Source organism: Vicia villosa, linkage group LG3, assembly GCF_029867415.1.
Source record: "Vicia villosa cultivar HV-30 ecotype Madison, WI linkage group LG3, Vvil1.0, whole genome shotgun sequence".
NCBI lineage: Eukaryota > Viridiplantae > Streptophyta > Magnoliopsida > Fabales > Fabaceae > Vicia > Vicia villosa.
The window spans coordinates 36,764,947-36,837,035 of NC_081182.1; the positions used below are offsets into that span (position 1 = coordinate 36,764,947).

General features: G+C 32.2%; 6 protein-coding genes across 7 annotated transcripts; 4 read left to right on the forward strand and 2 right to left on the reverse strand.

Annotated features, from left to right (window-relative positions):
• Positions 1 to 17,656: 17,656 nt before the first annotated feature.
• Positions 17,657 to 18,307, forward strand: LOC131657880 (uncharacterized). Its single transcript, XM_058927231.1, has one exon. The coding sequence runs from the start codon at positions 17,657 to 17,659 to the stop codon at positions 18,305 to 18,307; it is 651 nt and encodes a 216-aa protein (XP_058783214.1).
• A 10,385-nt stretch (positions 18,308 to 28,692) lies between these two features.
• Positions 28,693 to 29,164, forward strand: LOC131657881 (uncharacterized). The gene is made up of 2 exons (XM_058927232.1): positions 28,693 to 29,049; positions 29,132 to 29,164. The coding sequence occupies exons 1-2, from the start codon at positions 28,693 to 28,695 to the stop codon at positions 29,162 to 29,164; spliced, it is 390 nt and encodes a 129-aa protein (XP_058783215.1).
• A 408-nt stretch (positions 29,165 to 29,572) lies between these two features.
• LOC131655418 (uncharacterized) lies at positions 29,573 to 31,190 on the reverse strand. Its single transcript, XM_058925305.1, has 3 exons — positions 31,039 to 31,190; positions 30,288 to 30,958; positions 29,573 to 30,218 (listed from the first exon to the last, which is right to left on the reverse strand). The coding sequence occupies exons 2-3, from the start codon at positions 30,908 to 30,910 to the stop codon at positions 29,825 to 29,827; spliced, it is 1,017 nt and encodes a 338-aa protein (XP_058781288.1). The 5' UTR covers positions 30,911 to 30,958; positions 31,039 to 31,190; the 3' UTR covers positions 29,573 to 29,824.
• LOC131657882 (uncharacterized) lies at positions 31,120 to 31,950 on the reverse strand. Its single transcript, XM_058927233.1, has one exon. It carries the CDS (start codon positions 31,948 to 31,950, stop codon positions 31,120 to 31,122), a length of 831 nt encoding a protein of 276 aa, XP_058783216.1.
• Positions 31,951 to 35,137: 3,187 nt separating this feature from the next.
• Positions 35,138 to 41,422, forward strand: LOC131661013 (uncharacterized). The gene is made up of 14 exons (XM_058930405.1): positions 35,138 to 35,314; positions 35,408 to 35,489; positions 35,599 to 35,709; positions 36,724 to 36,821; positions 37,016 to 37,099; positions 37,245 to 37,378; positions 37,499 to 37,571; positions 37,657 to 37,702; positions 37,833 to 37,942; positions 38,031 to 38,138; positions 38,211 to 38,270; positions 39,358 to 39,419; positions 40,071 to 40,383; positions 40,676 to 41,422. Exons 1-14 carry the CDS (start codon positions 35,237 to 35,239, stop codon positions 40,913 to 40,915), a joined length of 1,599 nt encoding a protein of 532 aa, XP_058786388.1. The 5' UTR covers positions 35,138 to 35,236; the 3' UTR covers positions 40,916 to 41,422.
• A 14,110-nt stretch (positions 41,423 to 55,532) lies between these two features.
• LOC131661014 (coiled-coil domain-containing protein SCD2-like) lies at positions 55,533 to 62,499 on the forward strand. 2 transcript variants are annotated; one of them, XM_058930406.1, is made up of 17 exons: positions 55,533 to 56,107; positions 56,390 to 56,559; positions 57,691 to 57,772; positions 57,910 to 57,951; positions 58,033 to 58,095; positions 58,301 to 58,350; positions 58,448 to 58,475; positions 58,778 to 58,852; positions 58,959 to 59,069; positions 59,151 to 59,211; positions 59,404 to 59,520; positions 59,611 to 59,729; positions 59,896 to 59,965; positions 60,307 to 60,348; positions 60,477 to 60,517; positions 60,853 to 60,979; positions 62,067 to 62,499. In XM_058930406.1, the coding sequence occupies exons 1-17, from the start codon at positions 55,733 to 55,735 to the stop codon at positions 62,207 to 62,209; spliced, it is 1,716 nt and encodes a 571-aa protein (XP_058786389.1). In that variant the 5' UTR covers positions 55,533 to 55,732; the 3' UTR covers positions 62,210 to 62,499. The 2 variants fall into 2 exon arrangements, with proteins under 2 accessions (XP_058786389.1, XP_058786390.1); XM_058930407.1 differs by having other exon boundaries at positions 55,969 to 56,107; positions 56,394 to 56,559.
• The last annotated feature ends 9,590 nt before the right edge of the window (positions 62,500 to 72,089 follow it).

Sequence of the window (72,089 nt, forward strand, 5' to 3'; positions counted from 1 at the left end):
ATTATATATTTTATAATAATATTTAGATGTGTTTTAAAATTGATATTTAAAAAAAAAAAATCATTTTCTAAATTGAGAAAAACACCTTATCGATACAATTGTGAAGATTGTTATTCTAATTTGACTGAATGTTGTTTTGTAATACATGAAACATTGAAACTATACTTTGAACTAGCAATTATGTTACCTCCATTCTTTGATTAACTAATGCTTTGAAACTTAATTTTGAATTAGAACCATGCAAACTTGAAATAATTTGATCCAAAGTTTTGATTGAGAATGAGTGAGTTTAAACTTGTTTTGAACTTTTGATAGAATTTTTGTTTACGAATAGTTAAAGTTGTAAGTTGGACGAGTTGATAAATCAATTTTATTTAAATTCAACTATATTATCATGAAATTTATTAACTTGTTTTACAAGTTATTTTTAGGAGAATTCCACAGTTTAGTATAAATATTACTGATTTAGGTTTTTAGTTTATGTATAGCTACTCTGACATGTTTTTAATATCTTCGAAGATTTTAAAAACCAAATTATCTTTTGAGATTAAAAAAGAGGAAAAAATGAGTTCAAGAAAAATTGTTAAGCGAGAAGGAAATATTAATGTACTAGTAAAAAAATACAAGTGTGTGTGGTATCTCTACAATGGTAGAAAATACTCAAAAGTCTTAGTAGGTTTATAACAATTATGGTAGTTAGGGTTTCCCACGGCGGCGAAGAGCTCTTTATGGTGGTGTAACAATGTTTACGGTGGTTTAGAGGACCTGCTCACGTGAGGTGAAAAGTTTCACATGTGAGGGTAATGCTTAGGGTATTCTAGGTAAGTTATGGTATGTCCATTCTCCTGTTTATGGGAGAAGTATTTATAGAGGCACGTGAGTCTAAGATTTAGAAAACTCTAAGAGATGGTAATCGTTCCCTATGACTGGAGGAGTTCGTTGACTATCTATTCTTTAGGAAATCGCGGTATAACTTAGTATTCACAGACGAGGAATATTGGCATTGTGAATGTGTCTCTTTAGGAGGGCGATCCCCCTACTATGCAAAGTTAGCGCCCAGTAATTACCTTGTGGGGCGGGAACCCCTGTGTTGGCCTTATTTGGAGACTTTCACTTATATAACACTACACGATCCCTCAAGCACGAAGACTTGTAAAGGGAAAAGTGTTTTAAGGCTTCTTTCGGGTTCTGTCTCGCGGTATGGGGCGAGTCTTTCCATAAGAGTCGGGTTCTATATTTTGGAAACTAGGCCTTTTAAATAGGATGTGAGTCCCTCAACTCAGAAGAATCCCTCATCTAAAAGAGTTATTTTTCATGGGAGGCGAGTCCCTTAGCTTGGGGCGAGTCATTTAGCTGAATGCAGTCTTTTCATGGGAGACGAATCCCTCAGCTTGGGGCAAGAGAATGTGGGAACGAACGATAGTGAGAGGTGAATCACCATTCTTACCAGGTGTTCTTGGGTAAACAAACGTTAGTGGAAAACGTTGAGTTTCACTTGATTTACTAAAGACGTCATAACTTCAATCAGTTATGAAAGCTTGAGGGCTTAGTGAAGAAGACATGTGTAACATTTAATGCAGCTAATGCAAGTTTTCCTAGGAAACCGAAATGAATTTATTTGCCTTGCATGTGTCCTCTATTTATAGAACTTTTCCATCCTTCACGGTATTTACTCCCATGAGTCGACACATTGCTTGCACATTTGGACTTCTACAAAAAGAGTTGGCTAATTGTTTGAGGAGATTTTTTCTTTCTTTTTCCTTCAGGATTTCTTACTTCCCTAGGAAAAACATACTAGTCTAGAATAAACTAATAAAGCTTCGAAGGAAGAAAAGGAAAGGTGGTGGCATTTATTCCATTTCTTAGGATATAAAAGTTGTCGTTCTTGTCCTTTTTTCCCTCTTCCTCTCACCTGGAGTTAATGGCCCCAAGGAATGCAAAATGAATTCATGTTCGAGATATAGCGTCTATTTATTCCATCCCCAACATGATAAGCAAGTTTCATGATGCCTTTGGGTTTTCTAGAATAGGGAATGAATAGGATGTGGTCCTGGAACCCTGCTCAGGAACGGAAAGAGATAACATGAACACCGTCGGCGGGGCCTTTGCTCCCTACTTTTGTTTTTATCTGCATGTTATTCATGAGTTACGGGTTCTAATCCTTTTTTCTCCCTTTGAGGCTGATTTTTATGGTTATTAATGCCCCTCTCCCAGATCACCCCCAACATATGGGGGTGTTAAGGGTTTTCAGATAATCTGCAATAAACTAAGGGCCCCTTCCACCATTTTGGTGTTTCTTTCTTTTTACAGCATGGATGTTCTCCCAAACTGTGGCTGGATAACTCTGCTTGATTTTCGAGACAGACGTATATTAGACCTTATGCGTGCCCCTACGAGGATTAGAAAGATAGGTTCATGAGGATGAGGGGACGAGGCTACGACTCTCTGGTGACCAGCAAAATTACGTGTACCCCTCATTGGGAAAGAGGTAGTATAGTTCTTAATGTGTTTCCGGCCTTTGAGCTCTCTTGCTTTAATTACCCGAGACTGAGAAGATGGAAATGAGGTAGAGGAATACTGGGGTAATTTTTTATGATAAAATATTTATGTCTCGATTCTCAATCCTTTCTTTCATGTGTTAATGTGGCTCCCTTTTTCTTTTGTAGAGGACACGGCTAGAATATCACTTGACAATGGGAGAGAGATAGAGAGAGAGAGAGAGAGAGAGAGTTTGATTTGAATGCAGGTCCCCCGGAAACATGTATCTTTTCCTCTAGCTTTCCCTAGAGTTTTAACTAACGCGGGTGAAAAGTGTCAGTGCGAGACATCTCGTGCAGGTGAAGCTTGCCCTTCCAAGAATCTGAGGTGGAGAAGGGTCCTTTTATACCATTAGGAAGTCGGCCGGTAAGAAAAGAGGGAGAGAAAGCAGCGGTGGACCATCCCTTCCTTGACCTTCTATATGGAATACACATGCCTCCAATGCGGTCGAGTTCTCAGATCGACACCTCTCACTTTCACAAAACATTCTTGGTGATTACCAGTTGATTCTTTGCATGTCTTATGCCCGCTTATCGAACCTGGTAGAGGTCCAACTTTTGTAGTGTCTTCTAGTAGGGAAGCTCAAAGGGAGAAACATTCCAGCACCATCTGAAATTTACAATTCTAGATAGACTTGACCCTAAGGAATGCTTACGAAGGCCAGGAAATGGTTAGAGCACTGAGGGAGAAACGAGATGCTTTGAAGGAGCATGCTAAGAAGATAGCTTCTACAACCCTCACTCAGTTTGAGAATGTGAGACGTCTAGAGCAGTCACTGGAAGAAGGTCATAGTTCCACCAAAATCTTATAATAGACGGTCTTGTTGCTCGAAGACGAGGTTGTGGCTATTTCTTCCTAGCATTTTGAAATGGCGAAGAGACAAGTTGCCTTCTTTTATCCCAACCTAGACTTAAGCTAGACGGATCCCTTTTGAGTGGTTTGAGATGGTCAGTTTGTGGATGGATAGTTCATTGTATTTTGATCCTTTTTTATAATATTAAATGGCTTCATACTTTCAAGTGTGTTTAATGTTATTAGTGTAGCCTCATGCTTGTATTTTAGGGTGCAATGATTTATTACTTGGGGAACTAGGTTATGGGTCAATAAATAAGGTTTCTCCTGGTCCCCTATCAAGATTAACAGTAGCGTTGGTCAATTTATATCGTCTCCATATTGGTAGGGGTCTTCCGCAAAGTTCCTATGTTTTGATAGACTAAGATCCCTTTTGAGGATCTTGATTAATTTGTGAGGCTGCGAGGAGCCTTCTTAGGAAATTCAACCTTTTGATAGCCTCTTATGGCAACAAGGATCCTTTTAGTAGTTCCGGAATTTTTTTCATATTTCAAGGCGGTAAGGACCCCTATTAGGGATTATAAGGATCCAACATTTCAATCTCCTCTTAGGAAGGTAAGGATCCCTTATCAGGATCTAGTATTTCGACCGTCTCTTAGGGAAACAAGGATCCCTCATAAGGATCTAGTGTTTCAATCTCCTATTAGGGTGACAAGGATCCTTCTTAAGGATCCAGTGTTTCAATCGCCTCTTAGGGAGGCAAGGATCCCTCATAAGGATCCAGCTTTTCGATTGCCTCTTAGGGCGCAAAGATCCCTCATAAGGATCCAACATTTTGATCGCCTCTTAAGGTGACAATGATACCTCTTAATGATCCAGTGTTTCAATCGCCTTTTAGGGTGACAAGGATCCCTCATAAGGATCCAGTGTTTTGATCGCTTCTTAGGGCGGAAAGGATCCCTCGTAAGGATCTAGTGTTTTGATCACCTCGTAGAGTGGTATGGATCCCTCGTAAGGATCCAATGTTTTGATTTCCTCTTAGGGTGGAAATGATCCCTCATAAGGATCCATCATTTCGATCGCCTTTTAGGGCGACAAGGATATTTCTTAGGGATCCAGCACTTTGATCGCCTCTTAGAGCTATCTTCTCTCAAGCTTTCAGGTTTTTTGCAAGAAAGGAATAGCCAACAAACACAAATTCTCTAAAATAATAAATGAGGGGCCTCATTAAAATCCATTTCCCCATGCAAGGCACATAGGGAAAATAGTGCACCCTCTAAAACAATATGTCTTTACAAACGGAAGAGATGCAATATTCGCCTATCAAAATTAATAATAAAATGAGTAAACGATAATAAAGAAAACAAACAAATGAAGGTAGGAATTTTGACCCCAGGGAACATTCCTTATAGACTTTTAAGCTTTGATTTCCGGTGGCTTTATGGGGAGCTTCCTTGCCTTTGCAAGCTTTTACCGATGACTTTATTCCTGAGCCCACTTTCCTAAAGCTTGTGCCTAGGGTTTTAGGCTCTCTACATAACACTTTCTGGAGATTTTCTCATCTCCTTGGATAATTCCTACTCCCCCATTAAAGAGCGAGTACTTAATGCATAAATACAAAGTGGACAAGGCGACGCCCAACTGATTAAAAGTTGACCACCCTATAATCATATTATATGAAAAAGGGGCGTTAATAACCAAATATTTGACCTTAATTTCTTTGGTTTGATCCTGCTCTCCAAAGGCGATCTTTAGCGTGATGTAACATTTCACTTGCACCTACTCCCTAGAGAATCCAACTAATGGGGCCCTTGAAGGGTTTTAGGTCCTCTGGGTCGAGGCAGAATCTTTCAAACGCATCCCAATATAGAATATCTGCAAAACTTCCTTAGTTTACAAGAATTTTTTTTATCTCCAATTCATCACAATCAAACATATGAGTCAGACAAATATATCTCATATTTACTAGAGTCTATCATGATCAAGAAGACTCTAGACTTAATCAAACTACATTACAATTATACATTTGAGCTTATGACCATGTTCGATGTTAATATTGCCTCTAATTGAAGAGGTGCCTCTAACTGAAGAGGTCAAGATCGTGGAACCACGATTTAGGAAGATAAGGATATAGTTAATAAGAAATGTATAAAAAAAAAAAAAAGAGTACAAACCAAACATACATCAAAAGTAGATAGAACACTCATGTATTATCCACATAATTAGTTAAAAAAGATAGCCTTTTTGTATGACACAATTATATGGTTAGTATACTACTTTCTTCTATGAATACCATAACTTACAAATTGTTTCACACATTCAATCAATCAAACTATGTTACGCACATTATTTTTTTTATTTTACTTAATTTTTTTATGTATTTATATAACTAATAGTTAAAAATATCCAGTACTTAATTCACTTTGGATCAATTAAGAAATTCACCTAGAAGACAAATTCTTTTCTTAACACATTAATTTGCACACAAAAGAATTACTCCCTCCGTTCCTTTTTAAGTGTTATTTTAGTAAAAAGTTCTTAAACCAAGATAGTGGATTTTTAGAGTTACTTTCCTATCATACCCTTATTTATTTTTCTCTTTTCAAATAAATTCATTCATGCACTCTCTTTTTCCAATAACTAATTGAAAAATGTGAGGTGGAGTTATTAAGAAAATAAGGGTATAATTGACAAACGACACTTAAATAGGAACAAAAAATTCTTCTAAAACGACACTTAAAAAGGAACGGAGGGAGTACTATTGAGAGTTATCAACCGAAGTTGTGTTGCACCATAAAGCTGTTGTAGTTAGTGTCCTCCATACATTGTTATTTTATTTTTTTTAATAAGCAATTTGAATCTAGCGGGTTTCGAACTTGAGATCTTGAGAGGAGCACACTCTCAAGACCCAAGCGTTTCACCGCTAGATCACACACACGCACAATCCTCCATACATTATAACTTTCTGTATACTTCTGCAACCTATATATCCTATTTAACTAACAGAAATTTTCTTTAAAAAATAAGTAAAAAAAAAAGTCAAGTCAGATGAATTATGTACAAATAACATCTCAAATGTTTCTTTGATAACACATAAGAAATGTTTGGTTATGCTAGTGGGGCGTATTAACAGCACACGATCATAATTTCATTGGCACACGGATTTGATAAGACACTTAGATACTTGGATAAGCCACGGTATTCATGCATGTCCATGGTTTGTTCTTCTTCCAGAAACTCTGAATTATAGAATATAATTAATTGGATATTTTCCTCCCAATTCAAAAACTTGTTTCCCCCATGTCTATGCTATGTCTGCCCTTCAGTTTAAATTATTTTATGGTACGAAAACAACTGAATCAAACCATAATAAAAATTTATTTAAATTTAACAGAACGATTTCAATCAAGGTGATAAACGAACTAAAATTGAAGGAGGAATAGTTTTTTTTTTAAATTTATTCTTGTAGACAAAGTGACAAACTCCACTGAAATTCACACTAAGCGTATTCTCTCTATCAATATAATATTTATCCGTTGAATTAGATTTTAGGTACAAAATATAACTTTTTATAAAGAAAAAAAAAACACATCGATAAAATTTTATATCATCGCTTTCTTTTTAAATATTAAATATTTAGTCATTGAGTCAAATTATATCACTACTAAAAAATAAAATCAAGTATAGGAATAAGAGATTAAAAAAAAGAATTTATCTTTAATTGAGCCCTCACCCTAGACTTAACATAATTCTAGGCTATAAATTTAGTGACAAATTTTGAGAGAAATTTCATATTTTCTTTTAAAAATACTCCAGCTGGTATAAATTTTTGGTTGTGTATATTTTATTAAAAATGGAGATAATATGCTAAACCATACTTCTCTTCTAATTTTTTTTGGTAATGAAAATTGGTTAACAGTGTAAAAGATATCTAATTCTATTAAATGATGTAGTTTTGAAATTAGAAGCTAGTATTAAATTGATGTACAGGTGATTTCGAATAGCAATTCTAGCCATGAATGGATTGTGGATTTATATTGCACTTGGCACATGATAGCTACTAGAGAGAATTTGACGTATCTTTAGTCTGACTTGGATCAGCATGCACATCAGACTAATGACACGATGTACATCATTTTCTTTCTCTTTTTTACTCTTCTTAACTCCTCTCTTTGGCTTGTATTTCGCCGGCGATGGACACATTGAAGATGTGGATGGATAGGCAATATCACGAACTTTTTTCTTCAACGCACTTTGACCCACAATATCCATCCACAATATCCATAGTATTGAATTGTCGCTTCAACTCTTCACACTTCTCTTCTAAATCCCACTTTCCCTCGTCAGGACTCACCTCATATTCTGAAATTTGCAATTTTATCCAAAACACATGAATAGATTCCAAAGGTATAGGTATGCCTAGAATCTGGTAGCCGACGAGCTGACACGCACACGGTAACTCATGTGTTGTTCTAATGTAACAACCACACCTCTGGTTGCTCGCACCAACAAATTTGACTTTTTCTAGTTTCTTTTCAATGATTTGTATACATTGTCATGAAACAAAACTGTGCAATTTAGAATAGAATGGAGTGTTATACCGATGCTCAATAGTGACGATAATTTTTTGAAACGACACTCTTATGGAATACTCGTGAGATATTCTGGGTATGACCAGTGCACCTCTCTTGCCCAGTCTGTATGTTGCTCTAACTCGGTAAATCTGGGTAATACTCGTGAGATTTTCTGGGTCTTTGTCTTTCAAAGCAGACGCGATGTACCTTGGTGTCATATTGTACTTCGTCATGTCATTCACAAACTTTCTTTCATCATCTTTTAGACGTCCCAAGATGTCATGACCTAACAATATCCTTATCTAGTTTATGATTATGCATCCCACATTTAACCACCACCTTCCAACAAATACCACTCGGAGCAGATCTCGGCCTAAATGGGCATCTAAGCCTCATAGTAGAATTGCCATCATAAGGGGCCGCAACTTCATTTTTTTTTTTGTAATTTCCTCCTCGGTCATAGCTCATAATCAATTTATCCTTCCTCCCTCGCATTCCATTAGCAAAATCGGATCGGATTATAACAACAACAACACCATGAGTTCTTCCAATAGAACGTGCTCATTCTAGAACTTTATCTCGTGATTCAAAAATCTGACAATCACAAAAATGTACAATGACATAACTGCATTAATTTATAAAAACAAAAAAAAATTGTATGAGTGAGGTAAACATACCGTATTTGTCACAAAGTACTGCGTAAGATCACTGCAAGAATCCATAGAAGAAGCTGAAGCTGCCGATTCAGGACCGCAAAAATATAAAACTTCATCTGTCATACAGAAAATTTCAGGTTTAACAAAATTTCCGGTACACATCGAAAATTTGAAATTTCTGGTAGCGGGTTATATACCGGAAATTTGGGAAATTTCCGGTATGGGGTAATGAGTTTCGTAAAAGTACCGGAAATTTAAAATTTCTGGTAAATCGCACCGGAAATTTGGAATTTTCGGTAAATTTGATACCGAAAATTTGTGAAAATCAAATAATTTCCGGTATCGCACAAAAAAAGTACCAGAAATTTACTTTTTGGCTAATTTTTCCAACAATAATTTTTTTTCACAAATGATAAAAATTTTGAGTTAATAGTATAGAAATATTTTGAAAATATCGCAAATTGAAAAGTGATATATATATATATATATATATATATATATATATATATATATATATATATATATATATATATATATATATATATATATATATATATATATATATATATATATATATATATATATAAGGGGTTGACATGTAAATTCATCCTCTATAAACCATCTCATAAAACAAATGTGCCAAATTCCCAAAACATAAAAGGTCTAAACACACACATGTATTTACAAACACGCATATACCAATAGCAAATATAGGAAAATATAGGCAAGTGGCCTTGAATGGCTTTTGTTGGATTTGCAAATTTATAGCTGTTTTTAGGTACAACGGCTGTCATAACATGACTTTTTATTTATAAGACAAAGTATATACAATTATGTAACCAAACCAAATAGAATATAAATATTTTAAGGGATGGGAACCAGATCCTACAAGGCCAACGGATCCATCACGCGTGATTTAATTTCAATTTGAGTTTTGTAGGTCATATTTCACGTCCAATTAATTGATTTTGATGGGACTATCTTTGTGTAACATATACCCTAGTCGCTGCCACCATCAACAACAAGTGTGGCCTCTGTGTATATACTTGAATATACACCAGCTAAGCCTAGGAGTGTGCAAATTTAAATCATATTAAAATTTGAGTTAAGACATTATTAGTCTTTAAAAAATTGTAAGATTATAATAAATTTTAACTATTTAAACTTTACATGAACAATTGTCACAAAATATATAATTTGGTTGACAGTAATTTAAAATTAAGACACGTCAATATCAATATGAACGATAAATAAATAAAAAGAAAGAGACGATTTAGTCTTTGCTCGTAGAATATGTTGTTTAATCAAATTACAATATTTATTATAAGGATAAATATCTTTATATTAGTTCTATTAATTGTTTTATCAATTAGAATGTTTAATTGAATAAGTATATTTTATTTTAATATTAAATTAATTATTTAATTAATTGATATCGTTCAAATATGAGTGGACGAGTATTATTCATTACACTATAAGTTTTTAATTATTAGACACAATGTTTATTGTCTTTTGTGAAGAGTGGCTAATACATAAAAATTCAGGTGGAAAAAAGATGGGAGATTATTAAATATGTTTGTGAAAACTAAGTTTGATATGTTAAAAAAAAAAGTTAAAGTTTAAATTTGATTTGTAATTATCAATCGTTAGTTGGCCTAATGGTGATTGACACTGGATTTGGTAGGAATCACGGTTCGATCCCCCGAAAAAGAATGATTTGTAATTTGTTACCCGTTATTTTCTTTAAAAAAATAAGTTTTATCTTATATTTTAATTCAAAGTATTATAATAATAATAATAATAATAATAATAATAATAATAATAATAATAATAATAATAATAATAATAATAATAATAATAATAATATTTAAGATTTTCTAAAGAGAAAATGGGTGATGCACTACACTGGCAACCAATCACCTTCATGTATCCAATTAAACTATTTTTTTAGTTAAAAAAAAATTAAACTATTTTACACTGTATCAATGCCCTACCTTTTAACTTTTTTCTAAATATTACATTTAAAGTTTAATTATTAAAAAATATATATAATTGTAAAGAAAATTTAAAAAAAAAAAGAGAGAAAAAGTAAAATAAAAAAAACAAAAAGGAGACTATAAATGTAAAAGAGGATAAATTTGAAGAGTCAAAATCAAACAATTGAAATTTGGGGACCAAAATCAAACAATTTTTAAAAAATTTGAGGGATCAAAATCAAACAATTGAGAAATTTGGGAGATTAAAACTACATTTAAGCCTAATAAATATTCAATTAATCTTCGATATAAAAAGATTTAATTAAATATTAATTATACTTGACATTTTTTATAAAAAAAAATTGATAATATATTTCAAAATAGAACCAATAAACCGAAAAGAAGATATATATATAACTTTTTCGAAAAGGCTCTTCTAGTCTCAGGTGTGCGAAACAAATCTCTCATCAAGAGTCTAATACTTCAAAAATAGAATTCATCACGAAAAAGAAAAGTATTTCATGGTTCAGACGACTGTTGTGGACAACTTCATGTGGGAATTACTGCTTTGTCGGGGAAGATTCAATGCAAAAGGGCTGCAGCTATTTGGATGACGATATGGTAGTGTATTTGGAAGGCTAGAAATAATATCATTTTCAATAATGCGGTTTTTGATTGCGATGAATTATTCTACTCAATCCTTTGGTACTCTTGGTGGTGGCTTGCTATAGAAGTCAAAGATAGAATTAGAACTAACTTTTATGGGTGGTTTAAAAACCCGTCATTATGTATGTAAGTTTTTAGTTGGTATTTATGTGTTGATTTTCAGATTTTTCCTGATTTCTCTTGTAAGGGTTGAGTACAGTGTTTTAAAAATTGGACCGGGCATCAAATCGATGAGGTTACTGAGTCACTGGTTTATTGGTCGAATCACTGGGTTACTGGTCGAACCGCATGACTAAACCGGATTAAATCGGATAACTCGGTTGAATAGACCGATCGTTATAACAAAACTATATAGGTATAAAACATGTCGAACATGATGATTCAGTCTCTACAATATATAACTGACACTTAGATTTTTTAAAAATATCATATCCTAAATAAATTCACAAGTTCATAATTTAAATTAAAATTTTAAACATAGATATCACACATAATAAAATAGTACAAAATTACAAAGTATATATTTGCAAACAAAATTTAATCGCAAAATAATCTAATTGAATAAATTATAATAAAGTAACTTCATTGTCTACTAAATTTAATTTCAAAGAAAAAATTATTTCAATGTTGGTATCTCCTTCTTCAATATCAAAATCATCCGAAATAAAATTAACCGCATCCGAAACTTTTTTTTATTTTTATGTTAATTTTAATTTTTCATTAAAATACTTAAAATGATGTTATTTTAAGTTTTTAAAATAAAAAAAATTAAAAATATATTTAAACCACCGGTTTTGACCGGTTCACACCGATTCAATGACATATTTGATCCAACAATCGAACCAGACCGGTTATCTGGCCGGTTCTCGATTCAACCGGTCCGACCGACTGGTCCAGTCCGATTTTTAAAACATTGGTTGAGTACCCCTAGTACTCTCTTTTAATACAAGAGTTTCTTATGAAGAAAAAAAATTACATGGTTCAAAACCGAAAAAAGAAAAATTAAAAGGATTAAGCCATTAAAGATTAAGTCTAAGAGAAAACTTTTCTTTTCAACTTCAACCACTATCACACAAGAAGTTTAATTGGATCTAAAATTTAGAATACAAAGAGCTCTTTATAGCTGAAACCCAATTATCTTGTTATTTCCACAAACAAACCAAACATATTCCATATTGTTTCGCATAAAGGTGTCAATCCAAATGGAACTCATGTTTTGCATAAAGGAGTCAATCCAAATGGAACTTCATAAAGTATTGTATCTACACCAAATGATCTAGGTGACGTGAATGGCAACATTTAATCAATAATTTGTACTTTTTCATGCATTCTAGAGAGATTTTGTATCTCCCTTCTCAAATCCAATTTTGTTAGTCATTCGTTCCACAAAGCTGTTTATAGAACAAAATTGTTCCAAAATACATTGTTTTCTAGTTCCACCCATGTGTATAGATCGTTTTACTCAATAGTGCTTTGAACCAACCTTTAGCTCTCCCTGTCAAAGTTATAAAAACAACCTAGTCTTTTGTTACTTTTACATATTCCTGTCACTGTCAGACTGTATAATTAACATACATCTTTAAATTTTGACAAATTATTAATAATCAATAAATAATTTTGTTGATTGATACACATATAAATTGTAGTAATTTGTTTGATATTGTATCACAACTGGATAAGAGGATAATATTGACATGCACACAATACCACAAATAAAACAATATTATCTATGTGACTGTGTGTATGCCCCGTAGTGTATTTCAAATTTCCAAGATTGAATGTATAGAATTGTCTCATCTGTTCAATTGGAATTACTACTTGTACTATCAAGTAGTTAGTAAATAATTAATATCAAGCGTCAACCTCACATTCATTACAATATCTCAGTAAATATCACTCAAATACATGCATATGCATGTCTACTTACAGTTTACAGAATCACATCAATTTGGCTGTAACACATGAAAATGACTTAGCAAATTGAGCAACAAATGCCATGTCTGCTTGAAAAGCAGGAGCACGGAAACAAAAGACAAACCAAGAAAATGTATTGTTGCTCAGACGTTAGAGGTTACGGTATCTTTTGATTGATCTTATTATGCTAACTTCCATGGCTTTTGTTTGGACCACAATATTATGATAATAACTTGCATGCAGAGCCTTTTAGCATATATATGTGAAGATATTGTACGATTGTGAGAAAGTGATATTAATACAAAGTTCAAACAAAATTAATTTGGCTTTTATTTTTACAAAACGCGTTGTCCATGAGAGAACAAAAGCGGTACGGTTGTTCTATACGAATTCTATCATCGAATTAACGTGCGTCCAAAAAACATGACTGCATCAGCAATGAAAATGATACTAGGCATTTCAATCTACAACATGAAGAATTTTTTATAGAAGAAAAAAACTCAAACCGTCCTAAACAACGTAAGGAAATTCTCCATGTCTATACTTTGCTAAATAAATAGTTAAATAGTTATAAATATTTTATGAGATCCTATTTAGCTATGGGTTAATCGTGACAAATTCGAGGTCCTGTGCGGTAGTCCGTCTTGCAAGTCCTCAAAGATGACCCTATATATATCCGAAGAGTTACACTCGTTCAATAACTTTATTTTGATTTTTTTTTTAAATCAACCGTTAGATTAAAACATATTATCATATATATCATACATATAAACGGTTTATTATGTCATTGAATTACATTAAAATTTACATTATATGAAGATTTATATTCACGCCAATCTTTGAATATCTTGATGGTATAATAAATCATTATAGATTAATCTCAAACTTTATAGGTATGATCTATATCATAATATGTTTCAGTCCAACGGTTGATTTTTAAAAAAAATTATTCGAAATGAAGTTATTGAGTGAGTGTAACTCTTCGAGTGTTATTTGATCTCTCCTTATATTTGATCTCTGCTCAAGGCCGGTCTGACATATCTTGAGGCGCGAAATTTAAAATGAAATATTTTTAATATTGTAAAAAAAAATTCTAAAATTATTATAATTTAGATAAAGATGTAAAATATTAAATTATTATAATCAATTTTATTTTAATTAATAATAAAATTAACTCATTTAAACACTCCTCTTCTTATTATTTAAAAAATCATAATTGAAAAACAATGTTACAATTATAAAACAAAACATTTAAAAATTAAGTCTCTTGTTATATTAAAGTAAAAAAAAACTTATTATCTATGCATGTGATTTTTAAAATAACAAATTAAACAATATACATTGTAAATATTTGTTATTATTATATATTTTAAATAAGTGTTATTATTTAATTAATTTATAATTAATTTAAAAAGTTATTTTAAAAAAATTAATTAAATAAAATTATATAAATATGAAATAAAAATATGACGCCCTTGACGGTAGTCTTGGTGACTTATCTTTAGGACCAGTCCTTTAATTTTAATTCAAAATTCATTTTGATCTCTTAATTTTTTTAAAATTAATGTAATCCCTTATGTTTTGGGATTCCTTATTTCGTATACTACAAAATGTACCACTAGACCAGTTTATTGATGTTTAATGTTTCATTTCTGTTATATATTAACATTATTTTGTTTTAATACAACAGTGAAGAAATTGAATTGAAAGGGGTACTTTACTTTTTGTTATTTGAGTATGTAATAAGTATATACTACACTATTGGTAATCTTCATATGATGATGTCTAAAAAATAATTCAAATATATTAATAATAAAATAAAAAACACTGATTCAAATTTATTTCCATAAAAATTAAAAAAAAAAGTTTCACGGTTTTCCAACTTTAAAATAATAATAATAATCATAATAATAGTAATTAATAAATTAAAATACTCATTCAAATCTATTTTCATTTTCATAAAAATCGGACACAATAATAACTAATTTATTAAATAAATTAGACATGTATTTTAAAAAAAATTGTTAATTTAATTAAATAATAAAATTAACTTAATAATGATGATTAAGCTTAAAAAATGACAACTCCATAATTATAATAACCACTATACAGTAATTTTCTTTATAAAATATTAATGGTTAATTAAATAAAAAAATTATTAACTTTATAAAATGTCAATTCAATGATTCCAAATGCTCACAATCACATAGTGATTTTCTTTTAAACTATTTAAGATGAAGGAAGAGAAAATTGAACTTGTAGAAAAATGAAAAAAAAAAAATGATAATATCAATGTATCATTCTGTTGCTGGAGTTGATGTGTTTGTATTTTGGAATTTTTTTCTTCTGCATCATTAACTCCTAATGTTTCAATTTTCTATTTCTGGAATTTTTAGTTTAGGTAATGTTTGATTTTTTTTATTTTTTTACTGTTGTATTAAAACAAGAGAATGTTAATATATAAAGGAGTTCATCTAGGTGAAATTTTGTAATTTTTCTTGAAATTTTGAGTACCTTTGTGATGACCATATGTCACGCGTATAAATAAATGTCACGTAATCTGCCTTGTGGCAAAACATTGACACGTCAGACGACACAAATACACCGTTAGACCATTTATAATGGGGTATTGAAAAAATTATTCAATAGTTGAATAGATGCAATGAGGTGTTGAAAAAATTATTCAACAGTTTAATAGGTGCAATGAGGTGTTGAATAAATAGTTAAAAGTTATGTGGATTAATATGTGTTGAAAATATTCAACATGTTGAATGAGAAAGTGTGGACCCACATATATTACTTTACAAAATCTTATTGGTTGTTGTGATTGTTTAAAATGGTGGGATTGGGTGTTGAATTTTATTAAACAAAACCATTGTAGTGAGTAAAAATTAAAGGGTTAATACCTATTTTCACCTCTGTCATATGGGGTTGGTTCGAACAATCCCCCTGCCAAAAGAAAAGTTGCAAGAATTCCCCTAATATTTGAAGATTCTCTCATTTTAAACCTTGTAAAAAATTTATTATTGAAACCAACCTTGCCACTTGAAGGACTCTATCATTTTGAACCCTGTAAATTATTTTTTTTAGTAAAACCAACCTTGCCCGTCATATTCCAGAGGGTTTAAAATGACATAATCTACAAGATTATAGGGTTCAAAATGACCGAATCTTCAAATTGCAAAGTTGGTTTTAAAAACAAATATTTTACGAGGTTTAAAACGAGAGAATCTTCAAATGTTAGGGGAATTCTTGCAACTTTTATTTTGGCAGGGGAGTTTTTCAAACCAACTCCATATGACAAGGGTGAAAATAGGTATTAACCCAAAATTAAATGAGTGTTGAATTATTATGTGGAAGAAAGAGAAGATGATGTGGAGAATAAAAAGTGAAAAAAGATGGTGTTGAATATGCAAACCATTGTACATAGCCTTAAACGTCTGTTTTCATTAAATAGATGAAAATGACTAATGTGCTACCTTTTTAATAGATAAGGGGTCTATTTAAACGTTTTAAAAATTAAGGGACTAAAGTGGACTTCGAGGTAAAGTTAAAGGACGAAAAATGATATTTTGCCTATATATATATATATATGAGTCGGGATTAAATGACACCAATGTGTCAAACTTAGTAACATGACTACTCCGATAATTCTTTACCGGATACTCGTATAATAAAATTCACCGTTAGATTGAAAGCTATTATCATATAGATTATATCTATAAAATTTAACATCGATTGAAAATCATTTGACATGTCAACGAGATGCATAAAAACTTACGTCTGACAAAATTTTATGAAATCGTTAATTTTAATCATTCTCTTTAACATATCAAATAATTTTTTATTGATGTGAAATTTTATAGACGTGATCTATATAATAATAATTTTCAATTCAACGATAAATTTTATCATACAGACATGGGGTGAAAAGTTATTAGAAGTGACATGTTATTAAGTTTGACACTTTAGTATCATTTGATCTTGAATATATATATATATATATATATATATATATATATATATATATATATATATATATATATATATATATATATATATATATATATATATATATATATCATCCAATAAAAATTTAATATATTTTATTATATCATCTTTCTTTGAATCAAGAAATATATTAATTAAAAAAAACAACTCAAGTACATGGTGATCAAAAGATCCAACCCTCTAGAACGACTACATACAAGGCCCATTACAACATCAATTTTACTACGTGTTTCCTAAGCCTTACAAAATGTTCTCTATAATTCTATCTTTAGTATTAGTATTATTTTGTTTATTCTTTCCAAACACAACGACGTTTCGGTAGCTCCAAACTTCATAAATAGTTTCTTTCCGTTAGAACAAGCTTGATCCGCTCCAAAACTCATCTCAATTCCTCCTACCAATGTTTTGGCTCACGTGGCAGTTTCACCCAATCAAGAATCTGTTTTCAGATTTCTTGAGACACCATACAGTAAAAAAACAAGTGATCTAATCTAATGTCTCGGATTCCTTGCTGGGAGATCCTGTAGCGATGCAGGAAGCATTAGAATTACTAGAGATTTTAGGTGAATTCAGGCCTGTTATGGGTGGAGAAGACACAATAAAATGGTGGCCAAGTGCGGATGGTTGTTTTTCGGTTAGTAGCTGCTATTCATTGTTGCGGGATCGTCAGTTAGAAGAGGTGGTTGAAGCGCATACTATGGAGGCGATTAACAGAACTTGGGACACAGCGGTGCCGTCAAAAATCAAGGTTTTCGGGTGGCGGTTTTTTCTAAATAGATTACCGTCAAAAGATCAATTAGAGAGAAGGAATATTATTAACAGGGTGGAGGACAAACTGTGTGTTTTCTGCTCTGTGGTGAATGAAGACTTAGCTCATATGGGCTTTTTATGTTTCTTTGCTGCAAAGGTGTGGGACAGAGTTGCTGTTTGGCTGAACATTAGGGCGTCTGTTTGGATGAAAAAGAATCAAATTGGTATAATATGGCTGGCTACGGTATGGTCCCTTTGGAATACAAGAAACAATTTCATCTTCAACAACTGTGATATTGTTCTAGATGAAGTGGTGGTGGGCATCAAAATGGTTTCTTGGATTTGGGTTTCGGTGGGTGCGACTAACCGTGTTTTTTTTCCGTTTTACTCTTGGCTTCAAGCCCCGTTGGTGGCCTTAAAAAACTTATAGCTTTCGCTTTTGTAATGGGTTTTGAGTACCCCTAGTGCTCATTTCTTATATAACATTAATCTAGCTTATCAAAAAAAAAAAAATGTCTCATCATTTGTATTGCATAAACTGAAAATTATTTTATCATATTATGAACTTAATATTAAATTTCATAGTTAAATATATTTTTAATCTATATCTTGTATTAAATATAAAATATAAATATTTTGTATGAACTAAAACTATATTTAATTTATTAATATAAATAGATTATTTATTAATATAAATTTTATTATTAAAAAAGTTAATTTTAATTTTGTCAAATTTATTGTTTCTTTAATGTTACTCTTTCATATATTAAAGAATTCTAAAAATAATTGACGAATACAAATTTTTAGTTAAATCAAAATAGCATGAGAGAGGTTATAGCGTGATTCCTCCTAAAAAGAAAACTTCTTGTTCTATTTTTGAAGTCGTTTATTTGAGGGATAACTCAATCCTAATAAAAAATCGTAAATATCTTAATGTGACTTTATCATTAATTTCATAATAAATCTTAAAAATAACTTATAACATTTTTTACAAATCAAATATTTTAATTATGATTGGTGAACAATAAAACCTCATTTTAATATTTGTCTTAGATTTCTTATTATGTTGGGTTGATCCCGGCGGTGATTAGCACTACAGGATTCAAGTCAATATTTATAAGAGATAGAGCTATTGAAAGTATGAATGACTCAAAGTCACATTTATATAAATAAGAGAGTATATAATTGTCTTTAATTTGTATGATGTGGTGTGTGGGTGTTTGTTTAATGTAGGTCAATGTTTGAGATGAATAGGATGTCATGCTCTTATACACACTACTATAAATACACTACTATAAATAACGTATCTAACATCGGACGTAAAATGTGTTTTATCTCGGCAATAGAAGCAAGGTAACTGAGGTCGTCATAAAAAGTAAAGCCTTATCACCTCGGTGTTCAAAACACTGAGGTAAAAAAAATTAGCACATTGACTCGAACCTCGACTTTTACACTTTTATTATTTACAAAAACTAGCGCTTTTTTATCTCGGTTTATCAGGAAAACCGAGGGGTTGTTAATTTTTTTTAATAGAACTCGTTACATTGTTAAATAGAACATTAATAAAATAATTTGTTTACAAACTAATTGATTGTCCAAGAAGATCATATGTTGAATCTTCAATTCCTTGACATTCTGGACAAGATCAAATGATGGGAAACTCTTTTCTCTCAACAAAAAAAAAAGGTTAGGTAAGAAAATTTCCCTATAATATAAAATTTAGATCTTGAAATCATATAATTTTAGGGTAGATTAAATGTTAAGTTCCAATATGTTTTCAATTGTTTTTCATTGCATTTGTTTTCGATATAAACAAAAAAAAGTGTTATTTTTAAATAAATATTTAAGAACACAAACCTTAAACCCAAATAATTTTCTGCTCCTACAATCCATTATAGAGAACTCTTCATGACAAATACTCTTGCAAATCTTAAAGTGGGGGATAGTTTCAAGCGCTTCATGATGTTGTATTATCAAAGAATATTTATATTAAAGTTACATTGTTTACAAAGAATATTAAAATAACAACAAGTTTTTACAACAAATTCTGAATACTCTTTAAAATAACAAAAAATATTAAAATAACAAGTTGCATTAGGCTTAGTGAAATTAACAAAAGCATAGCCTTTATTCAGCCAAATTATTTTGAATGAATATCTTTGCTGAAGGGAGCTTCCTTTATTGTCTCCTTGAAAGAATAATAAATAAATGGTTTAAAAAAAAAAAGAGAATAGAGCTTCCTTCATTATCTCCTTGAAGGAAGAATGATTTTTCTGCACTTGTAGTATATCAACTGAGCAAAAATACAACAACAACAACATCAACACCATTATGTGAGATAGATTGTAATGACAGAAAAAATGTTTTGTTCTATAAAAAAATTGAATGTTTTTTCTTTCTTGCAATCTATCCCAAAGAATTATGCTTGCGAGTTTGAGGCGGCTACAAATAAGTAAGAATTAGGATAAAATATGTTGCTTTTATAGTGAAATCTAAATATTTGATCTCTCGATTATATCGAATTTGATCCCTCGGTTATATCGAGAAACCAAAGGGTTAGTTGTTTCAGTTTACAATTATAATCAAATAAAAATATAAATTGCAAAAGTTAGGATCAGAAGTATGTCCTGATTAATTTTACCTGTTGGATATATTAGAAACTGAATAAATTGCTACTTTTATTATTATAAAAAAATAAAACATGGCGCGCTTAAATTTAGCCCCTCGTTTCTTTTTTCTGATTGAGCTTCGTCATAAAAAAAAATTTATTTATTATAGTGACAATATTTAAGAACGAAGGTTCACATCTTCTTCAGTGATTAACACACTTTTATTATATTGAACATATGGATTGTGCCGGTGTTTAGCCAAGAACTTGATGATAAAATTTTCATAGAAATGATATATAAAAATTAAATATAATGTTTGTTACACTCTCCATTGAAAAATAAATTAAATAAAAGAGAGCTGAAAAAATGGATTAAAAATAATACTTCAGACAATGTGACCCTCGGATTAGTGTTATAGAATTATCATTTGGCATAAATATTTCAACAAAATAATCTATTTATCCATTTTGATTCAATCTACCAAATATTTTATTTATTAATTTTAACTTTATATTTAAACAGGTCGTCCTTAGCGGACTCTGGGTTTTTTAAAGCTGGACCAAGAAAGTCCTGTGTAATATGTACTCGAGAATTACTACTCGAGTCCGGCCTTAGATGAATTTCGGGTTATCCAACCCTAAACGAGCTTTTTTATTTAAAAAAAATAAAATAAAAACTTCATAATATTTATTATAAATAAGATTAAAAATTATATTATTTTAAACATAATATACTTTTTAAGTGCTACATTATCTCTTATAAATACTATAATGTGTTTCTAAATACAATATATGTCTAAATTGTAAAAAATAATACTTGAATATTTAACATAAGAGAGAAACTAGTATAGTACGATGAAAGACTATTGATTATAGTATTATACTAATGTATAATATTTAAAAGAGAATGATTAATAGAATAGAGATAAATTTAGTGAAGTGAGAAAAATCAATGTGTTATTTTGGAGTAAGACAAAATAAATATTAATATATATTTTTTTAAATTTTATAATTATACGGGTCTAATGGGCTACCCACGGTACATATGGGCTAGCTCTAATGGGTAGTGGGCTTTTCGGGAATGGGCTAAAAATGTCCTAAAAAATATGAACTCTAATTTAACGGCCTAAGCCCTATGATTTTTCGGGCTTGGCAGACCGGCCCATATGGGCTAGCCCATTTTGACAACTCTATCTGTAAGCACTGGGGCAGTTTTATACGGCCGAAAATCTCAAGAAGACTTCACTTATGTGTTTCGCCCCGCCACACCTCGCGCTTGAGGTGCTATGTACAATCAAGAAAATAGCTTATGCCTGGGCGAGGTGAATAGCTTGCGTCGAGTTGAGTTCGCCCTGGTAATCGAGGACCTCATTGTGGTCGCCAGACCAAGCCACCGGAAAGGGTTCGCACGGAATCGCCCGCACTTAGGCCGAGTACCAGTACGCTATAACTTGAGTAAAATCAAACAACACATTTAAAGGATAATTATAATCATATTTAACGATATTTAATGATTGTGTAGTTAGGGGAAACAGAGAAATCAATAGCGATCATGACCATAAGTGTGGGAATAATTCCATAGATGACATGGGTTATATATAGAGACATTCTCCCTTCAACAAAGGCAAGCAAACAAAAAAATGAGAAACGCTCAAGCTTTTCTACAACCTCTCCCGACCAGCATGTGGGTGGTTACCACTATTATTCTCAAGAACAGTTGACACTATCTGTGGGAAAAGGTAAAACTTTCTTACTTCCACCTCAAAATTTCGAATAGACGCAACTCACGCCACCAAAATCAGACCGGCACCAGCAACATAGTCCAACAGGCAGAAATGGAAGAATTGGCTGCAACGCTAGATTTGTTGCGCCAGCAAAATGAACAACTCTTGGGCACGATCCATGACCTGCAGCAAAATCATCAGAACCTTCACCGAAAGAGGATTCGGATAATCCGATGGACACTCAACCCTTGTCGGAGGAGATTTGGAACGACCAAGTTTTAGAAAAATTCAAGCCACCTCCCTTAACTTCCTTCGACGAAAGCGGGACCCTCAGGAGTACGTCCCCACAATCAATAATTATCAGATGGCAATAATAGGCACGGGTGAATCTCACCGAGGCTGCCCTACGTTAAAATACAACTTTGAAGAAACATTCATCTCTACATATGTCATTACGGCACTAAAATAAAATCAATTATTTAAGATAACTCAAGGTGCAATTGAGTATCCCATTGAAGTTGTTCTTGGCCTAACACTTAACACGGTGATTCATTATATGCACTATACTAATAAAACCTTCATTGATACTCATTTGCATTACACTAGATTAAAAAAGAGAATTACTAAGAGTAGTATTTACCTTTGATAAGTTCATGTCTTATTTGGTGAGAACCAAAAAGGTAGAATACGCATCCCACTATAGAATCAAGTACCTGCTAGCCAAAAAGATGCAAACCCAATGTTACTTAAGTGAATTTTGTTGCTCCAAGATTTTTATCTTAAAATTAAAGACAAGTAAGAAATGGATAACCAAGTAGTTGATCCCTTATCCCGAATCACTAAAGATAATCAAGATACAAAATGGAAGATCATTTTATAAGAGTTCCTAAATGAGTGATTACTTTTGTGTCAGATGCTGCAACATCCTATGCTAATATTGTTAACTACCTGGTCAATGGCTCCATTCCTCTTGATTTCAATTTAGAACAAAATAAAATATTCATTTATGATTCTATGGATTATTATGAGAATAACCATTGCTTTTTTTAAGAGTGTTTGAATGGAGTATTTTAAAGAAGGAAAGTAATTTTTTGAGGAAATTTAAATTGATTTGACCAAAATTTATTGTTTGAATACAAAATATGGAGAATTGTTAAAATGATGTAAATTTATGAAGTATTTCATTCATGTTAAATTTAAGTAATGTCAAATGACACCAAAAAATAAAGAATTTGAAATTGCTTCTTCACTCTAAATAATACAAATGTTAAATTATTAATTATTAAATTTTCAAATTTTGTAAAATGGTCCTAATATTTTATGAAAAATTTAAATTTACCCTCAAAATATTTAAAAAATTACAAATTAGTCCTTAATATTTTTCAAATTTTACAAATTAATCCCTTCAAATTTTCAAAAATTGCAAATTAGTCCATATTTTTTATGAAATTATATTTATAAATTTATTATTAAAATATTAACTTGGGCCTTAAAGCTCAATATTATTTCATATAGTCCATTAAATGAAATTTTGAAATGTATTGTGTGGAAAGGGTTTATAAACTTTTGCATTTAAAAACTATTTTTCGATGTGGAACTCTATCAGTTTGCACTATGCTTCACCCCCTACATCTCTTCTTCATTTAGAAACCATTCTATTTTACGTCTTACTCATTTTAATGTTATTTCAATTAAGTAAAGTCAACTTGTGGATCAAGCAATTTAGAGAAAACAAAATATCATCTAGTCCATTTGACTTTTAATATCTTTGTGATTGTCTCCATTATATAGCCAAATCATTCTGTTGATTTTTTCTGTGTTCTATAAATAGAAAGATGTAGCCGTAAATAAAAAGATGTTGAATGAATTAATGGGCGTGCATTGCATGTTTTGGATTTATTTAGTTCAAAACCATGGGAATTATCCCAGATCAGCAGGTGAAAGTTAAATGTGAGAAAAAAAATTCTGTTGGACCCAAGACTGTTAGAAGAGATACAATTTGTTTTGGTGAGGCAGTAGTAGTGCACATAGGTTTTCGAGGAAATGTGCGAGCTGAGTTATGGAGTCCGTTTTGTGTGGTTGAGTCCATTTTTTTTCAAATCACACTGCTATAGGATTGAGGTCTCCTCTGAGATTGGTTTATTCGGGTAAAGAGAATTGTTTTGCATCAGATCCATTCATTGTTGGCACGCCGAGAAGCCGTTTTAAGTTGTTGTTATTTTCATTGAAGTTTAGTTTAGTTTTTATAGCTGTTGTTGCTCTTGTTGGATCTTTCTGATGGACTTTGAATTTGTCATCTTCGTCAAGAGGTTGCATTTACCATGGTTATAGGAGGCTCCAAGAGAAACTTGTTTCTGATTTGATGGATATTGGTGAGTTTTCTAAGGGTGCTTCAAGGTGGAAAGAATTGGAAACTTGTTCTTCTGAGTTGGAAAACTTTGTTCCTTGTTATAATGTTTCTGATGGAAATGAGGTAGAAAGGAAATGTGAAAATTGTTTGGTTCTGCCACCAGTTAATTACAAAGTTCCTCTTAGATGGCCTCCTGGAAAAGATGTTATTTGGGTTGCTAATGTTAAAATTACTGCCCAAAAGGTCCTTTCTTCTGGAAGCTTGACCAAAAGGTAACGGACATGTCTCTTTGACTCTCTTGTTGTTCCATATAAATTAGCATAATGAATATATGAAGTGACTGGTGTTGTTGTTCCATAAATGTGTTGTTGCTGTATGTATATTAACAAGTCCCACATCGATTTTTACAAAGACAAAGTGGGTCTTTATAAAGCAAACACACACACACACATACATTTGAATTAAAAACGGACTCCCATAGATGGGTTTCTAATGCAACAAGTAAGGGCTTGGGCCCATACATTAATTTTTACAATTCATAAAAACTAATAAATACTCTATAAAAATAATTTATAAAAATTATTAAAATAACAATTTTAAAAAACGTAAAAAATATATATAATATATAAAAAAATGACGTGGATTTTAAAAAAAAATTTAAAAAGCCACTTGGTAGGCCAAGTATGAAGATTATATGGCCAAGTCAGCATGAGGGGGGGTGCAATTTGGAATCTGGGTTTCTCAAGGGGGGAATCACAATTTTTTTAAGGGGAAAAATCAAATATCGCCTATATGGCAGGGGGGTAAATGGCTATTAACCCTAAAATTTATGAAAATCACTCCAAAAATTTAACAATGAATCATTTTAATACTTCATCCAAACAAAAGAATTTAAAAATGAATGAATTTAGATTGAATCATTTTGACAATAGATTTTTTCTTTGTATTTTTTAAAATGGATTTTTCAAAACCGTTTTTCAAAATATTACAAGTTTTTTTATATTCGTTTTTTCTAAAATGAAACACTCATTTTGACATCCTATAACATAAACATACATTATTAAGACCAAAACTTAGTCAAAATCTCAATTTTTTTCAAAAAGTTGTATTTCAAAAATGATTTTTATGAAAATCTATTTGAAATAACTTCAAAGTTAAGTGATTTTTTGAAATTTTGATATCCAAATTTTTTTCCTATAAATAGATGAAATACCTAAAATCACATTTTAAGAATAACTATTCAAACCAAATTTTCATTTGAAGCTTTTATAAAAAGTTTCTTTGTAAAATTTTTTTATACAAAATTGTATAACACTATAAAAATCATTTTTTTAAAAAAAAAAAGACAAATTTTGAATTCCTTAAAAATTCTCAATTATCTCATTCAAACAAACAGACTCTAACATAGATTTTGAGAAGATGTGCTAAATGAGGTGGGAGAATTACTAAGTCATTGTCATTCTTCACCATGTGGATGTCATTTTCATGGAAGCATAACAACTACAAAAAGGCTTCATAGGCTTTATAGTGGTTAGTTTTGGCCATCTTCATTTAAGTATATTCATGACTTTGTTAGGTTTTGTGATAGGTGTCAAAGGTAGCAAACATTTCAAGCAATTAAGGTATGCATTTGACTAAAATATTAGAGATAAAATTCGCTGATGTTTTGGGCATAGATTTCACGGAATCCTTTCCACCATCATTTGGTAACTTATATATTTTAGTGATAGTTGATTATGTTTTCAAATGGGTGAAAACTATGACACTACCCATCATTGATGTTGTACTAGTTATTAAATTTTTGCATAAGAACATTTTTACCTTATTTGATACTTCTAGGATCATCATTAATGACAAAGGTACTCATTTCTATAACAAAAAAATGGTTTCGGCCATGTTATTATCAACTCGGCCACATGACTATAATCTCAACGATGAACTCATCCACAACTTGATCACACATCGTCTCCGTTCTACACTTTTCCAATCCGTTCAGAAGGTGTCTATTGTCTCTAATTTTTCATGTTCACTTCATCTACATTACTATCTCCATTTTTCTTTACCTCTTCTCATATTCTATCATTGATTTCATTTAAGGTTGTACTGAAATCTATAACTTTGGCCACAAGTGGGAATAGGCTAGGCTAGGCTAGGCTTTATAAGGCTTGGGCCTGGCCTACGATAAACTTACAAGGCCTGAGTCTGGCCTATGGTCTACTATAGGCTCGTTTTTTCAGTCTGGCCTGGCCTTTTTAAAAGCCTGGCCTGACCTGAAAGCCTATTTAAAAGCCTTATAGGTCGCATATATATGATCATTTAGACTGACCTATTTAACTTTTTTTTTCTAATATATATGCATATATAGACCCATCTATTTAACATATTTTCTAATATATATGCATATATAAGCCAACCTATTTAGACTAATTTTAATATATATGAAAATATAGGCCGACCTACAAGGCTTTATAGGCTTTTTTAATAGCCTAGGCCTGGCCTATTTTATTAAATAGGCTTTTAAAAAAGCGCAAGTCTGGCCTTTTTATCAAATAGGTCTGGCCTGGCCTAGCCTTAAGTAGGCTAGGCTATAGGCCCTTGTAGGCCGGCCTGACCTTTTCCTACCCCTAGCCACAAGCTCAACCACAAAGCTCATTCACATAAAACCTCTCCAAGAGGTGGGATTGAAAATAGAGAAACTTTCCTGTCATACCCCAAAATTTGCCCACACTTTTCGAAATTTCAAAACTATTTCAAAAAATTGGATTTTTATAAAATCTTAGGTTTCATTTACATTGATATCCTGAATTTTATAAATATTCGATTTAAAGTCTATTTTAAAATATAATGGTTTACTCTTAAATTATTATGTTTTAATAAATAGCAAAATGTTGACCGGTGTTTCATTCACTTTCAATTGCCTTTTTATTTTGAATAAATAATATAGCACAATTGGTAAAGAAGTAAGGTTTGCATGTACAAGGTCCCGAGTTCGAATCTCTCATTTTAAAATATGTATTTTAGGATAGTTTTTTTTACTTTTAGAAAAAAATCAATGAATTAACTATATATAGCAAGAATTTAAAATCAAATCAAATTTGATTTAAATGCTTGATGATATTAGTTAATAGGTTGATTTCCTATATTAATTTTACTTTTTTTCTATATAACAACTAACAATTTAACCATGATTCTCCAATTCACACAGTCACGTTCATACCCACTCTTTCTCACATACATGATTTACACCCTAACAAACAATTTCTACACACTAACTTTTTTTGCCTCGTTTTGAATATACCCTAATACCATTTTTTTTTATACGGTTCATGTACACAAAAAATCATAACCGGAAGTGTACATATAACCTTCCCAACCTCACAAGCCATAAGCATAAACCAAAGGCCATTGATTTATCATCATCCATGAATCAAAACTCATACAAACCAGCCCCACGTGATTTTGAATCAAGACAACACAACCATAAAATTCACCATGAACCATATGACAAACAACACCCATTACAAACCTGTAACCATTAACATCATGACAATCAAAATTCTCAAAAATCATGAAACTCCATAAACAACCCAAATCCAAAACCACAACCATAAACCTATTTTGGCAATTGGACTCTCCCTCATGGACATTTACAAGCTTCTTTTTTTTTTTTTGGCTTAATTGCACTTTTGGTCCCCCTAGTTTCAGCCTCTTAAACTTTTAGTCCCCCCAGTTTAAAACCCAGGATTCATGCCCTCAAAGTTTTACTCTGTTGAATTTTTTGAAGCCCCCCTCCATTTGGCAGTATTTTTAATGATATGGCATGGAAATAAACCTGCCACATGGGTAATGATTTAATGATGAATGACATGGAAAACATTAACTATTTAAAATATTTTCAGGTTATATGTAAAATAAACTTAATTTTGAAAATGTATTCTTAATTCATTTAATTGGACAATATATTTTTAATTCATTTAATTGGACACATAAGAATTCAATTTTGCCCTAATCCCTTTCTTGTTCATTCTGTTCAACATCTCCTTCATTTCTCCTTCATTTTGTTCGTCATCTCCCTCATATCTCATTTCTCCTTCATTTCTCCCTCATCTCCTTCATCCTTCGTCAACCTTGCAATGTCTCAAAACTCTGTGTCATTCGATAGCTACAGAAGTCACAGAATGAGACAGGAATGTCATTGCAGTCTCGATGCTCCATTGATGACGGCCTGGACCGATACAAACCCAGGACGTCGCTTTTTCGGTTGTGGGATGTACAAGGTTCAAGGTTTCAAGAAGTGCAGTAACTTTGTTTGGCTTGATGAGGAAATGAACACTAGGGCAAAAGAAGTAATTTCGAGCTTAATGCAAAAGTTGAATGAAGAAAAGCAGAGGGTTAAGGATTCAGTCGCAAAAGAAGAAGAATTGAAGATGAAGATGAAACTGATAAAGAAACAGTTGAAGTTTAATTGGGTCATGACCATTGTTGTGCTGGTATCATTAGTTGCAACAATAATTATGAAATGAAGTTGTTAGTACAATTGTTGTTTAGGTCTAATTTGTTGTCTTTGTTTAGGTTCAATTTATGTATAAGTTTAAGGATGTTTAGGTTCAATTTATGTTAACAGTTTATTATTGTAATTGTATGGTGTTGCTTGGTGTTGTCAACCTTGTAATTTGTTGTAACAGTTTATCAATCAATGAAGTTGCTTGGTGTTGTCAAAATGTTACCAAAGTGTAATCAAATTTAGCCAAATTGAACCAAACTAATAACAACAAATCAACAGTTTATTGAACCAAACTGATAACAGTTTATTGGTGTTGGTCAACATGTTACCAAATTTAACCAAACTGATAACAACATGTTACCAACATGTTACCAAGATGTTACCAAATTTTGACATCATCTATTTACAAATTGAAATAACATTTAATCAGTCAACAAAATCTAACCAAAGTGTAATCAAATTTAACCAACAAGTCATCTTTATAGCAGTAAGTTATAAAATTACTTGCATATATGAAATTATCCAAATGATGGCCATTACATAAGTGGTTCAGTAGCAGCAAATTTAAAACATAAGATTACAAAATATTGTTTGACAGCCATGTTGTTTTCATACTGAGATCCAAACAGCTTTACCATATTGTTTGGCAATGATGACTAATCACTACAAAATACCCAAAATATCATATTGTTTTACAATCACAACAAACTTTCATACTAATGCAACATTGTTACATTCAAAAAGAAAGGCATCATTGCCTCCTAATCCTGAGTTGGTTGAGGTGCCTGAGATCCTTGACCAATCTCAACTGGTTTTTCTTTTCCCTTACTCTTCTTTGCCTTATTGGTTGTCTTAGCTTTCTTTGCCTTGTTGCCCCCTTTAGGTATCTGCCTATCAGCTGCCCTCTTTCCCTTACAGCTCCTCTTGTTGTGTCCAGCTTGTCCACATTTGTTGCAAGTGACAGTTCCAAACTTCTTAGGAAGAACAAAGGGATTCTTTGGCTCATCAGATGTTTTGTTCCTCATCTTCTTAGGGCGGCCAATTGCCCTTCTCATGACAGGAGGAGACATTGGCACATGGTCAACATTGTTCCAATGTTGTGGTCCATTATTTGGAAACACAATGTTAGCATAGCACTTTCCAAATGTAAGCTTGCTGCAAAACAGAATGTGTGTCATAAATATAACATAAAGAAAACTTAATGTTGTAGAATTCAAGAAATACCTATAATATGGAGACACATATCCTTCAGGTTTTTTCCTAATGCTCCAAATGCAAGAGATAACATGACTGCATGGGATTCCAGACAACTCCCATTTTCTGCAGCTGCATGATTCATTTTTCAGATTGACACAGTAAGTCTCAACTCCATTGGTAACTCCAAAGATGGATAAGTCATCATCACCATGCCAAGAAGGGGTCCAGTTTTGTGCCTCCTGTTTGTTCTTCTCTATGAGCAATTGGATTCTAGGACATATAACACCCTCATAGTCCTGTAATAGTGTCTTCTGTTTAGTTATCCTCTTTGTGATATAATGCTTGATTCCTTCCAAAAGTGTTATGATTGGCTTGTCTCGATGCTCTAAAATTTCCCTGTTAAATGCCTCACACATGTTATTAACCTGAATATCACACTTTGAAAATGTCTTGAAATGAGATCTTGACCAATATTTAGCAGGAATGTCAGCCATGTCCTTCCATGCATCTGGCTTTAGAAGCTTCAACTTCTCCATTGCTCTATCAAACATAGGAACACAAGTAGCTCTAGCTGCTGCCCACATGGCCTGTTTAAGCACCAATCCAGAATGTTTCTTCTTCCAATTACCATAAAGGTGTTTGACACACATTCTTTGCTCCACATTGTCACCTAATTCTTGGATAGCAGGAACCAAACCCTACAACAAAAACCACATAACAGTTGTATATTAATATATAAGTGAATATTAAAATAATTACATTTAGAGTTTAGTATTACCTTCTGTTGGTCAGAAATAAAGCCATAGCACCTTTCATTGAATGCTCCTAAATCTTCTAGTAGTAGATGCAAGAACCACTGTCATGAGTCTTTGGTTTCAGCCTCAACAACAGCATAAGCTATTGGATATATTTGGTTGTTTCCATCTCTGCCTACAGCTGACATCAGTTGGCCCCCATAATCACCCTTAAGAAAACATGCATCCAATCCAATGATAGGTCTACAGTAGGTGGCAAATCTTGACTTGCAGGCATCCAAACAAATGTAGATTCTCTCAAATGCTGGATTGCCATTGTTCTCTGCATATTTAATAACCACAGTACTCTTGGGATTGGACCTCAAAAACTCCTCTCCATAGCTTCTCAAGTGTCTGAATTGATCTATACCAGCACCTTGTATCATTTCCAAAGCCTTTCTTTTAGCCCTATATGCTTGATCTGTAGTTATCTTTGAACCCCATCTCTGAAGAGTTTCAGCAACTAGACCAGCTGGCTTCATGTATGGACTGTGCCTTAGCAATTGTGTAAACCTAATTGCAAGCCACTGAGTCTTGGCATTCCTGTTGTCAGCAGTTCTAAAACAAGTATGGTCACTCACATAGCTAACAACCTGCCAATAATTCTGCCCATTCCTCATGCTGAACCTTAAGTGAAACTTGCAGCCTTCCATACACTTAACTACAATCCTTTTAGAATCATTTTTCTTGATATACACATTCTTTTGATTTTCCATTCCATACTCTTTCACTGCATCTCTAATTGTATCCTTGTCTGTAAACATCATTCCTAGCTGGAATGCACATCCCCCACCACTTTTGAAAACTGGATTCCTTTCTACATCTCCTTCATCCTCACTACCATGGGGTGTGTATAAGTGATCCTCATCCTCTTCATTCTCATCCTGTTGTGGCATGTTTATTTCACTTATTTCTTCTTGACCTAAGGTTTATGGGGGAAGAACTGAGGTCCAATTCACATCCTCATAGCCTTCACTATCCTCACAGTAGTCACTATCTTCACTGAGGTCATCATAATGTTCAGGTTGAGGGACATTGTCCTCAACAGGTTCCTCAGTAGGTTCAGGATGATGTTCATTAGGTTGAGGTACATTGGGTTGAGGTTCATCAGGATGAAGTTCATCAGGTTGAGGTTCATTAGGTTGAGGTACATTGGGTTGAGGTTCATCAGGATGAAGTTCATCAGGTTGAGGTTCATTAGGTTGAGGTACATTGGGTTGAGGGACATTGTCCTCAACAGGTTCCTCAGTAGGTGCCTTGGTAGGTTCATCAGTAGGTTGGGTCTCAAAATGATGAGGGACATTGTCAGGTTGGGTCTCAAAATGATGAGGGACATTGTCAGCAGGTTAATGGTCAGCAGGTTCATGGTCAGCAGGTTCATGGTCAGCAGGTTCATGGTCAGCAGGTTCATGGTCAGCAGGTTCATGGTCAGCAGGTTCAGGGTCATTGTCTACAAACTCAGCATGTGTATGGACACCCACAAACTCAGTAGGTTCCTTAGCAGGTTCAGGTTCATTAGAAAAATTAACAGACTTCACACCTATCATTTGTACATCATCATCATCATCTATATTTTTACCTAGCTCACTTGGGTCAACAAATTCAGGTGGATCCGATACCTTATGTTCCACATAAATATCAATCAGCTCATGACCTTCGACATCTTTAGCAAACTGCAAGATATCACTGTCAGTGTTCAAACTCCTTAGACCACGAGTAAAGCTATAATTGGGGTGCCTATACCACAGATTAGCAATGTCAACATAACCCTGTGCCCTAATCACTTGTCTCATTTCCACGACAGACATATAGTCAACATCAAACTTCCATCCAAATTCAGTAACCTCACCACCTACGTACAAATTAACAGGTTCATTTACAAACATACCCCTATGGTGTATCTTTAACCTAACTTTTATCTCTTGGGATGGCCTGAAATTAACAATATTCAAATGCAAAGTTAAAAATGGTGGACCACACAAGCCTATGGAAACTACTATAATAAGCGACAATAGCAGAACATGGTGGACCACACAAACCAATGGAAACTACTATAGTAATAGACAATAACATAAAACTAGTGGACCACACGAAACTATAAATACTGACTATCACCATATTCAAAGAAGGCAAAAAAACATACCTAAAACAAAAGCGTTCTTCAGTCGCCATTGTTCTTCTGGAGGTTCTTCAGCTATTGACACCGGCTAGCAATGCGAAGACTATGGCGTTTGGAGAAGACAATACCACCACCCACCTGCGCACTGTGTAACAATGGAGGAGACGAAGGAGATGAAGGGGCTTTTTGGATTTTGACGAACAGAATGAACAAGAAAGGGATTAGGGCAAAATTGGATTCTTATGTGTCCAATTAAATGAATTAAAAATATATTGTCCAATTAAATGAATTAAGAATACATTTTCAAAATTAAGTTTATTTTACATATAACCTGAAAATATTTTAAATAGTTAATGTTTTCCATGTCATTCATCATTAAATCATTACCCATGTGGCAGGTTTATTTCCATGCCATGTCATTAAAAATACTGCCAAATGGAGGGGGGCTTCAAAAAATTCAACAGAGTAAAACTTTGAGGGCATGAATCCTGGGTTTTAAACTGGGGGGACTAAAAGTTTAAGAGGCTGAAACTAGGGGGACCAAAAGTGCAATTAAGCCTTTTTTTTTAATTTTGTATATATATTTCCGCTTTAATTTCTATTTTGAGGTTGTAATAGTAATTAGGATATTTTATTTCTTGCACTTTTATTTTCCGCACCTCCTTATTATGTATCTCTCCCAAAGCCATGCAATAGCTTAGGACCTTTTATTTTCTGCTCTTTATTTTTCTGCAATAATTATATGCATGTGATAGTAATTTAGGGTGTGAAAAGACATAAATCTCAATCGTAGATCACTAACTAAGATTAAATATTCGAATCCAACACACATGCTTGTTGCACACATTCACCCTTAGGGTACGCCTCTCTTGGTTGCCTTCGAATATAAGGTCGCGTCCCTCGAATGTGGAGGTACCTACTAGCAAAAGTCCCAACGGTTAAGAAATCATCGTAAAGATCATAAGTCCCTCGATGACCCTCAAAGTTGCCTACGAAAATATATGATCTAGTCCCTCGAATGGTTGCCTACGAAACGATGATTGTCCCTTCGAATATTGCTAAAGGTACCTCTATCCTGTTGCCTTCAAACGACCTACGATGACCCTTCGATGTCCCGAATACGTCTAATAGATAGGACTACCTACCTACAAATGGTATGGTTAGCCCTATCCCTCTGAAAGGCATAAAAGTATAGGAGAGACTAAGTGTAGGGTAAATGGCCTTAGTTTGCTTGCTCAAAATGTTTCTCTCACCACTTACCTTTTTTCAAAACAAATTTCAAATGCTTCGCATACATCCTTGATGACTGATACAAGGATCATTGTGAAGTCTCGACGCCTCTTTTCAAAACACACACACACACTTTGACTTTCAAACAAAACAAACGAGCTAAGCAAACTAAGAGCCCGTAGATAGCTACGGATGAAAAGGGTGCTAACACCTTCCCTTTTCATAACTTACCCCCCGAACTCAAGTCTTTTCTTAAAAAGGTTTTTCCTGTACTTTTTTGCCTTTCCATAATTGGACAAAATAAAAGTCGGTGGCGACTCTTGCTCACCGCAACATTTTGTTTGCGAAATAATAAAGTCAGTTCACCGAGTTACATTTCCCCATAGAATTAAATAAAAATGTTACACTATACACAAATACAAACGATAGATGTTATTAACTTTTTAAGATAGTTATTATAAGGGTCATGCTAACGTGTGCACTAAGGGCACGTGTTAAGGATATTATAATTAGAAAAAGTTAAATGTAATTAAATACAATAGAGTTATATTTAAAATTCAATAAATTGAATGCACGCGTTCCAAGAAAATATTTCTATAAATATCTCACTAACTTGTGACCTTGAGTCACATGTTAGCTTTTCCCTTATTATAATATATAAAAATAATTTTAATTTATTTAATTATAAAATTAAAAAAAAAACTTATGCGAATAAGTGCTTATTTCAAAACCGGACTTCTCCTTAAACCCCGAACCCTATGCGCAACACAAGCCCAATGCTAAGTATGTAGTAACTCGCAAAGCTTTATCTAAATTCTTCGGTGTTGATTCCCATGGCGGTTCCTGGCTTCAAATTCGTTCGTCAATCCACTCTTCATCTCCGTTCTACTCCCTTCCAATACGTTCGTAAGGTGCCTGTCGTCTCACAATTTTCATGTTCACTTCATCTTCATTACTATCTCCAATTTTCTTTACCTCATATTCTATCATTGATTTCATTCAAGGTTGTGCCCAAATCTCTCGTCACGGTTGAAGCAGCAGAGAGATTCACAAACGGAAATGGCGGTGGCTTAGTTCATGAAGAAGGCAAGTGAAGCACTCAAATCAATTGTTAGTAGTGAACTAATGGTTTTCAATTTTTAATTTTTTTTGAAGTTTTGAATTTTGTAATTATGGAATTGTTTGATTGGTGAAGGGATTAAGAAATCCGCTGAATGGAAAAGGATTGGTTCCAAAGAGCTTGGAATTCATAATTCATCGATTGGTGTCACTACCAAGAAGGTTCTTAATGGCCTCAAGAAAAGAGGTACAAATTCCTATCATTTTTCATGTGTCAATTTTTATATATGGAAGATGAAAGGAAGAGCATTTACGTTGATTTAGTGCTCATCATAATGTAACTGGACTTTTGGTTTATGCTTCTATGACGAAAACCTTCTTTGACAAATACCTCTGTTAGTGGTTAAAAATTTTCAATTATACTCTTACCCTGTATAGTAGAGAAGATGGCGGAAAATAGGCTTAGGTGGTTTGTACATGTAGAGAGAAGACCTGTAGATTCTATGGTAAGGAGAGTATATCAGATGGAGAGAAGTCAAACAATTAGAGAAAAAGGAAGATCTAGAAAGACTATAAGAGGAGTTATTAAGAAAGATCTTGAGATTAACGATTTGGATAGAAGCATGGTTTTGGATAGAACATTATGGCGAAAGTTGATCCTTGTAGCTGACCCCAGTTAGTGGGATAAAACATGGTTGTTGTTGTTGTACTCTTACACTATATATGGGTGACTTCACAAAGCAATAGAATTGAATTCATTAATCAAAGTAATTATGCTTTCCATTCAATGTAACAACTCCCCCCTTATTGTAGCAGCATGGTTCCATACTTCTCTTATTTAGATTTTAGGCTAGTAGTATTTCAAATTTTTCCATTTTTGAATTGCATTATCATTTGGCTTAAGAGAATAGATAGGTGAATAATAGCCTTGTAACTGGTCTTATCTCTTCATAGATGAAGCATTAGGTTCCAAAATTTCTAGGTTTTTATAAGCAAAACAGTGCTAAGTGATATTCAGCTGCCTAGTAATTTATAGAGGTTTGCTTTGCTTGCATTAAGAATGTAAGATGTATTTGATTATGTTTGATCCACCATACATTATTATGTTTGCAATGCCATGTATCATGTCATTTACGCATTTCATTTTCCCCCTTATATATATGGTACCTTTTAATGAATAATTATGTTTTGCTGCTTTTGGTTGATTCTTTTGTTGTGCATCCTTTCGAAATGTCAATAAATTGTTTTATTCTTGTCGTAGGATATGATGTATACCTAGTAGGAGGTTGTGTACGTGATCTTGTTCTAAAGAAAACACCAAAGGACTTTGATGTTATAACTTCAGCTGAGCTAAAAGAGGTAACTTACTTTTATTTTTAAATTATTCATGAACTTGCAGTTTTCACTTTGATGGACTTTATAGATTGAGCTGAATTATTAAATAGCAGTTGCAACTTACAAGGGGCTATAGTTGTTCTTACATTAGCATTTGGCTTGGCATAAGTGAGTGATACTACGTAAGATTTCATGACAAACATTGACTCAATTTGCAGGTGATGAAAGTATTTTCCTGGTGCGAGATAGTTGGCAAACGCTTCCCTATATGTCATGTTCACATGGATGGTACCATTATTGAGGTTGATATAGTTTGGTTTATCTTTGAAGAATTTTAGCTTTGGTTTGAACTTTATATAGTGTAATGCTTGCTTGAATTTTTCTATTTAAGTCCCATTTTTCTTGTATTGCTGTTTATGCTGATTATTTTATCTCCCATCCAATTAGGTGTCAAGTTTTAACACTTCTAGAAGCAAGAATGGTGTGGAATTCTCTCATCATACAGAATCACCTAATGGTTGTGATGAGAAAGACCTTCTTCGGTGGATGAACTGTTTAAACCGGGACTTCACAATTAATGGGTTGTGTACCTGTTCGTTCAACTTGGAACTTTGAATTTGTCTACTCCGTGACCTCTGACAGATTTAAAATTCACACTTTACTTTGTAATTATGTTGTTAACTAACTTCATGCTCTTGCAGGTTGATGCTTGACCCATATGCAAGAATTGTATATGATTACATGGGAGGAATAGAAGATATTAGAAAATCTAAAGTGTGCATGTATTTCTTAATAACTATTTTTCTTTTTCTTTTTCTTTTGCCAAGCAGAATCTTTACTGATTTTTCTCTATGAATAGGTACGAACTATAAATCCGGCAGATATTTCATTTCGGGAAGATTGTGGTGAGTTTCTATTGATCAACTGCTTCATCCTGATTTCCTATATTTTATGTACTGTAATTGTAAACCATTTTGGAATCGCCCATGCTTTTAATTAGCTTACTGTGTTTGACTTCATTTTTCCTTTCTGCAGCTCGCATTCTACGTGCAATTAGAATTGCTGCTCGTTTAGGATTTAGCATTTCTAAGGAAACAGCTCATTTTATTAAAAGTCTGTCTTGCTCAATATTAAGACTTGATAAGGTATTTAGTCTTATTCTTTGTTTTGTTATATATGACACTATAATACCAATTTCCTGGTTGAATTGTTTTTCTTGTATAATTTTTTCAGGCTAGGCTCATGATGGAAATAAACTATATGCTAGCTTATGGTTCTGGTGAAGCTTCTTTGAGGCTATTATGGAAGTATGGACTTTTAGATATACTTCTTCCCTTCCAGGTAGATGTTCATTTTGTATTTAGTTTTTGAGTCAATCGTGTAATGAAAGTTTACTTAGACTGAACATTACAGGCTGCTTATTTTGCTCATCATGGATTTCGAAGGAGGGGCAAAAGAACCAATATGCTTTTGGTAAGTGGTAACTTCAATACTTATTGGGGTTTAACATGCAAAGTTTTCTGAATAAACATTCAATAGATCATGCTTCATAAACCAACCCAGTAATTTGTTTATTTATAGTCCTGTCTATGAAGTTGTGCTTCAAAAAGACGTGATTGTTTGGAAATGAATATGATTCTGTACCACATTAGTAGTTTAGTACCACATTTCATATGATTGTTGCATATGATATAAACTGCAACATGACAAGTTCCTTTTGCTCCACTACTTGAGGACAAGCAATATGCCTATGTGCATGCATATGTGCGTACACACATTAACATACAGTTAGGCACACATATATAAACAATAGTGATGTTATTTGAACATCAAGAAGTTGACACCATATAAAAATACATCATTTATTACTATTGATGTGATTCGAAGAATGAATTTTCTTTTTTTTGCTTAAGTATACATGTACTGTGTCGGATAAGACAAATGTTGTCCAAAACCAAATACCATTTCTCTTGGCAATACCTTGATTAAGTATTAATTGAGACCAGAGATTGAAGTGGTAAGACTTTCAGTCATGGTTCATTTGTTTCAACCTATGTAGCACTGACACCTCTGAAAAAAGGTATGTCCATGTCAATGTTGAACACCTGCATTGACACTTGTGATTACGTTTATTTTATTCATTTTTTCAAATTATTACCGTGTCGCCGTGCCAGTGTTGGGGTCGTATTCGGGGTGTTCATGCTTCATACTTTCAACCATTGTTGAACTTGATGACTAATAAAAAAATAAGAATGATTTTTTTTAAATGAACTGGTTGAACCAAATGCTAGACTGGCAGTTCCCGGTACACTTCTATTAAAACATTAATTCTTGTTTGATTTTTAACGGTCTCTACCACAAGCCTGCTTAATCCATTTTGTATATAATAGATTGCACAATTGCATTCCTACCTAGTACCTATTCGTTAAAGCTTTCTTACTTGTCTTAAAAACACACGAGGCAAAATGATTTTTGCTGCTTTGATATTGTTTCAATACATGTATCATATTAGCACCACATTGAAATATTGTTTAATGGATCTTTTGGAATTTCATTGCAGTCTCTCTTCTCCAATTTAGATAAGCTTTTCGCTCCAAACCGTCCATGTCATAGTAGCTTATGGTAAGATCTTTGCAACAAAGTTGCCTTTATCTTCCGTGCTTCCCTGTGAAGAGAAAATCCAGGAGAACAAGAGTAATTTCATAATCTGCACTAAAACTGCAGTCAAGATTTCTTCTTTGAATATCATATCGCTGTGTTTTTGGATGGCATGTATTTGGAAACATGAATTGAGACTCGTATGTTTTGGATTAAAAAAATGACTTTTACATTAAAATTGTAGTCTATTGATTTATTTTTGAGAGATTTATATGCACTAGAAGCTAATTTGTGTTATAAATTACTATAAAGAAAATCACTTTTTAATATTCGCTGTCATCTATTGCACTCATTATAATCATTATATATAGTAATATTTTTTAAAGATTTGAATTATTTTCAAAAGCTTAAACAAACATGTTTTGAAAATGCTTAAAAGTGATTATAATTTTGAGCATGATTGAAGTTCTCCTTTCCCAACTCTTGTCAATCGTAATAGTTTATTTTAAACATTGTTTATCTTCTATCCAAATTGTTCCGAGTCTTACTGGAACATGATATAATTTATTTTACCATCAAATATATACATTGTTATTTAGAACACACTAAACTATTAACAAGTTGATTACAAGTGGGTCAACAAAGGAAAGTTCATTACTAAATCTATGCTTACAGGTTTGGGATCCTAGCACTACATAAAGCATTGAGTGATCGACCAAGGGACCCCTTGGTGGTTGCTGCATTTAGCCTTGCAGTCCATAATGGTGGAAATTTGTTGGAAGCAGTGAAGATTGCAGGAATGATCAACAAGCCACATGATATGAGATTTCCTGAATTATTAGATCCTTCTGGTATGGATGCAGAGGCATTGGTAACTGGGGTTAAAGATCTTGCAGAGTCTGTTAGAGGGACACTGTTGCAAATGACTGATGAACATTTTGTATCTCAAGCTATGGCTGACTATCCTCAAGCCCCTCGTTCAGACCTAGTGAGCATTTTTTTCCTTGTTTTGCATATGTATACTTTAAGATGTATCCTGTACATGGATTGCACGATGATGTTATATACCTGAATTATTATTTATTGTCTGATGAAATTGAAACATTGGTTATCCTCATCAATAGTTAGACCTCACATTGATGTGTAAAACATGTAGAGAGAGTGTGAAAATTACCGTTGGTATGATTCACAGTGAAAGAGCACTCACACTTACATCATTTACCTTGATGTTCTTGAGTATTTCTTGATTTATGTTCTGAATCTTTATGTCAATTTGACAGGTGTTCATTCCATTAGGATTGTACGTAAAAGCATTCAGCATTTTCGAATGTGTGAAAAGGAGTGCTGATAAGAAATCCCTGTCAAAGCAAGGCATGAGAATTGATTATGAAGCCTTAGCTAATGGTAATATACAAGAAATAAGACACGTTTTTGCAAGAATTGTATTTGATACTGTGTTCCCGCTTCACCAAGATCAGGATCAGACATTAATAAATAGCCGGGTTTCACAGGGAGGCTAGTTTGAAGGTTTTTTAGAAAATCATGAGAGACGCTTCATGAAATAAGCATTCTGTCAAAGGGAAATCTGATCATAATCCCAGTATATTGGTGGAAGGTGTAACTTCAGCTCTTAGAGGTACTTGCGGAAATTATCGTCCATTTATTTTTCCGTTACCACTTGGAATCGTATTTACCCTGCTCTGGTATCCAATGGATTTAACTCACAAGCTACATAGCCAAATGGAAAATGGGAGAGAAGATCATATTATTGAAAAAAGAACTGCTTCCCATCCTAAAAACCTTCATCTCCAGTTTTGTTTTGTAATGTTATACCTCATTATCATTTTAGAGGAAGAATAGGTTTGTTGCAGAGCTGTTGGGAAGTATTGTTGTCATTCTGAAGAGAAAGTAGAATGCATGAAAGATAAACTATTAAGTAGCTAAATATCTTCTTCATCCTCATAGATATATTAACATTTTTTTTGTTCTCATGATTAACCAGTGTTTAATAGAAATTTTTGTGGTAAGTGTTAGCTGGCTTTTTTATAGTGTAACACTATGAATTTAAAATATTATTAATTTGATTATTTAACTATTTAATATCATTTTCTCCACAAATTTATGTAGTAGTGTGAATTTTGTTGGGTTGGGAAATTAATTCTAATTAACAATGATTTTCATTTAAAGTGATTTTTTTATTTGTTACATATTTGAAAAAATGAGATGAAAAGTAAATCTGAATGTTTTAATTTCTTTAGGAGTCAAAAATTGTCTTGCCTTAAGTTAGAGTCAATTTTATCTAAAACTTTTTTAAATGTCAATTAATTTTGCAGTTCTTTAGGGTATGTTTGGATATCACGAAATGAACGGAGTGGAATGGAATGGAGCGGAGTGGAACGGAGCGGAATGAATGTACCATTCTATTGTTTGGAAATTTTAGAACGGAATAAGACAAATTATTCATTCCGCCCAAATCGGAGGGGAAGGAATATGGTGGTAAGTGATGGAATGGAATGGAATCCATACCACTCCTTTCCGCTCCGCTCCATCCGTTTTTAAATTATCCAAACAACGGAATATCATTTTATTCCATTCCGCTCCGCTCCATCCGATTCCATCAATCCAAACAAAGATTTTGAATATCATTTTAAGTCATCTTGACATATTAAAAATTGGAATCAAAGATGCACTTATATATTAAATTCTTATTTAAGTATTCTTCATGGGAGAGAAGTTAGAATGTGTGAAATGATCATTGATCGGAGGGAGGCGGATTTTGTGTTAGGTGGCCATGAAAATAATGAAAGCTAATCTTTGATATATTTTGTATTTTAACTAAATATAATTTTTTATGTATTATTATTGAATATTTTGTATCATTTATAATATTAAAAAGAGATTAGTAGGTATGCATTGTAAGTGTAAATTTTTTTACACACCATCACTACATCAATTCAAATGAATTACTTTAATAAAAATTAAATTTAATAAATTAACGGTTGAGATTTACTGACTTACTGACGGTGTAAAATTTCTTTACACCGTCAATATATTTCAAATTAAATTTTATTAAAAAATATTATTATAACAAATTGTGTACAACTTTGATAATTAATATTTCTATGCATTTCAATTAAAATAGTTAGCTTAATATTAAATTTTAATTAAAACTAATTATAATTAAATAAATATAAATATGTAAGTTAAGTTTGAGTTATTTACAAGTAACTGCCATTAAAATAATAAAAATATTTAAATCAACTATAGTTAACTTACATATTTTCGTTTTTTATTGTTCACTCCCAATAAAAATGCCTTAAAGTAGATAAGGTTGTTGATTTTATCAAATATGTGTATTAAAAATGTTTTTTTACAAGGAGCGAGACAAAGAACAATAACAATTAAAATAAAAGACTTTTAACAATAATAATTAGTCGGTTGCAAGGTCGGATACTAAGATTTAAAAAAAAAAATTAATAAACAAGAAAATATAAAAAAAAAAAATTGAAAGATTGTCTAAATTCAAAGGTTTTCCAAAACTCTTGCTGTTTTAAGTTTTTCTTGAGAAAACTTTAAACCCTTTGTTCTACCTTTTGACTATAAACTTTAAGATTGTCGCACTGTAAAACACTAAAGATACATATTTATAATTACTAAAATCCAATATACAAAGCCAAAACACAACCCATTAGTTATTAGAATAAAATATTATAAATATCTTATAATATATTTTATATTAATTTAGACTATTTCTAAATTAATATATATCCAATATTTTAATATTAAATAACAGATCAGCAAACTGAATCTGTCAAATCTAAAATTTGCGAACCATCCAAACAAAACATTCTTGATGCTTTTCGGCTTTTTGATTTTTGGCAATATCAAAATATATTTTCTTTCTCTTCATCAACAAAGGTATACTTCAACATTTCAATAGATCATAAATACTTTTTGAAGTTTAAGTTGCATTTTCAAAGTTTATCGTTCTCTTTAACTAACTTAGCACCATTTTTAAGCAATTGCTTGGAAGATGGTTTAGTTACCTCAACATCAACTTCTTCATAGAATATCTTTAAGAAAACTTCATCTTCTTAGTTGGAAGAAGATCCTTATGTCTTTCTCCTTAAGGTTGTTGTTTCTTCTCCTTTTCTTTTATTGAAGACTCCACTGGAAGATACTTCTTCTTTGCAGTTTCTTGTACATAAGATTCCTTCATTTGATAATGAATCTTCCGAAGATCGTTCAACTATTAAGTATGTTCTTTCAAAGGAAACTATTGGAGTTGTTTGATAGAAGTTTGATGAAGTTGGTGATTTGTTTTTGAGCTTACACATTCATCTTTAAGTAATTGAACTAATTCAATAAACTTTTCTATGATTTCCCTCTTTTTTCTTACCCTGAAATTTATGAAGGCTATCATCTCTTAAATTAAGGATTGAATTAAAATTTCAATTTTCAATTCTTAGACATTGGTTAGCGACAAACGTTGCAATATAATTTATAATATTTATAAATTTTGAAAAGGATTTAAAACTGGTATTTGTATCTTTATTGTCTCTTGTGTTCATCTCCTCTTACTTGATACTTGAATAAACTTCATATATCATTTAAAAAGTATTCCACATTTTCTTGGCGGTTTTGAAATTATAATATATAGGAATTTACTATCATCTAGTGACATTACTATAAATCTTTTAGTTTTGAAATCTATGTCAAACTTTCTCTTTTCTTCTTCGGTCCAAAGGGAATCGATTTTATCTACTACTTTTCCATTTACTTGGTAAGTAGAGATAAACATATCATTGATTATAGTCTCCCATAATTCATAATTATTACTTTGAATAAAGATTTTAAACCTAGCTTACCATAGTTCAAACATACTACTATTAAAAGGTGGTGGTGTATTTAGGAATGGTCCCTTTAGAGATGTGTTGGAAGTCATCTTCCTCCTGAGATGATTAGTCCTTAAACAGGATTTAGGCTCTAATGCCACTTGTTCGACATGTGACTTCACACACAAGAGAGGGGGTGAATTGTGTGTTTTCGAAAACTTTGATTTTGAAAAACTTTTAGAGTTAATTTCATAATTTAAAAATATTTTGTAAAAGTTTTTTGAAATAAGCGGGAGAAATTTAAATTACGGAAGATAAAAGTTAATGGAAGAGAGAAGACATCAAGAATTATACAAGTTCAATCAAAAAATTCTTAGTCATGTCCTTGAAATTTGATCTTGAGAGTATCCAAGAAAACTTAAGAGTTTTGAGTAGGTTGAACTCTCAAACCCCCTTATACAAGGAAAATGAAGTTTGACGCTAACTTTCAACCAAACAACACACAAGGAGAGAAACAGTGAGTCTTCCTTCTAAACAATAGAATTAAGCGGTTAGTCTTCTTTCCACAAGAAACTTGGAGTGATTAATTTTTAAGCTTCAAACCAAGATTTTACACGGGTTGGTCTTGAACCTGGGAGAGATTTTAATACATGGCTGAGCTCTCGAACATGACCATGGTTTTATACCGGACTTACTAAGAACCTAGGAGATTTTATACCGGGCTGATCTCTAACCTTAATAAACTTTTAATACCGGACTGAGCTTGAACCAAATGAAGACTTTTGAATGGGCTAAGTCTTCGAACCGAACCGGCGACTTGGTAACTAAATTTCCAAAACCAAATTTTTAACTTTCGAACCCAAATAAATAATCTCTAAATGGATGAATTTTTCAACCAGGGTAAAAATAAACTCCATTGGTGAAATTATAAATCTACCCTTCCAAAATTATAATTGTCTCACTTGCAAAACAATTTTTTCGAAAGCACTACGGCTAAACTTTAGTGAGAGAAATTAGAAGAAATGTTTTTAGAGAGAGAGAGAGAGGAGTGACGAATTAAGGCTCACGTTTCTAAATGTGAAAATATATGGGAAGTGATCTTTATTTATAGGCTAAAGGTTGACACAAAATAATTAAATTTTTTGTGGGAAAAATTGATGAGTCAATCGATTGTTTAGCCTAAAAATAATAGGTTATTAAGTTTAAAAAGACAAGAAAAAAATGTAGCTGTTTCATATCATTAAGATGTTGTCTTAATCTCTTATGGCACATGCACTAACCCAATTGATTGGGTGAGGTGCCAATCGATTGACAAGAACTAAAATTTGCCTAGAGCTTTTTTTTTTATAGCTCCACGTTCATCTGACACGACTTCAAGGCCTTTTTGGAGTATTTTCTTGAGAAAAAATGAGCTTGAAAAATTTTGTTTGTGTGTGATTAGTCGTATACTTACGAGAAAGCGCTTATGCTTTAAAATATATATTCAGTCAGATGCATTTGGGCGAGCTTTCACATACTTCAAGACTTGTCAAATACTTCTTGTAGACATTTGTTTGAACTTTACTTTGAGATGAGATTTGAGTTATATTTCATTTGGGTGTCATCCATCAAAGTCAAAGAATCAATTATATAAACTCTATTGATGTGATTGCATCTTTAACCGCTTTATACTTTACTTTAATTATTTTTATTGAAACCTAGTTGTTATCATAAAAAACATATTCCTATTTAAGAGTGTTTCATTGATTAATAACATGTAAAACAAGATTCTACACTAACAATCTTTTTTGAAAGATACCGAGTTTTGTTTCCATCAAAGTTTGATAAGAGTTAAGAAATATTGCATATCATCCTAGTCAGATGAGATTAAGAGATACATCTCACTTTGTTATAGTAGATATATTTTAGTAGAGACTAAATTTGGTAGTTTTTTTTCACAATGAAATTTTTTTTCATGTAAAATTTTTTGTTGTGATTTTATTATTATATTCTCTTCAGTTTTGCTCAGCTTAGTATCAATTTTGAGTTTACATAAAGGGAAGTTATGCGGTCATTTCTCAACCGTTAGAAGAACTATAGGTTCTCTTGTGTAAGAGGTGGAGCGGTGAAGATAAATGATGACTTAAACCATAGAATCTGAGAAAAAGCGGAAGACGGTGGCAAAAAAGGAAATGGCAAAAAAATGGTATCTCTTGGTCTTGGGACCTTCTTTGTATAGCAGCAAAGGAAGATAAAGTTGTTAGGACCACCAAAATTAATCATTCTTCTCTATTCGATAAATAAATCCTCATAGCAAACACATCATTTGTGTGTTGATTCTCATCTCTCGATGAAAAATGTTTAGATAATTATTCTTGTTTCTGATAATCAGTTCTTTAACCATTGTCTAATTTTTGTCTATTGTAGAATTTTTTGCTTTACGTTTTCTTTTCCATATGTGGAGTACTGTTGCGGCAGTGCCCAATCAAAAAGTTTTCTAATAGTTGATCACACTTTTGGAATATCATACATAAATACAATCACATTCACATATGTATATATTTTCTTTTTATAAAGATAAAATTTTGAATAGATGAATGAGACATATCACTATACAATGTTGGCAATCCTAGTCAGTTTCACCGAATTAGTATCAATTAAGTCGCTAACAACACGATGATTAGCACCCAGCAGTCACCATCATTCATAATTTTGGAACATCATATCTGAACAATCTTATTATGGTATTCATAAATACTCATTATAAAGATTATAGATACACTATAAAAATCATATAACACTTCAATTGCTTAACAAACTCATTCTTAAAGTCACATGCCCAACTTGAATCCAACAAGGACGTTACTTCATTAAAACTCATATATGTATTGATATTTCTATTCCTTTACCATACTAAACCATGCGATATTTTTTCAATATATATCATTTTAACCAATTTCAACAATCTCCATATTTATTTAAAAAATTGTGTATTCATTTGTTTACCGTGCTAATTATAATTCAAAAAAACTGTTACATTTCACTATTTTGAAATTCAATTTTAAACTAAATCATTTAAAGAATATTACATTATATCTTCAACCATAATCATAATTCAAAAGAATAATCATTCCTTATTGTAAAAAATATATTTCATTTAAGTTAAGTCACTCTAATAATTTTCACGTATTAGAAATTCATTTGAAAATTCAAGGAGCAACTTTTATATTGACATAAAGTTTTTTAATCATTGATATATTCTCACACACATCTTGCATCAATGTTAGTAAATATCATGTGCTAATATATAATTTAGGTATTAAAAGAACTAGACTCTTTGCATCTTTGGTTTGAATTTTTTACAAGTAAAATTTGACTTTTTTTTTTATATGTGGTGTTAACTTCAAAATCTAAAAAAAAAAAGTTTGCAAGAACAAACTGCATTTGGCAGGAACATTGCGTGTTCATAAAGAAACACTTAAAGGGGCATCTAAGGGAGAGAGAAGTTTAGGATGTGTTTGATTTGGAAGAGAAGTTGTGAAGAGAGAAATAAATAAGAGAGTATAAGAAGAGAAAAAAAGATGAGAAATAAAGTAGATCTGAGATATTAATGTTTGGTTTAAGAGAAAGAGAGAAGAAATAGAGAAGAAAGAATTGTTCATATTTTTAAAGTACTATAATGTCTTATGATAAATAACATTTAAAAATATATTTATAATTTAATGGGCAAAATAGTCACTTCCTTCTATTAATTTGGTTTTTCTCACTTTCTCTTCATAATTGAAGAGAAATACAAAAGTTGTGGGACCCACTCTTTTTTAATCTCTCTTTCTAGTTTCTCTTCATCCCAAACATAAGAAGTTATCAATCTCTCTTCAACTTCTCTCTCACCTATTTCTCTCTTTTCTACTTCTACTCTACCAAACACACCTTTAAGAAGAGAAAGAGATAGATTCTTAGGATTATTTGTTCTAAGATTTGGAAGATTTTTAAAGGCATCTAAGGGGATTGAGAAACACTTCTAAACACATTGGATTTGTATGATTCATATATTTATCGAAGGATAGATTGAATAACACTTTGGTAGAAAATAGAAAATATTCTTATGAACTTGGAAAATTATTTTCTTATAACTCATCTTGCAATCTCTTATAACAACTCTTGAATTATAGTAGGTTAGAAAGTTGTTCTCTTTCCTAGAGTAGATTAGTTTGATCAAACTGGATTAAACAAATTCAATGTGTACTTGTCTTTTATTTTCTTCTTCTTCTTGTGATTTTGCTTACATTTTTTGGCAGATTAATTTTTTTATTGATGTCATTACTACTATAAAAAGTATCTTTCGTAACATCATTTCACCACAACCAAAGGATCCACCATGGTAGAATTTATTCAATTAGGCGCTTTTCTTTTATTTTCATTTTTAAGCCACTTTTTACCACGGTTGAAACTTTCAACCGTAGTGAAACGTAGTGGCTGGTCATGAATTCGAATCCTAACACCTAAAGTTTTTTAATTATTTATTTTTAAGCCAATTTTTACCACAGTTGGAACTTTCAACCGGGGTGAAAAATGACGCATGATCATGAGTTTGAATCTTGTTGTTGTTGTTGTTGTTATTCTACTGCTGTATTTTTTATTTTATTAAAAGACATACACAGTTGTTTAATACAGCTTTTGTTGTATGTAGCGCGCTATCAAAAAGAGCGGAGTGGGCAAGCCTGCCAAGTGAAAATGGGCATAAAATTCTAGTCTGCCCCGCCAAAGTGGCTGGTTGGCGTGTGGTAGGCTTGCCCGCCTATTTATTTATTTATTTATTTTTATTTAATAGATTAATAAGTTTTTTTTACCTTTCAATTAGATTTTTCACTTATTTTTTAGAACAATTTTTATAAAGCATCTTTTTAACAAATTTTAAATAAATCTATGAAATAAAACTATCAAGAATAGGAATTACTAGAATTAACTAAAAAAGTGCGGGTTTAAGACGAGATAGGCTGAACAAATAGGCAGGGTGAGCTTTGGCAGGCGACGGGCTTTGGTGGGTGGCGGACCCAAAATCCAAACGCAACCCACCATTTTTGGCGGGTGCGCGGGCCGACCTGGCGGGCCATTTTGCCATCCCTAGCTGAAAGGTTGCAAGACTCAAAACCAAAAATCTTCAGGGAGACATTCGAAAATAAATAGAGTAAAAAATGGTTGGAGACGATTAATGATGAGATGCATTCACTGATGAAGAACCATGCTTAAGTGCTTGTGCGACTGCGTGAGAAACAAAGGGTGTTTGTATGCAAGTGGATCTTCAAGGAGAAGAAGAAGAATTCAACATATAGATTAACCAAATCATTTCTTATATTAAGGTTTCAACATTGCTTGGACTTGATTAAGTTCATTGAAGAATGATTCAAGGTTTGAAAGAGCGGCAAATTGGCATCACCCTAAGTTTTAAAGTCAAGGTGAAGAATTTATGGTGTTTACTTCAAAATCTCATAAAAAAATTCGCAAGAACGCACAATGTTGGAAGGAACGCATGTAGAAGGCGCAATGCATCTTGCATTTTTTCTGGAAACACATTACGTCTCAGGAAAGTACAATATGTTTTGCTTGATGCCTATTAAAAGCGTTTTTAACCCTTTTGGATATGAGTTTTAGTAGGGAGTCTTCTAAAGAGAGAAATTTGAAGAGACAAAATAATGGATTCTTAGAATTCATTTTTTTAAGAATTGGAAGACCTTTTAGTGTATTTTAGGGTATTGAGAAACACTTCTAAACACATTGAATTTATGTGCTTCATATATTAAGTGATTGAGATATTAGATGTTGGGGTTGATTGTATGTCTAATGTTGCCTAAATTCTTAAATAAAGAAGAAAGTTAAAAAGTAGCTATTTGAGAAGTCTCACATTGCTTAGTGTGGTGAAGCAAGGGAGAGACCAAGGCTATATATTGAACCTAAGTTCTTTGTTTTTAGTTACACTAGTCAAAAAGTACTTTAAGCTTATATTTGATTTTCTTTGTTCTCTTATGCTCTTGTATTAGAGTGTTCTGAGATTTAGTTTAAATATTTGCTTTGTAAGAGTGTGGGTGTACTAGGGGATTGGGGTGAGAGTAGAGAAGTCTATGTGTTGTAAAATTTTCACAATAGTAATAATTCTCTGGTTGTCTATTTAGACAACGATCGTGGTTTTTCTCCGGTTCTGGAGTTTCCACGTTATATTCTTGTGTTATTGGTTGTGTTTTGTTTATATTTTTTTCTTCAGTTGTGTTATTTCCCAACAGTGGTATCAGAGCTTCGGCTCGATGAGATATCACAATTCTTAGTATTCTCTGTGGTTGTAGCATTGTCTGATCTTCCACATAAGAAAAGAATTGTGATATTGTGAAGGTACTGAAGAAGGGGTGGTACTGTGAAAGTGTTGTTTAGGGAGGTTCTGGCTAAGGAAAGACTTGGTATTTAAGCGTGTCCGTTGTGACCCACCTCTCTTTCCTGGGAACCTACCTGGTGCACGGTTTGTAGTCTGCGCATAACTACTATGTCTTATTCAAGTGCTATGAAGTTTGACATAGAGAAGTTTGATGGAAGAATCAACTTTGGCCTGTGGAAAGTACAAGTCAAGGATGTGATGATACAATCTGGATTATACAAGGCGCTAAAAGGAAACACTTCCAACATGGAGGCTGACAAGTGAGAGGAACTAGATTTGAGAGCTGCAAGTGCAATTCGTTTATGTTTGGAAAAGAATGTTCTTGCGAATGTGCATAATCTGTCATCAACCAAGGAACTTTGGGAAAGGCTCGAAGGGTTATATCAGGCAAAGGACATCTCAAATCGTTTGTTGCTAAAGGAGCAATTCCACACTTTGCGCATGGATGAGGGTACAAAAATCTCTGATCATCTTAGTACTTTGAATAATATTATTTTTGAGCTTGAATCTATTAAAGTTGAGATTGATGATGTAGATAAAGCGTTAAGGCTTATTTTGTCCCTTCCACCTTCTTATATTCATCTCAAACCTATTTTGATGTATGGGAAAGAAAAGTTGAGTTTTGAAGAAGTTGCAACAAAAATTATTTCTGAAGAAAGGAGGATGAAAAGTGATGAAAGTACTTCATCAAACTCGGCGTTGCTAACTAGAAGTGGGGCTAATGGGAAGAAGATCCATGCAAATAATATGGTGTGCTGGAAGTGTAGAAAGTCTGGGCATTTAAAGAGAAATTGTCCAGGTGGAGCAGTATCTGAAAAAGACTCTGAGGCAAGTGCTAGCAACGTCTCCCTTGTTTTGGGAGATGATGAGGATCCTTTTTAGAAGATAAGGTGTATCCTTATGGTATTTTTGCTATACCATACAAAAGGACAAATTATTGCTGGCGGATTCAGAACAACACACAGGCATTGGTTGGCATTGATGCAAGGTGTGTGGTGAGATGTGTCGATGGCTGAAGAACTTCCTAAAAGCCAACATGGGAGTTGCACCATAATCTTTCAGCAAGGTTTCAACGTGAAGAAAAATTCTTGGGATCATAGTTTCAAGTGTAGTGTACTCTTTATGGTGGAGTGTGATAATTTGATTTATCGGTATAGACAATGAGAATTATGATTGTCGATGTAGACAATGAAGATTGAAGACCATTACAATCAAGGTGGAGATTGTTGGGGTTGATTGTATGTATAATGTTGCCTAAATTCTTAAATAAAGAAGGAAGTTAAAAAGTAGCTATTTGAGAAGTCCCATATTGCGTAGTGTGGTGAAGCAAGGGGGAGACCAAGACTATATATTGGACCTAAGTTCTTTGCTTTTAGATACACTAGTTAAAAAGCACTTTAAGCTTATATTTGATTTTCTTTGTTCTCTTATGCTCTTGTATTAGAGTGTTGTGAGATTTAGTTTAAATATTTGTTTTGTAAGAGTGTGCGTGTACTAGCCACTAGGGGATTCGGGTGAGAATAGAGAAGTCTATGTGTTGTAAAATTTTCACATAGTAATAATTCTCTGATTGTCTATTTAGACAACGGTCGTGGTTTTTCTCCGGTTTTGGAGTTTCCACGTTATATTCTTGTGTTATTGGTTGTGTTTTGTTTATTTATTTATTTTTTCAGCTGTGTTATTTCCCAACATTAGAAACCACTTGAATAGAAAATAGAAGATGTTTTTATGAATTTGAAAGATTATTTTCTTATAACTGATCTTGTAATCTCTTATAACAACTCTTAAATTATAGTTGATAGGAGAGTTACTCTCTTCTCCAAGTAAATTGTTTCGATCAAATTAGATAAATAAATTTAACGAGTAATTATCTTTTATTTTTCTTTTCTTCTCATGGTCTTATTTACAGAATTTAATAATTTATTATTTATTGTTATTTAAGACTATTTATTTTATTTAATGTATTGTTCTTTGTATGTCAAAATTCGCATTGAAATTTTTAATTTCACAACACAAATGATGTAGATATATTCATCATTTAAACCGTGATACATTTAAGATCAAATCTTTTCTAACCAATTTTTTTCTAGAACAAACTAAGAAAATCTATATCTAGATCAAACAAAAAAGCTATGATACAGGTTGTTGGATATTTTGATTTAAAGAAACCAATCACAACAAAATAATATGATATATAAAAAAATTTCATAGCATGAGAAAAATCACGATTAATCATTACTAAAAAAATGATACAGTACTGTGTAAATATTCTTATATAACATAAACATTCTTCTCAATCACTTCATGTCTCTCTCACTCTCTAACATATAGTTCATTTCTTTTTTCTTTTTTTTTTGGGTTACAACATGCAGTTCATTTCTAGTTAAGCAATTTCCTCCCTCAATTATAGTTGATAAACTTTGGTTGCTTTTAGTAGTAGGTTACAGACATAATTGTGGCAAGTAGAAAATTGTCATGAGTTTGGTGCTTATTGAGTGGTCAAGAGGAAGTGGAGGGAGTCTTGTTTTCATCGCTTAAAAGAAATCATTTGGTACAATACAATGATGGATGTCTATTTACTTCTCTTGTGTTATAATTTTAATCAAGGTGGTCAATAGTGAAATATAAATGTTAATTTAGCATTAAAAAGAATACTATTTGTTATCTTTTGACTTCATTATTTAACAAAATATTTATTAACAGACAATATTGGATAACTTTTTCTTTTGAGTTTTTTTTTTTAAAAAAAAAAAACTTCTTAAAACATTGATCGGAAGAGATCCTTTACCGTCTCAACCAATCAAAGTTTTAAGAATCAAGTTGAATATTAAATCGATAAGAATATTGGATCAATAGTTCATTGGTCGAGCCACTATATCATTGATCGAACTGCATAATTAAATCAGATAAGTCTTGAATAAACTGATTTCTATAACAAAATTATATATTTATTAAATCAGTCGAATCGAATAATTCAGTCTCTAAGAAATATCACAACACCTATAAAATTTTGAAATTTTAAAATATCATAATTTCACATGTTCATTCTTTAAATTTAAATTCTAAAGATAGTCATCACACAACAAAATAGTATATAATACAAATTCAAATAAATTTTGAACAAAGTCTAATTGCAAACAAACAAAAAAAAATTGTTTCAAATAAGTTTTAAAGAAAGCCTACTTATATTTTAATTTGTTTCTTTTAATTATGAAAACAATATCGTTTTGTCCGAGAAAAAAATTTGCATTTAATCAGCCGACTTTTCAAAATTGCTGGTTCATTGATTTTTATCAATTTTGGTCGGTTCTTACTGGTTCAATAGCATTTCCGATCCGATCCAACAATTATATCATACCAATAACCCATTCGATTTTCAGTTTAACCAATCCAATCGACCAATTTGATTTTTAAAATATTACATTCAAACACTCACTTAGGTATAATACGAATACTTTCACTACTACGTTTGATTATTGTATTAGAAACTACTTTAAAGCTAAAAATAAAAGTTTAAGTACATGTTTGTTCAACTTTGAAAAGGCCAAAAGCAATTCTAGAATTGATTCTGGGTGATTTTAAGATGTTTGGTTAGATAAAAATAGAATTTATTGTATCTCCATAATTGATTCTACTTGAAGCTAAAATTTGTAGCTTCTACCTCTAGAATTGATTTCGGATGATTTTTATACTGTAATTTATTATTCAACTCACTTTTACATAAATGTATCCAAATATAAATCATTTTTGCTAAACTCAATTTTAATAAAATCAATTCTACCAAACTCAATTATGTTAGAATTAATTCTGTCCACCGCCAATCCAAACACACCCTAAATAATAAAATTGAAGTTGTTGTTTTGTTTACACGTAATTCTTATTACTTTTTAGTTTCATAATAGATGTTTTTAAGAGAAAACTTAGATACAATTCTTTAGATGTTGTTTATATTATTTTCTAATCAAAATATAAAAAGTATATTTAAATATTTTTTTATTGAGTAAAAATAGAAAAAAATTGCATAAGTGTAAAAAGAAATTATGCATTTGTTATATTTTTATTAAAATATATTATAAACAATTGAGAAATTGTATCTAATTTTTTTTATAGAAAATGAGTTGAGTAATAAAAAATAGTTCATATTACCAAAAATCTCCTACATGATTTTTGAAAAATTAATTTAAAAAGTCTTTGAAAAGTTTTTTTATATCTAACTTTCATTAATACACAAGATAAACTTCCTATCTTGTTACAATACCTTTTTTTTTTAAAGAAATGTTATTTGGTAAATACTTTATTAAAAAACAACAATAAGTCAAGTCAAATATAATCTAAATAAATTTTTGTGTCTGGCTAATTAATGCCCAACTAACATTGTTTACAATTTCAAAATAAATTTATTATTTATTAATACAAGAATATTTTATTTTTCAATATATTAAATACATATATTTTTATAATTTTTTATTTAAGACTATTAAACAAGATCCTTAAAATTTATATTAATATTTTTTATATTTTTATTCTTCATCCCTTTTATAATGGGTAAATAATACCTTTTTATCTAATAATGAACGTAATTAATGTGTAATTATAATATGAGTTAGTGATAAAAGAAAAGAATAAGAAAGAAACAACAAAATATTATTTATTAATTTTTACAAAAAATATTATTTATTAATGGTATGAAAAATTTAATTAAAAGAATAGTATTACAAACATTTTCTTAATATTAGTATAAAATCTCATGTAACTTTCGAATAAACGACACCGTTTCCCGAGCCGCCAAAGTAAATGATTTTTTTTGTACAAACCAAAGTAAATGACTTTATTAATATTAATATATTAATATATTATTATAGGTAAAAAATGATCTGATCTACTAATAATCTCTGAAAAATGACACATATTGGTATATCTCAAGCGTAGACTTTAGTCTTCTCTTCCGCGAGCACATTACAAAAGAAGCGGCGTCGTTTTGTCCTACATTCCAGCGCACGATTCCAACGGAAAAACTTTCCGACTCAATTTTCCTTCGATTTTCTCGAGAAAATCTAGCATAGTCTCCGCGAAGTCTTCTCTATAGATTCCTCACCGTCATGGACCGGAGGAGAACCGATAGTCCAGTATACACGCGGCAGTGGAGCGAGAATTCCAGCAGCACCGGCTCATCATCGCCGGTGATGTCGCCGGCGCATCATCAGTCGCGCCTCGGTCCTACTTCTACCGGCATCTCCACCATCAAGCGCACCCAAAACGTGGCGGCTAAAGCCGCCGCGCAGCGCCTTGCTCGCGCCATGGCGACTCGAACTGTTGACGACGATGATGATGAGGACGACGATCTCGAGTTCGGTTTCAGCGTTCCGCCTGCGTCTGCTCATTCTTCGTTATCCAGCAACAGGAGTTCTACTGCTAATGCTAACGTTATCCCTCCGATTTCGATTGCCAGGCCAAATAGATCTCCTTCTCCTGCGGTAATTCTCACTGTTCTTGCTCCCTATGCATATATGCACATATGTTCCGATTCAATTACCTTATGTTTGCATGGATTCGTTTATTGATATGTAGAAAATCAAATAATGATCAGTATTCGAATATGATTTTAAACTTAGTGGTGTTTCGTTGATTCATGCAATCATTAGGGATTGAGTTAGATCTGATCTGAGTCATGGATTGATTTTCTAGATTAAGGAATTATTCAAAATTTATGTTGCAAAGTTCTTGTTGAGCTAATATGATTTTGATGTTTTTATTAGTTAGGTCGGAACTTTGTAGAGCATACACAATCAGTGCGTTCATCATCTGCTGGAAGACCGGCAGTTTCAGTTCGTTCAGCACAGGTGGTGCCACCTCCCAAATCCACTATCCGAGCACCTATGCCTGTACCTCCAATTGATCCTCCTACCAATAGGAATAGAGAAAAAAGGTATTGTGCAAATTTTGCCACCTTAACTAGTATCTTTTCAGTGAGTTTTTGTGTTTCGTAGCACTTTCAGGTTGAGCTAATAATATGGTATAGCTGATTCTTGATTAGTTTAAAGACCTAGTCATAGCATGCAAAACACTTGTTAAACTAATTCAGTGGCTTCTTGCTCTAACGACCCCAGCCCCCTCTAATGAACGAACACCTGAAATTTCTATAATGATTATAACACAACATATTTGGCTTTTGTAGGGTTTTACTGTACAATCTTTGAATAGTTCAAATATTACCCTTAGACTTTGTTTGGGAGGTAGGAGGGGAAGGAAAAAAAACATTTCTCACATTGTTTGGGAAAATATATTTTTGGAGGGGAGAGAAGAATAATGCTTATGATTAATACTTTTTTAGTTTGAGATATTATAAAAAAGAGGAAAAGGATCTGGAGAATTCTCCCAAACCTTTCAAAGCCCTCTAAACCCCTCCCCAAATACATTGTTTGAGTTCCCCCATATTGGACGGTTATAGTTATTAACTTATTAGTTATATGATAAATGTAAACTCCTCAATCCTTATACAAGGTGTGGGGGTGGTGGGTGGGCTATTACCCCTGATGCTTCCCTTTCCTCTGTCCTTTACCTCAAAGTCCTACCTCCCCCTCCTAACTCCCAAACAAAATATAAAAGATTGGAGGCTGTTGTAATGGATAGTTATTTGAAATCTCGAAATACTATGTTCTTTAAATATTTTATATAAATAATAAAGTGGATTAGCACGCCGTCTATGCCGAACCCTCAGTTAAAGTTAGTGGGTTTCTCCTATTATTTAGTTTGATTTGGACAAATATTAGAGGTATAATATCTTACCATCTTGCTCCATGTTTCTAATAAGCTCCATTAGGAGGTTGAGTGCATGGGATCTATTCTTGATTAGGCCATACATTACCTTTGCACATGCATGCAATTGATTATTTGTATGAATGAGCTCAATCTTTGTTTTATTCATGGATGTCATATATCTATCTATCTTTCTATATCTTTTTGTGTGTATGTGGACTGCACTACAGTAGTTTTGTTGGCCATTCGCTAATATTTTTTTCTAAATCTTTGAATTTTAATTATTAGTTGACGATTTCAGGTTTCCACAAGACATCACTATAAGGCCACTTAACTCCAAAGATACGGGAGATCAGCGTGAAGCTTCTGCACTCCGTGATGAAGTATAGTATTAACATGCATCAATTTGTCTCCAAAAATTAAATCCGATGATCCTTATATTTGGTTGTTAGTTCTAGTAGATTTTTTATCGCAATTCTTAAATTATGGATTTTAAAGCTGATTCTTATTGATATCACAGCTTGATATGCTACAAGAAGAGAATGATGCTTTATTTGAAAAGGTATGCTTACTCACACCCAAACAAAATCAGTTTTTGTTCGTGTTATATGATGTTGACTGCAAACACCTAATTATGCTTCAGCTAAGACTAGCAGAGGAAAAACGCCAAGAAGTGGAGATCAGATCCCGGGAACTCGAGAAACAGGTGAATGTTTTTTCTTCCTTATTAACTTTGAAACTGTTAGGCATAAGCCTGAGCATAAAATTAGGGTCTGGAAGGTGTATACAAGATAAAATAAACAATAGGAGGTTAGTGGGTTAGGAAGTTAGAGATCACATCGTGGGAATAGTAGAGATGGGTTTATCAGAAGTTAACTACGCCTGATTCTTGATCATTTTGGTTTTGGCAGGTTGCTTCTCTTGGCGAAGGTGTATCCCTGGAAGCCAAACTGCTGAGCAGGTAACCTAGCTTTAAATTCCCTTATATGCTAGTAGGATCTGAAACTATTTATTTTGTTTATCTTATAGGTCATGCTTTTTATTTGGTATATTTGCAGGAAAGAAGCTGCTTTGCGTCAAAGAGAGGTATGCAGAGTAATGGGTTTACAATGTGGCAAAAATACAAAATTATTGATGATAGGAAGTTTAAGTATTTGATCACTTTTGCTTGATAAGCCACTATAGCAGCTCTTCAAGTTTTAATTCAGTATTATTAATATGCATGTGTGCATATTTGTGTAAAGGAATATAATCCGTAGGCGATTTTGTAGCTGGCTGTATATTCTTGACGCTTTTGTATCTAAAGCTCTGTTTCCAGTTGCAGTTTTATTCTTTATATTGTGTATTCACTCAGAATATCCTTGGAGTACTCAATATTTTTGTCACAGGCTGCTCTCTTGGCTGCAAAACAAACACGGAGTGAAAGGGATGAGGATCTCACAGCCCTTCGTGTCGAACTTCAGGTAGCTTTGAAGGAAGCATAAATTTCTTTTCATTTTTTTGTTATACCACATACCTGGTCTGATCAATTATTCTGTACAAGTTATAGCTTCTATTTTCTTTGTTCAGAACCTAAAAGATGACGCTGCAGCAGCAGAGGAACAGCGGCAAGAAGCTGAAGCTGAAGCAAAGGCTCTTCGAACAATGACAGAGAGAATGATTTTGACCCAAGAAGAAATGGTCTGTATTTTTCATTAAAATGAGAATGAACATTTATTTACTTTTTCCTTCTGTCTCAATTCATCTTTTTATATTTTTCAGGAGGAAGTGGTCCTAAAGAGATGTTGGCTTGCCCGCTACTGGGGTCTTTCTGTAAAACATGGTAACAAAATTGCCTGTGCTCCCTACTTTTTGCAGAAAAAGAAAATCTCAATCTTAACGTTTTTCCTTTGATCTGAAAAAACACGGCTTACAAAGATATGAGAAGCATATTTTACAGTGGTCTGTTCATTTATTACCGCTTTCAAATGAGTGCTTATAATTCTTGTGGTGTATTATTTCCATGCTTTTTAAGGCATATGTGCAGATATAGCACAGTCCAAGCATGAACATTGGTCCGCTTTAGCTCCTCTTCCTTTTGAACTTGTCACCTCGGCTGGTCAAAAGGCTAAGGAGGAATCTTGGAACAAAAGTGAGCATGAGTTGATAGTCTAAACTTAAGTTTGAATAATTTATCTCTTAAATTAGTTACATCGATATCTAATTAAACAGCATGGACTAGGTGCCGATGATTCAGATAGAAGCAAAATTGTTCGTGACGTGAATGATCTTGCCGGGGAAGGAAACATAGAGAGTATGCTTTCAGTTGAGATGGGTTTGAGGGAACTTGCTTCTTTGAAGGTTTTTAATGAATATAATTTAAGTTAATGATATGTGTTTGTTTTGCTGATTGTGTTCTGTACAGAGGGAGACCTCTGATTGTAAGGAGCTGGTCTCCAGAACACATGCTTATCTATTATAGAATTTCAGCTCCTATCTTTATTAAAACAAAATTATTATTTTTTAGGTTGAGGATGCCGTTATACTTGCATTAGCCCAACACAGACGGCCAAATTTGATTCGGCAGTCTGTTTTAGGTACGATGATTACCTCTGTCTCAAATCTATTTTTCTACTTCTCTTTTTGTTAATCAATTTCGTCATTCTTGACTCTTTCATTTGATCTGTGACGCCTATCAATATTCCACCTGCAGTTGGTACACTTCTTACTATATTAAGCTTACTAGTTTGTCATATGTGTGTGATCTTTTCGAGTTTTAGTAATGAGAGTGTTATGTTTTGGTTTGTTTTTATTAATGTGCTTATTATGGATTAATTATCTTAACTTCATTTGTTATGTTACCGTTTCAAAGCAGAATGGTTTTGTAGAAGATGATTTGAATTATATATTTTTTTATTTGTTTTAATTTTATTTTCAGATTCCAAATCACCTGGTGATGCCAAATATTTGGAAGCATTTGGTAAGTGTTAAGTTGTCAGCTTTTATTTTTAGTTTCATTTGCCAAATAATCTTCATTTGTGAATGGTAATGTGTATGGAAGATCACCTGATGATACTATGTTAATATTCTGTTATCTGTTTCCTCCAGAATTAAGTGAAGAGGAAGCTGAAGACGTTCTTTTTAAAGAGGTTGGTTGCTTGTTCTTTGAAGCTTCTGAAATTTTGCACACTACATTCTTGGCTTTTAGTTCTATGAAATTGTAATACCTGTCCTTCAATTAATGTTACAGAATTTCTATTTCTACTAGCTTTAGTCTCGTGGCAAGTGTAGGCGTATTCCTTAGAATCAGCAATCAGTTATTTTAGAGAAATGTGTGTTCTTTGTTGAATATCCTTCTGATGAAGTCAGATTTATGTCTTAGGAAATTGAGTCGTTAATTGCAATCCTTGAGATGAAATATTGAGTGGACACTTCTATATAATGGCTTTTGGATGACCAATTTATAAAATACAAATATTTGTAGGCGTGGTTAATTTATTTCTGGAGAAGAGCTTTATTTCATGGTGTGGAAGAAGATATTGCAGAAGACAGGCTTCAGTTTTGGATTGCCCGCAGTGGACAGTCACCAACTTCACATGATGCTGTTGATGGTAAGCTCATCATTCTTATCTCTTCTTTTCTGGTTCTGAAGAGTGTGAATATGTTCTTAAGCTAAAAGTGAACAGTCTTTGAAATTCCTGAGTGCAAACAAATTAGTATATATATAGTTTTTAAGTTGTGTGCTGATTGGTATATGTCCCCCATAGAAGCTTCCTACTTTGATTATGATGTCATTTTAGAAAGTTATTCTCGATAATAGGTCGGACGAAGTTCACCAAGAAATGAAACACGTCAGATGAAAATATTAGTCAAACAACTTCATTTTTAGGCTTGATTTGATCTAAACTTGAAGTACCCTACTTATTATATTGACCATCTATCGGTTTGACAATGAGCAGCAAATGTTGCAATGACAGCTTCTATATGTGGATACACCAAGAACCTTGATTTATCCTAATTACCTTTTTCAGTTTATATGTTTTTTTTTTCCGATAAAAATATATAGAAGATTAATGTAGCATGACAGAATTTCCGTATTGTTCATTCGCACTGGATATGCACGAATATGAATTTCTGTTTGAGGCAAATAGCATTTAATTATTTAATACAAGGGAGCTAAGATATACTGAATATCTTGATATTTGGCTACCAATGGAAAACAACATTGTATCTGAATTTCACTAGGTTCATTTCATACATTAGGTATTGCTTATTTATTGGTTTCTATTTTGGATTTTAGATTTTAGATTTCTTGACAATCATGGGAATTAATGACACTTCTGACACATCTAAACAAAAACAAATGTCTGCTAGTACGGGCTGTCAAATGGTTGGCTATTTTTGTCAAGTCCATGTCCAATTGTATTCTCTGTGTGCCTGATTTGGTCGTGTGAGTCCCAAATTGGCCAGGTTTTCTCATTTTGTTATCTAAATCTACAACATTTGCTTTAAGCCTCAATTCAGAAAATAGATAAGTAACATATGTTATGAATCTGTAATATTATTGTTGGGTAGGTAAATGTGGGAAATTCAAAGAGAGAATTGTGTAGTTATCAGCTCAAATGTTCAACATATATTACTTTGATGTAAATGGATGTTTTGTATATGAACTCATTTGTTTACTCTGCTTCCTTCTAGTTGAGCGAGATTTGTTGGAGTTGAGGAAGCTGGGTATAGAACAGCAACTTTGGGAAGCTTCGCGGAAGGGAATTGATCAGCCTTCAGGGTTGTCAACACTTGACAATCATAAACCTGCCTCTGACTCAGATACCTCATCGTGATTGTCTGAGCCCTTTATTTGTTGAATGATTCTTTGCCCTGCTTGTAAATTTTTGTTTAGTTTTCTATACAAGTTCTTTTTTCCTTTTCTGTACACCATGTTTTCAACATTATATTTGGGTCTCATAGAAAGGAAGTAAGAATCTTACGATGGAAGGAAGACGGTATTTGTGGTAATAAACTACATTAAACTGAGATTCTTTTCCTCGTTCTCTTAATTGAATTTTGTAACTTGTGAAGCTTGTTTGTTAATATTTACAGTTAGTTTGCTAGTGTTTTTACTTGCTGGCTATTTGCTCTTTAACTGGAGTTGGCTGGTTAATTGCTGTTAGTTTTTACTTCTTTTTTTCCCTAGAAAGGATTTGGGGTGGGGGTGGGATATGGTGCCTCAATTCAAAGAAAGAAAATACTCGAATGAATTTATACTGTACTATTTACCTTGCTCCAAAAGGACTAGTGGAACCTGAACTCGAATCCTCATATCCAAGATCCTTTTTTTTGTTCAACCTATATCCAAGATCTATAGATCTATTTTATTTATCACTAGATCTTACTTTTGAAATTGCTGTAGGATTTTACTGTCTCTTGAGACACCATCAGTTTTTTCAAATGAGAAGTTCAATTTACCAACTCATAAAAATTGACCCTTGGAAATTTTGTTCTCCTGTTGACTCATATTTTAAGATTTGTTTAATTTGTGAATATGTTTTTTATTTTATTTTTAAAATATGTTAATTTTACTTCCTAACAAGGAGATGAGAGACTCTTAAATTATAGGTTAAATATTCTTTTTTGTCTCATATTTTAAACTCGAAGTATAGTTTGGTCTCTTACTTTTCAAAAAACTATTTTGATCCTTCGCATTAGTTCTTTCTGTTAATCAAAGTTAATCCTTAAGACCTAGTGTCACTGGTGAGATCAATTTTGTGTTGTTCAAAAGTTGAAGCTCTAATTTAAACCTGTTCACAATAAAACTCTGGAATCAATTCAATCTTGACATTGATTATGGAATCCTTAAACATTAATTTTCTTCAAAATGAAAAAAAAATCCAGAAACATAAATTTTCTCAAAACTTGCCCTAATTAAACCCTTTTCTCAAAATTCAATTTTAACCAAATAAAACTTTGGAATCCTAAAACATACATTTTCTGCAAATTGAAAAAAACCCATAAATAAATAAATAAAACACTAAATTGCAAATCAGAAAGAAAAGTCATAAAGTTTGAAACTGTGAGATGGGTTGAGAACTTGGGATGCTAAAGTGGAGCAGCGAATTGCAAAGATGAGACGCGAGAGAGTGCTAAAAACTAAAAAGGGTTTCAAAACGGGATATGGGTTTGGTGCGGCAAATGCGTAATACGATTATTACTCTCAAAACATATGATATGGATCAACATCCAAAATCAATTAGATGTATTAAAGTTGATCTGTAATCTTGATTAGGTAAGCCAGCACAAGTTTTTTTTTTTTATAAAGAAAATTAACACTTTTTTTATTCATAACCATGTTGCTCTGCATATTCGTTGGTGAGAGGTGAATAAAGGGATTGTGCACCAGGTACAAATTGGTGCAAAGTACGCGCAGACTTTATATTTATTCCATGGTTATGATTTTATGATATTTTTTAGGTTTAGAATTCCGATAGAATATGAGAAATGATGATGATGATGATGAATAACAAGAATAAAAAACTTAACAAATAGTTTTAGTGACCGATTTTTCCGGTTAAATGGGACACATAACGCCATTAGTGAAATTTAAATGGAAAAGATTAACTTGATACATTTTGTAAAATTTAAGAAGTTAAACTGAATTTTAAATACAAAAAAAGAGACTGAACAAAATAGTTGAAAAATAAAAATAATTGTCATCAGAAATGGAAGACTGGAACTCCCTAATCGTTCTTGGACCAGGGTGAGCTAGCAGCATAGGAGATAACCCAATCGAAGCCGATGCATGATCCTCACCATATTTCAGTCGGGGACGCTCGATAAGCAGTATTTCTATCCAAAATTCTCAAATTTCAAAGCTAAGAGTCAGACTTCCCCTAACCTCAAGCTACGATGAGCATACACCCTCGTCCACCAGGTGAAACCCAATCTTCCACTTGTTTTGAGGAAGGAGTAGTTCGAACAGGCAGCCTAATCATAATGGCCGAAGTAGAAGCTCCCTCAATAAATAGAGTATTCGAAGTACCCACCAGAAAAAAGATAACTCAAAAATCTTTTTTAATCTGCGACATTGCTTCCTCACTCGTCAACGCATATGCGTAAACAATAAAGGACACATAAGAAAAGGAATTATTCAAGAAAGTAGTCGAAGAATAAGATTCTTATGTCATTGACCAAAGATATAATTCATCTCCCCATCGGTTCTATTGTCCATTAATCAGTGGGTCTCAATTAACCTTTTTACTCGCTTCCTTAACGTTCAATCAGGAGGGACAATGCTGTTGACATGACCAAACTCCTTGTAAAAGGCCATCCGTTGCTTTTTCAAGTATAGCTTTTCTTGAGATAGACCCCCCTCCTTGTAAACATAAAGTATGCTCCCCTTCAAAAAATGACCCTGACTCTAGAACTTGTGAAATAAATTTGTTCACACATACAAAGGCTTAGGTTCTATTTTACATATTTTTTCGTATGCGCTTCTTTGTTAAGGGGAGTAACCAAGATGAAGCAATCTTGACAAACACCCAACTCACTGGATGCAGTTGTAAGGGAGTGATAATCAAGTGTTTCATAAAACCAATCTCAAAGTCATTAAATGGAAGATGAAAGCCCAGAAGAAAAAATAAGCATTCGCTGAAGAGGATGACACACTTGTCATGTTCACTACATATCCTCTTTTGTCCATCGGATGAAAATTTTCCCAAGTCATACAAAGGCCCCACAGTCAAAGTGTAGTCTAAGCCATCCTCGTAGACGAAAGAGGGGTGATCTCCAATGTTTCCTAGTCCACCCAATCGGTTGAGATATCTATTTTCTCCTTCCAAAACATAGTTGGCGCAATCTCCATAGTTAGAAAATTTGCAAAAAGAGACTAATATGAACAAAATGGGATAAGAAAGCAAGTTCAATCACAAATTCCCATATAAAAAGTGTCAAAACAACAAAATATTTCAAAAGAAAAGTTAAAGTAGTAAAAACTCACATCCTAGGAAACCCTAGAAAGGAGGCGAAAGCAAGAAGAAAACGCTGACTCTATCTTAAGGATAATGGATCGATTGCTCATGCATGTCAAGTACCAATGAGCGAAGATCATGTATGAGCCTAACCAGAAACTGGGAGAACAAATTCGCAAGAAAGAATGTCGATAAAGGCATAAAGGAATTCTTTTGGGTGTCATGAATGACAGAAAAGGGGGAAATTAGGCTTTAAGAACCTCTTATATACGCCTCACCTTTTAAAATCATATGATCCATTGCGCACCATCAACGGTTGAGATTTCATCGAAAAATGTTCAAAATACTCAAGTACTATAAGGAAGAGGAAACATCATCACCAACTAGCGTAGGGACAAATGACAGTTATTCCTGGTAGAACGTTTCCTATTACAACAAAAGTATTCAATGCGCCTGTTCCTAATGATAGTGACCCTCATGAGAGCTCTCCACCTCCACGGATCTAACAACTAGGTTGAAACATACAAGAAAAATCCACATCCTGCAAAAAATAGACAAGGGCTCGTGTGGCAACTATTATGGCCCGCCCACAAGGCCCAGGACGAAAGGCCCAATGATAAAGTAAAGGTAGCATACTTGTTGATTGAAATGATGTTGATTTCTTTTTCAATTGAGGGAGTTAGTGGCATACTTGTTGATTCTATATCCAAGCTGGAGCCTTTCCCTCATGATGATGCAAAGACCCATCTTCTCATAATTTGTGGGTGATTAGTTGAGTATTTTCCTTAAGATGACAAAATGTATTTTCAATTAAAATCAACCATAACAAACCCTTTTGTTATTTGTACCCCATACTACGAGTTTTTGATCCTTCATTGGTACGTAGGCATAAGACTTTATGTCTTTCCAAACACAAAAACAATAAAATTAACTTCTTTTTTCATCTCCCCAATCATTTGCAAACAAACAATTTTAGCCTTTTACACAAATATTTCAAGAGGTTCTTATATAGTACTATAGATACATAGTGTGCTAGTACCTTCCCTTTGTATAGTCTATCATGTACCTTTGATCTCTTTTATTACTTAGATTTTAGCCTTGTTTATTGTTTTGCATATTTATTTGTGGGTTTTGTTCGATCTTTCCCCTTTTTCTTGGAAACAATAAAGTTTGATGCTGAACTCTTGTTTTACAAGTCAAATTAATCAATAGCTTGGTCTCCGATTTTCACCGCGACAGGGCAGGCGGCCCGTTTGGCCACCCTTAATTTAACTATTTAAAAGAGAAGACACATCATTCTTAGGTATTTAATTTCATTCTTACTTTCACATTACTTTTTATTCTCTTATTGACTAGGACATTATAGTATTAACTTCGCAGATCAACCCAATTTCACTATCAAAAGCTCAAATCCACCGAAACAAATACTACTCAATCGTTCATCGAACAACTCTAATTTCACAACAGAACATGTATCATCTATCATTTATGAAATATCAACTATTTTTTAATCAAAGACTTAGTAAAAATATGATTGAGTTTACTTACTTTACCGCCTATTTCATAATATTGGCCCCCGATGATTGGTCTAGTGGTTGAGGTTTGAGTTTTGAAAGGGTGTTCCTCTCAATGTCTTAGATTTGAATCTTGTTAGGGACTGAAATTGATCCTCTTAATTTAATCGGTCGCAAGACGGAATACCAAGATTTTAAAAAATAAAATAATATTGAGTTGATAAATAAAAAAAGCAGAAAAAAATATTATATTGAGTGAAATTCTTCCTGTGTCATTTTAAATTATTTTTTAAATATAAAATAGCTAAATCAATTCTTCGATTTGACTATTTGATCCAATTGAACTAGTCATCATGACCTTTTTTTTTAAATCATATAATATGAATTAGATTTTTTTTTAATTTGACTTAAGCTGAAATATATAGTAAATCAACACTCACTAAAGAAAAAGTAAATCCACATTTTCTTTTTGACCTAAATTAAAATGTATAGTAAATCAGCATTTTCTTCTCGAACAAAAAAATATATAAAAACTGAACAATGTTAAATCTTTTAAATTAAAATTTTGATGTTTTCCAATTTACTATAGTTAATTTACTGAAGATTCCACTACAAATTTAAAACTTTATATTTATTCTGATACAACAAGAGACAACTAAAGACAATATATACATGTCTAATCAAATATATAAATGACAATTTTACAGTAAGTAAGTACTCACGCGGGGGTCTTGTTCTTCAGTCCATCTTGGTGGAGCCAACAGTGTCTGTCTTGTGAATAGTAACTCCGATTATCAAAAGAACCAACGCCTGCGTTTTCTAATAGTAAAAGTCAATCAACTTTTTCTCCACTCTCTCATTTTTTATTCTTTTCTTCTAAAAGTACCCAAAATTTAAGGCAAAAATTATTACTACTATAAAACTAAACCAACCATTAAGAAGCATATTTTGTTACAATATTCAATCTTGACATAAATTTTACAAACCATTATAATTATCAAGTACTCTTGTTTTTGTTGAAGAGTTGGGTGGGTAGGACTAGAAAATCAGTGACAATACTAGTGCTTGTAATGATGAAAAACCTGAAATCTTTTCTAAAAGCTGTTTTTAAGTAGGGACCATTTACATCTTCTTTGAGGTCTCATATAAAACAGATAAACCTCAGAATCCATCCACCATTATATCGATCTCTATTATATTTGTCTTTTTATGGTTTGTTCTTTTTTTTCACATTCATTATCTTTTATCCTTTTCTACCTTGTCTTAGGCAAACAAGATTAAAACCTATACACCTTTTTGTACCTAAAAATAAACCTATATACCTTTGTCAATAGACTGGTCCAATCCAATTCAAGGACAAGGTCTTAACAGTATTATTATTCCATGACTAGTCCATCTTTCTCATTTCATCTCTAGCCATAAAATGTTGGATGGCAAAAAGAGCTAACTTGATATGTCCATTTCGTATGTGTTTTTTTTTTTTTTTTTTTTTTTTTATATTAGATTAAGATTTTAGTCTCTTATTATATGTTTAAAGTAATGTTTTAAAAATCGAATCGGAGAAAGAAACGTTAAAACACATGGGTTATTATTTAATCGGTTCAACCAGTTCAACTGTGATTCAATCGAATATTAAATTTAAACTAAAAAAATAAATAAATATATTATTAAATATTCTAATAAAATTAATTTATATTATAATTTATAAAATAAAATTCTCAAATAAATATGATACTAATAAACAAGTTTACAAAATAAGAAGAATGCAATGTAAGACCCAATAAGAAATCATAAAATTAGTTACGGACCAATATGTATATATTTGTCCTAATGGCTTAACTCATAGCTACAAATTCTTCAGTATAATTTTTCACATCTCTTTAAAGACCAACATAAGTTATTCCGTGTCCACAAACATTAAATTATTTCTTTTGTTTCTATTACATTTATATTATCCTGTGTCTTTCAATTTTATTCTTTATTTTTCATCTATACAATTTTAAATGTTTGTTATAATTTTTTTAGATTTATACAGAAATAAAATGAAGTAAAATATAAAAAAATTATCTTTGATTTTTTGAACCGTCTGGCTCATCAAAACCAGTCCCGATTTTACGGTTATTTTAGTTTTTTGTGCTTGAAGCAATTTTATAGACCTAACCGTTTATTGGTCCAAATCGAACCGGATTAGACAACGGTTTAAGGTTGAAATGGTTCAACCGGCCGGGTCAATCCGATTTTTAAAACATTTATTTTTTAGGTTAGTATTTTTTTTTTTTCGTTTTTTTAAAAATTTAGTTAAAGAATCGTCTATCTCAAATTAGAAATTCAGTCGTTAAATTGTAAATTGTCGCTAAAAAATTATCATTAATTCAGTCGTTAAATAATATAAATTATTGCTAATTCAATTGTTAAATTGTAAAAATTTGTCTTTAGTAATAAATCATCGTTAAAAATTATCGGTAATTTAATTGTTAAATTGTAAAAATGGTGGTTGAGTTGTAGAAGTGATAAAAATTAAAATTCCTAATTTTATAGAAATGATTATTTAATAAAAAAAGTTAGAGGGACAAAAAGTAAAAATTAGAATAAAAAATAAAAATTATAATAAAAATATACTCGAACTAAAACAAATCGTTTCAATTTACTCAAAATCGAACTGAACCAAATCGTTTCAATTTACTCAAAATCGAACTGAACCATGTTTATTGGTTTAGTATACCGTTTAAAAATTCCGAAGCATACCAAATTGTCTGTAGTTAATTTTTTCTAAACCGAATTTTTTATTAACAAATTCAACCGTTAAAATATTTTGATTTTTTTTATTAAAAAAATTAAAATTTATTTTTGTATTTTTCATTTTCGGTTTGGTTAGATTATAGTTTTGGCTCAATTTGGTTATAGTTTCGGTTCGATTTTAAAATTGTTTGTACAATATGGTTTAGTTCACTAATCAAATATAACGATTTAATTATTTTAACTTCAATACGGTTATATTCATGGTTTATTTTGAAAATCCCTAATTATACCATGTTCTATTTTATTTTCTTTTTTGAACTTAAATAGTTTTGTTATGCAAGTTACGTGACTTTTATTTTCGGTTATATTTTTTTTGTTAGACGGATTTTATTTGGTTTTAATCTTTAAAATTTATAGGGTTTTTTTTTTTTTAATTTTGACATTAGAGACTAAAACAAAAACAATTTTAACACTCATGAATTATTTCCAAGATAAATATATATATATATATATATATATATATATATATATATATATATATATATTGATGAAAATTAAAAAAATACACTAATTTACAAGAATAAAAACCTATTTAAGTTTTTTAAATTTTTTTTTTTTTTGCGATACAGACTTAAATGGGACGGGACGGTCTTTTGCTACCAGTCATAAAATGTGTTATTGAATGACTAATGATGCTTTATATAAGCAATATATATGATGTTGTGTGAGTGATATGTGGAGTGGTGGAAGGCACCATGAGAAACCAGCGTGGAAAGGATAGAGGGCACGATGGGAACATGTGGCGCCCTAGAGACTAGCATGTGAGTTTGTATTTACTTTTGTGTCACAAGGACAAACAAAAAGGTTTTGAAAAAAACATCAAGAGTTTCCTTATGATTATAAGAAAAACCTTTTCACAAAATGGTCAAAGACAACACGTTCATTTCCCACATAAGGACATAAAGATAACTCTTTAACCACCACAAGAAAAATATTACACTTTTATAGAATTAATCTCATAAGATTTCCACTTGCTACTTAAATAAATGTGGGTTTTGGGTTTATTCAACAACACACTTATTGTGGGCATGAGAAAAGAAAATACTCATTCTAGATCTCACTCATTTTTTAAGATAATATTCTTTGCATGAAAAGAAAGCATAGTGTTATGGTTAATGATGTATTTGAGTGTGCTTTTGATTTTGTAACTTGTCTTACAAGCCACTTATGTGTATTTAATATTCAATGGTCATTATGTAAGTAGGATATGGCTCTAATTTCTTTGGAATCTTTTTTCTGCATCCACTTATTTTGTCTATGTGCAAATCTTTTTTATGTACTTTCTAATCAAGAGAAATTAAGCAATCAAGCAATTTGTTTTGGAAAACTAAAAAGGGACTGTGTATCCTTGTTTTGTATCCTGTATATCTCTTGCCATCATCTCTCCAAGATGCTCTGAACTACTAATATTTCACTGTCTATGGAAAAATGAAAACTTCTATTTTATTTTTTTTAATTAGCGTGGTTCATGTGACGGTCTTTTTGACCGATGATTTATAAACATTATTGAGACTAGAAGTATTATTTACTATCTTCTCAGACCATAATTCATATTCTTTTTAATAGAGGACCTGAGCATAAAAAAATAACACTAAACAAAAGTTACACGGGGACTAGTGACTTCTAAAGCAGCCCCATTAACAATTTTCATAGAAATACAGTCTCAGATCATGATTTAAACTCAAGTTTGCCAAAGTATTTGCACAAAGATTTGTTTTTATGTGCACATGTTCTACCCGAACTTCCCAATCACGAGCTATCAAATTCTTAATTTGTTGAAATAAACTATCAAATTCTTAATTTGTTGAAATAAACTCCAATTTGTGCCCAAATTAGAAGAATTGTCTTTTATAGTCGCCCAAATCATCAGTATGTAATTCCAACTTTTTTTTGGCATCTATCAAAAGTAAACTTAAGGCTCTTATTGACTCCCCACAATTCTGCAATTTTCGCATTACATGTTACAATGCTCTTAGAAAAGCCTCCAAACCATTTGCCTTTGTTATTCGATGACAATAGTGTAATATTTGTGAGTATTTTCGATGAAATCAGGGATCGGGGAACTTTTCAGTTAAAAATGAACTAAAATGATGAAGAAGTGAGTCAAATAGCAAAGTGAAAAAATAAGGCTTAAATAAATTTTTGGTCCCTATAAATATTGCAGTTTTCATTTTTAGTCCATCCCTGCCTTTAGGCAACGGTTTTTACAAAAAAACCGTTGTCAAAATCAGCTAAAACCGTTGCCAAAATCCAATAAGGACTAAAAATGAAACTGCAATATTTATAGGGACCAAAAACTTATTTAACCCAAAAAATAATGAGGACTTAAAAATATTTTGAAGAAAAAGCAAGGAAAAAAGGAAGATCTGTCCATGGATTTCTCGCGACCACGATGCTCTCATAGTGGGTGCGATGATAAAGTATTGTCATCACGATAAAAGGAT

Excerpts from the sequence above, each read along its gene's own strand:
- LOC131655418 (XM_058925305.1), bottom strand. The coding sequence starts at position 30,910 with ATGTGTGTCAAACACCTTTATGGTAATTGGAAGAAGAAACATTCTGGA. Across the intron at positions 30,219-30,287 it reads TATGTGTCTCCATATTATAG|CAAGCTTACATTTGGAAAGT; the intron begins GTATTTCTTGAA and ends TCTGTTTTGCAG.
- LOC131661014 (XM_058930406.1), top strand. The coding sequence starts at position 55,733 with ATGGACCGGAGGAGAACCGATAGTCCAGTATACACGCGGCAGTGGAGC. Across the intron at positions 56,108-56,389 it reads ATAGATCTCCTTCTCCTGCG|TTAGGTCGGAACTTTGTAGA; the intron begins GTAATTCTCACT and ends TGTTTTTATTAG. Across the intron at positions 59,521-59,610 it reads GGAGGAATCTTGGAACAAAA|GTGCCGATGATTCAGATAGA; the intron begins GTGAGCATGAGT and ends AGCATGGACTAG.
- LOC131657880 (XM_058927231.1), top strand. The coding sequence starts at position 17,657 with ATGCAGGAAGCATTAGAATTACTAGAGATTTTAGGTGAATTCAGGCCT.
- LOC131661013 (XM_058930405.1), top strand. The coding sequence starts at position 35,237 with ATGGCGGTTCCTGGCTTCAAATTCGTTCGTCAATCCACTCTTCATCTC. Across the intron at positions 35,490-35,598 it reads TGGCTTAGTTCATGAAGAAG|GGATTAAGAAATCCGCTGAA; the intron begins GCAAGTGAAGCA and ends TGATTGGTGAAG. Across the intron at positions 37,572-37,656 it reads AAGATATTAGAAAATCTAAA|GTACGAACTATAAATCCGGC; the intron begins GTGTGCATGTAT and ends CTCTATGAATAG.
- LOC131657882 (XM_058927233.1), bottom strand. The coding sequence starts at position 31,950 with ATGCCACAACAGGATGAGAATGAAGAGGATGAGGATCACTTATACACA.
- LOC131657881 (XM_058927232.1), top strand. The coding sequence starts at position 28,693 with ATGTCTCAAAACTCTGTGTCATTCGATAGCTACAGAAGTCACAGAATG. Across the intron at positions 29,050-29,131 it reads TCATGACCATTGTTGTGCTG|GTTCAATTTATGTATAAGTT; the intron begins GTATCATTAGTT and ends GTCTTTGTTTAG.